This window comes from Rhipicephalus microplus, chromosome 6 (genome assembly GCF_043290135.1).
Source record: "Rhipicephalus microplus isolate Deutch F79 chromosome 6, USDA_Rmic, whole genome shotgun sequence".
Classification (NCBI taxonomy): domain Eukaryota; kingdom Metazoa; phylum Arthropoda; class Arachnida; order Ixodida; family Ixodidae; genus Rhipicephalus; species Rhipicephalus microplus.
In genome coordinates this window covers 14633913-14706001 of record NC_134705.1, presented here as the reverse complement: position 1 = coordinate 14706001, position 72089 = coordinate 14633913, and the positions used below count along the sequence as shown (strand labels likewise).

Genomic DNA, 72089 nt, shown 5'->3' with positions numbered 1-72089 from the left:
TAGATTTTATGTTAGTACAGTTTTTGACTCTCTCGGCGTACTGCTTCTTCTGGTTTCTCATTTGGGGCTGCTTGGAGTGAATATGAAAATGTTAATTTATTGTTTTATTTGGTGCTAAGCGCTATTTTTAGGGTTTTAAAACGAAAATCTCTAGAACATGTTTTCATTTTTTCATGCTTTAGTTGATGCTTGGTGCAATGAATAATAAAAGATAAAAGATGAGCGCACACCTTGGGAGTAAGCAGTTTAGATCGTGGTGGGTATCACTTTTGTATTTTGCCATTTTTCACGTTTGTCATTGTGGTGGCAGTCAATTTTGATTTGATTTGGTCGGCGTTGTTTGCGGCGTCTTTGGTTTTGTGCGCATCGTGGAAGCGCAGCGTAGCATGTATATATTGGCTTCAAAAAACGACAATAAACAGTTGGTAGTCTGCACTCTTTCCTGTCTCTCTTGTTTTTTTCTTCAAGTTTGTGCAGCAATTAATTTTTCAAGGTTTCAGAGCACATCGAGCGACAGCGGACTTGATCTCGGACGTCGTGAGCCTTCTTGAGGAACCCAAGCACCGTGGGGAGGCGGGATACCTCCTGCTTTACGACGTCAAGAGTGCGTTTGACTCGCTCCCACACATTACCATCCTCGACGGCCACCGTGAGATGCGTGTGCGCGGGAACATGCTCCAATACGTCGAGGCTTTCCTCAGTGGCCGGTCTTTTCGCGTGCCCGTTGCCAGCGAACTCAGCGGTCCTCGGGTGGTGTCAGCAAGTGTGCCGCAGGGCAGTGTGTTGAGCCCCTTTCTCTTCAATGCAGCTCTCGCACGCCTCATCGACCACATCCCGCGCAACACTGGTTACGAGGTGCGTGCTGCTGTTTACGCTGACGACATCGCGCTCTTCTTCAGTAGCCCCACCCTTCGTGGTCAACAAGTCCACGAGGGACTCCAAGCTGTCATTCATGCAGTGGACGGTTTCATCACAGGCATCGGTCTCCATCTCTCAGCCGCCAAGACAGAGGCCATGCACGTCCACCCGAAGCGCACGAGGTGCTTCGTCTGTCCGCAGTTCGTCCTTCGCGGCCACCGGCTGCCGTGGAAGCGCAATGTGCGCTATCTTGATCTTACAATAGACCACCGGCTTAGCTGGAGGCCCGCGCTGGCATCCATTCGCAGCGACACAAGGAGGATTGGCGGAATGGCCTCCTGCATCCTCGCCAGTGGCAGGGGCTGCTCGCCGGACATCGCGCTGCGTTTCTTCAGCTCGGTAGCGTCGGCCAGGGTCCTCTATGCCGTCCCGCTCGTCGCGCTACGACCCGCGCAATGGGACGCGCTGGACACCCTCCACCGTGGCGTCGTACGCCGCCTGTATGCCCTGCCGCGCTCGTCGCCGATCGGCCCCACCCTGGCGGAGGCTGGCGAGACGTCCCTCTCACTCCGGGCGAGAGGCAGTGCGTTGCGCCACATGCACCGCATGTACCTCACGCCCAAGGGACGACGCCTGGCTGAACGACTCCTTGATCGTCCCCACTCGGGCATGGGTCGCTTTGGAGTACGCTGCGCTCGTGCCCGACCCGCCTTACTGCGGCTTGCTCCCGATTCCGCCGCACTAGGATACCGGCCTCGAGATCAAGACCACCATTCCCGGCATCAGATCTAAAAAGCACACACCCCAGTCTGCTCTCCACCAGGAGACTGTCGCGATGATAGAGGAGTGGCTCGCCGGCCGAGTTCTACTGTACACTGACGGCTCAGTCACAGCGGACGGTTCGGCAGCAGCCGCTTGTTTCGCCCCATCCCTCGGCCTCCGTGAGAAGTGCCGGCTTCCCATAAGTGCCTCCTCCACTGCTGCTGAACTTGGCACGATTGATCTCACGGCAAATCAACTCGTTGACTTCCTTCCCCAGTTGCAGCAGTGGTGTATGACTCTCGCGCCGCCCTCCTCACACTTGCCCGCGGAGAACGCGGCGCTCCCGTTGCGCAACGGCTCGCGCGGAAGTTCGCGGTGATCGTGCGGAATGGTTGTGATGTTGTGTTCCAGTGGGTGCCGTATCATGTTGGACTACTCGGAAACGAGACAGCGGACGCGCTCGCCAAGGAGGCTCACCACCCTAGCACATCCATTTCATCGTTCATCCGCGTGAGCAATGTTGCGCACCTTCGTATTGCGCGCCATGTGCGCGCTTTACACCCGGACTCACGTGTGGCTACAGGAAACCCCCCGCGACCGCTGCCGAGGACCGGCATCAGCAGGCGTGCCCGGGCCTTCTTGCTTCGGCTTCGCACCGACTGTTCCCGCACCGCTGCGAGGCGGTTTTGCTTCACCAACAGCGGGAGCCCTTCGTGTGCCGAATGCCCGGCAGAAGAGACCACCGAGCCCATCCTGCTTCAGTGCCCCGGCTACACTGAACAACGTCGGCGGCTCTACGACACCCACGGTCGTCTGGGACTGCCACACATGAGCCTCGACCACCTCCGGTTTCCCCAGACCCACCACTCGAGGCTGATGCAGGCCTTCGAGGCCCTATTCGAGTTTTTCGGTGACGCTGCCCTCATCGCGCGCCTCTAGTGCGGCCCGCATCCACGTGTCCGTGTTTGTTTACGTGTCGGGCCACGCCCACCTCCTCTGATGCTCTGCTCAAATCGCGTGCCTTTAGCGCGGCCCGCATCAACGTGTCTGTGTTTGTTTACGTGTCGGGCCACGCCCACCTCTTCTGACGCTCGCCACGTGGTGCTCTTGTTCTCTCCCCATGCCGGCTCGCCTGACTGCTTTCCATTTCCCGGCGGCAGCGTGGGCTACGTCCGAGACAGTCGTCTGTGTCCTTTCCTTCCTATACTTTTTTCATCAATCTTTACCTCCCCCTTCCCCCACGCTGAGCTGTGTAAGTGACTTCGTATTGAAAGACAATAAAAGCTCCGCGCTTTTCTCTTCACTTTTATCATTCAAGAACCTCTACCAACGTAGCAAGCCTTTCTTGTCAGATAGTGCTCAATGTACATACCAATAGCTGCTAATGGGGAATGAGCGACAGGAGAATTCGGCTTTTAGTAAACGCGCACGCTGCGAATTTTTTTATTGTTCAACAACTCACAGGAGAAATCTCCCACTGGCACCACCTTGCAGGCCAAAGCGTAATGCATGTTACGTACTACGACGAGGGATTAACGGGTGCCGCTTTAAGAAGCTACACCCCTAAAACAATCGTGGCCGAATGCGTTAATCGCACAGTTGCGGGGTGACAATCACTGTACCGGCAAGGTTCAATGCCACGTGCCAAAACATGTTTTTTTGGCCCATGAATTAGTTCCACAGCATTCTACAAGATGTCGCCACCGAAACATAACAAGCAAGTTTCTGTTTTAGTTTTGATTTCTCGCTATGATCTAAAGGAGTCTTTTGTTTTCCTTCATTTTTATTACTGTTTAGTGCATTTTGAATATTGCATGCATATCACAATTTTGAGTTTTAGATTTGTTATTCTTACTCTATGTTTTAAACGCACTAAGGAAAACAATGCTCGATCAAGTTAGGTGAACGAAACTCTTTCGTTTTTTCGTGCGGGTATTGTGGTGCAAACTTAATTCCCGTTTTCACGATTTCGTTATGCTCTTCTCAGGTCTTTAAATTCACCGATGTAAAGAACACGAACTGAGAGTACAGAACCAAAGCCTAGTATATGGTGAAATTATGCGTATATTGCTTTTTAAATGTGAAGCGTTTTGTTGCGTGATTATCTATCTGCCTGTCTGTCTGTCTGTCTGTCTGTCTGTCTGTCTGTCTGTCTGTCTGTCCGTCCAAGGGTGTATATATCACTGTATATCCCATACAAATGTTTGTCTACTAGACAGGGAAGCAATACACGTAGCATTTATCACCGTATATCATATATCGCAATTTATACTACGTATATCGCCGCGTTATCTTGGTGTAAACACAATCAGCATTTAGGGGTAAGAAAGCTTGTCGGATAACTTAGACGGGTCATGACATGATTAGTTAAGTTTCAAATGTTGTGGTAAGTAGTATACGACATGACCAATTGACAGTTTGTTGTCCCTGGAGCGGCAGGAACACACACTTGTAGTTTAAGTGCAAGAACACTAAGAAAAGCTAAAACCGGCTGCTGTGACCCAATGAATGCAAATGTTAAATATTAGGGTCCCAGAACAAATTGAAACCAAGCATTCTGCGTGCCAATAGAGTACAGTACCACGGAGTCGCGTTAGGTCTCGAAAGTGCTTTGGAAAAAGACCCTATTGTTGGCTAAACAACAATTGTGGTTATCCTTTACCCCGGCTTGTTTCCTGACCCACTCTGCTATTTTCTTGTCTCTTAAGGTTACAGCAATCATTTTTCTCTCCATCCCTGGTTGCCTGGTCCCCGACACTCAGTGTCTCACTTTGGTTGCACACTGCCCACTGACAAAAAGCCTTAAAAGGAAAACTAGTTCGAATAATGACTGATGGTTTTGAGAAAGTGCAAGGAAGCAATGTAACAACATGTCTGTCCAGTATTTTATGCCAGTAAATTGATTAAACAACTGAAAAGAACGCTGTCACAGAACGAGCGCTAAAAAAAGGGCGCGCCGCCAAATTGTCGCGATGAAACGCCGGAGTGGCGCCGCGAGGTCAAAAGAAAAAGAAAAACAAACATCTAAAGGCTCCCCGGGGCGCGCGCTCTCCTCTCGGAAGCGTGGCTTCGCCGATGAACCTCCTCACCCCACAGCGGCGGCCGGGCAAGCGCTAGAAATTTCCAGAAGGAAAGGGGCGTCTAGGCCGAGTTGAGTCATCTGTCGGGGACGGCCCCCGTACAGTCTCGCGCCTCTCCCCAGCCTCCGCTGCGCATCGCGCCGACGAAATGAGGAGGACTTTCTGGAATGTCGTGCGGAAGGTATTTAATCGAGCAGCGGAGATGAGAGATCAGGAGAAGACGGAAGTTGCGCCACAGTGCGAAGGGATCCCGCCGTGTAGTCGCGAAGGTTTGTCTGTAGGGACGAAGCAGGAGATGAAGAGGATTTCCACCTGAGAGGTGACGACTTGAGCTACAGGCAAGAGTGTGTGTTTACCGCTATCGAGCGAAGACGCGTGGCGACAGCTGCGTCTGTGAAGCCGACGTGTTCGGGCGAAGAAGTTTGAAGCTTGGAGAGTGGCCAACTGAAGACGCGAGGTTTTCCTGGAAGAGAAACTTCGAGGGCTGCGGAACGACAACAACGCTGGACTTTGAGTGAGTGATTCTCGGAAGAGTATCATCTAGACTTTGGTTCCAAGAACTTTGGACTGAATAGGTTTTCTATCTCTTTAGTCTTTAAGTGTCTTGGTTGTTCAATGCATGCGACTGCATTGCAGTGCGTATTGTTGTCTGTGTCCGTTGTTTCAAGTGTGGCTGATTGTACTGTGTAGTACGTTGTTTGATTGGTTTGATTGGTGACATATTGTATGCAACTATTGTGGAGTGTGCATTTTTGTGTATTGTTTTTGATCTGCCATTATTGAGAATATAATTTGTTTGTTTAACAACCCTCGGCTCTGACTTGTTCTTTGGGCCACAGCTGGCGTCCGCTGGCGCGCCAAAAAGGACCACTTCTAAATTGTCCACACTTTCGTGGTGCGGTTCGGGGGGCCAATACTTCGGCCCTTGAAATTAGCCCGGCGATCGCCTCCCCAATTAACGGGACCTGTGTGTGACAATTATTCTGGCGTCCGCGAAACAGGACCTTTTGGTGCACAGTGTGTCCAAAGTAGTGAGAAAGAGCCTCGAGTTGTTGATAGTGCTATCGGAACGATTTTGTATGTTGTTCAGTGTTCTCGTTAACGAGTGCAGGGGAGTGTTCCGATAGACGGATTTAGGCAGATACTTTTTGCACGCGGCAAGGTTTTATTTGCGAGTTACGAGACACAATGGATCTCGAAAAGTTAGTCGCTCTTGGTGAGAAGATGGGTCTTTCTGGCGCCGAACTACGGAAGTGGGTCACCCAGAAGGAAAAAGAAGAAAAAGAGAGAGCCAAGGAAGAAAAAGCAGCTGAGTTGGAACGAGAAAGGTTGGCAGCTGAAAGGGCGAAGGAAGAAAGAGAGCAACAATTGAAGTTGGAATTGGAGAGAGAAAAGTTGGCAGCTGAAAGGGCGAGAGAAGAAAGAGAGGCAAGGGAGCGACAGCTGAAGGAAGAAAGAGAGCAGCAATTCAAGTTGGAGCTGGAGAGAGAAAGACTGGCAGCTGAGAGGGCGAAAGAAGAAAGAGAGGAAAGGGAACGGCAGCGACAGCACGAGATAGAACTCGAGCGGCTCCGTTTGCAACAGCGAAGTGAGACTCCCGTCCAAGCTAGAGTTGAAAGCAGCGAACGGGAAGATCATGGCTTCCGCTTGAACCCGAGCAAGCTGCTCGTAGCGTTTGATGAAAGGAAGGACGACCTTGACGCGTACCTTCACCGGTTTGAGACGATTGCGTGGAGCCAGAATTGGCCGGAACATCAATGGGCAACTGCTTTAAGTACCTGCTTGAGTGGTGAAGCGCTCAGTGTGTACGGTAGGCTGACGCCGACCGATGCAGCCAACTATGCAAAGGTGAAAACTGCTTTGCTGAAGCGATTTAGATTCACTGTAGAAAGATTCCGGGACAGATTTAGGACAGGAAAGCCAGCTGATGGTGAGACGGCTACGCAGTATGCCACCCGACTTTGCCATTATTTCGACAGATGGATTGAACTTTCAGGGACAGCGCAGGAGTACGATGAGCTTAGAGAGCTCCTAATTAGAGAACAATTTCTTTCTAGTTGCCACCCAAGCCTGTCGCTGTACTTGAAAGAGAGGAAGGCTGAGTCACTTGAAAGAATACTTGAACTGGCTGATCAATTCTTGGAAGCGCAAGGTGGAACTAATTTGGCCAAGGTCAAGAAGGAGTGTCCCGATGATTCGAAGAAATCGGCTCCCGAAGAAAAGAAGCGTGCACCAGAGAGCATTCCGCGATGTTTTCTGTGCAACCGAGTGGGTCATCGCGCGAAAAACTGTCGAACGATCTTTACGAGCCCTACAACAGTAAAATGTTTTAAGTGTGGTCAGACTGGGCACAAAGCAGACGCATGTCGGAACGGAGTGAGTCAAACTCACCAGGTATCTTGTGTGCAAGCGGCACCGAAATCTGATAATAATGCCGTCACCGATGGATTCGTAGAGTTGAAGAATGGGGAGAAAATTCCTATTGTGGGTGCTGTAATGTCAAAACAGCCAACTGGTGTTACGAAAGGAATGCCAACGCTGCCTGGAAAAGTTGCGGGCAAAAAGATTACGGTGTTAAGAGATACCGGCAGCTCCACTGTTATCGTGCGGAGAAACTTGGTAGGGGAAAGCGAGTTGACCGGCAAAACGAAACCGGTTTGCTTAATTGACCGTACAGTTCGGATGCTTCCCGAAGCAGTGATTGAGGTTGAAACCCCATACTTCAGCGGGAAGGTCACGGCTCTATGTATGACGACCCCCCTTTACGACCTTGTCATCGGAAACATCGACGGGGCGCGAGGACCGAATGGTCCGGAATGTTTGGGAGAAGACCTTAGGATAGAGCCCTCGCCAACCCAACGACCGCGAGATACAGTGGAGGAGCAACCCGTGACGGATCCCACTCGAGCCCAAGGTGAAGCCGCGGTGCTAGGGACTATGAATGATAAGATGATCGTGTTGAACGAGTTCACGGGCCGGGCAACTGGACTTACGTCGGCACGACCTCAACCGACCGACAGAGCAAAGGAGACGGAGTTGGCCAGCCAGGCCAAATGTCGGGACGTGAACCAGCGGGTGACAGGATCGGTTGAGCGTTATAACCCGTTAACAGTGTCGGAAGTGACAACGATGGCTGAGACGCCGCCTCAGATATCGTCGTTGAAAAGGGCTCGCCGAAAAAGAACGTGGAAACACAAGAAGAGATCGAGCGAGCACCGCAAGAAAGGACGGAAGCGCAGCTAGAAATACACGGGATAAGTGCTGAAGTCGAATCAGAATGTGTTTGGCAGTGCTGAGTGCCATATGTTGTGTTAGTGTTGTGTTATCCTGTGTCTCAAGTGTCGAAGTGTCTGTGCTGTGATGTGATGTATAGTGTTGTATAATTGTTGTAATGAGAGAACTTTGTACGTTTGTATTGGTTGGAATGAATGATGAAGTGTTGTAGTCGTGTACCTGTGGCTATATTTCATGTGTTGTGGAATCGAACTACAATGTAAGATCGTATCGAGTGATATATTGTGAATGTGAAGTGTCATGAGCGACGGTTTGTGTTACAGTCTTTCAGAGTGTGTGGTGACTGTTCGCGCTCGTTTGTGTGGTTCTGAATATTATGAGATAATATTCTTAAAGTGGGGGGCAGTGTCACAGAACGAGCGCTAAAAAACGGGCGCGCCGCCAAATTGTCGCGACGAAACGCCGGAGTGGCGCCGCGAGGTCAAAAGAAAAAGAAAAACAAACATCTAAATGCTCCCCGGGGCGCGCGCTCTCCTCTCGGAAGCGTGGCTTCGCCGATGAACCTCCTCACCCCACAGCGGCGGCCGGGCAAGCGCTAGAAATTTCCAGAAGGAAAGGGGCGTGTAGGCCGAGTTGAGTCATCTGTCGGGGACGGCCCCCGTACAGTCTCGCGCCTCTCCCCAGCCTCCGCTGCGCATCGCGCCGACGAATTGAGGAGAACTTTCTGGAATGTCGTGCGGAAGGTATTTAATCGAGCAGCGGAGATGAGAGATCAGGAGAAGACGGAAGTTGCGCCAGAGTGCGAAGGGATCCCGCCGTGTAGTCGGCGAAGGTTTGTCCGTAGGGACGAAGCAGGAGATGAAGAGGATTTCCACCTGAGGGGTGACGACTCGAGCTACAGGCAAGAGTGTGTGTTTACCGCTATCGAGCGAAGACGCGTGGCGACAGCTGCGTGTGTGAAGCCGACGTGTTCGGGCGAAGAAGTTTGAAGCTTGGAGAGTGGCCAACTGAAGACGCGAGGTTTTCCTGGAAGAGAAACTTCGAGGGCGGCGGAACGACAACAACGCTGGACTTTGAGTGAGTGATTCTCGGAAGAGTATCATCTAGACTTTGGTTTCAAGAACTTTGGACTGAATAGGTTTTCTATCTCTTTAGTCTTTAAGTGTCTTGGTTGTTCAATGCATGCGACTGCATTGCAGTGCGTATTGTTGTCTGTGTCCGTTGTTTCAAGTGTGGCTGATTGTACTGTGTAGTACGTTGTTTTATTGGTTTGATTGGTGACATATTGTATGCAACTATTGTGGAGTGTGCGTTTTTGTGTATTGTTTTTGATCTGCCATTATTGAGAATATAATTTGTTTGTTTAACAACCCTCGGCTCTGACTTTTTCTTTGGGCCACAGCTGGCGTACGCTGGCGCGCCAAAAAGGACCACTTCTAAATTGTCCACGCTTTCGTGGTGCGGTTCGGGGGGCCAATACTTCGGCCCTTGGAATTAGCCCGGCGATCGCCTCCCTAATAAACGGGACTGTGTGACAAACGCACGTTATCTGCAAAAATATTGCTGGGTTATTAAATACAGTCGAATATCATTAACAATTTGATATATATCAAATTTTATGTCCGCAACAGCATGGTTTCCATCCGGGATATTCTACTTCCACTACAGTTCAAACATTGACACAAAATATCAACACAGCCTTAAATAGCTATAAACAAGTTTCTATTGTATTTCTTGACCTACAGAAGGCAATCGACACTATCGACCACGGCATCCTTAAAAAAATTAAATAACTATGGCTTTAGAAACGAAAGCTTTGAATTCTTTTCCAGCTACTTCACTCATCCTAGTCAAATTATTTCTTTAGGTGGCATCACTTCTTCGCAAAAACCGATAAGCACTGGGGTCCCGCAGGTATCTGTCCTGGGCCCTTTGTTCTTTATATTATAAATAAATGACCTACCACTAGTTATCAATTCTGCAGCGCTACTATTGTAGGCGGATGATGCAGCTTTAATTGTTACGGGGGAAAGTATGAAAGAAATTGAAACAAAAACAAATGCTGAACTAGCAAATATATCACATTGGTTTGAGGCAAATAAACTTACCCTCAACGCGAAAAAAACAAAGTACACAATAATTCATTCCCGACGTATGCCAATAAATCTAGACAGCATTCAAATATCAATAAATAATTATGCCCTAGAACGCATCAATTCAATTATTTACCTAGGTGTAGTTATCGACAACCATTTCCACTGGTAACCCAATAGGAAATCATTGTGCTCGAGGTTATCTTCGGGCTGTCATGCATTGTTGCAAGCGAGGAATTACTTCGACCTTGCGATATTACGTAACTTGTACTTTTCCCTCATCCACTGTCATCTGTCCTAGTGCATTGATTATTGGGGTTAAACCTACACTACATACCTGGAGCCTTTAGGAAAACTACAGAAGCGCTCACTAAGAATAATAACACACTCAATCCACGATCATCCCAGTGCACAGTGCACCCCTGTTTAGTAAACTACAAATTTTACCAATGGACAGTTTGCGTCAACAGAGAACAGCCATTGCCATAAATAATATCATATGGTATAACCGTCCTGTTCATTCGTCCATTCTTTGCTCCTCATTCCGCCCTACGAGGAATACTGCTGCCGGTAATTTTAACTTTGTCGCCGCAGTCATGGCCGACTGGTTAAGGCGATAGATAGTAATTTTAACCTTCCTCCCACGATCAACGTCTATGGGGAACGGCGTCTGCAGTTCGTCGGTACGAAAATCTGGAATAGATTGCCCCAGGATATCAAATTAGCTGTTAACTTTCCTCTGAAAACAAAAAAAACGCACTTTCTTTCCATCCACATTCTGTCTACGTAACCTCCCTAATAGTAACAAAATCGTTCAATTCTTGCATATAAGTATCACTACGTCCAGTGAAAGTTTACTGCGTAGTTGTTATTACTCATTGCCTTTCTTTTGTTTGTGTATAAAAATTACATGTTTCTGTTATCTTACTCAAGTTCGAGTATCTGAATATATATGTCTGTACAATGCCTAAACTTCTTTACTATATCCGCAATGTTTAGCATCTTGTGTCCTGGTTCAATGCCTTGTTCTATTGGTTTGCTACATGTGCTATTGTTGCCTTGTGCTATCGTTTGGATACTGTACCGTTTCGTATCGCGTCATTGGACCCTAATATAGCCTTTGGCTATGGGTCCAAACGGTTTTTTGATCTATCATGTTGGAGTTGAAAATAAAGTGAAAAAAAATGAAATGAAAAATGAATCTTAATTTGAACTTTCAATTAATTGGAACTGACGCTGTGGTCTCGTCAAAGCTATGTGCATTACAATGGGTGAAAATGCCGGTAATTTGAAAGCGTAAGCACTTGCGACAGTTGATTCAAACATACCGCAGTCCAAAAATTCTCTCAGCACCACGCCCAATACCGCGGCGGCAACTTCGACACCTCTACGCTGCGCGCAAAAAGGAAAAAAAGAAAAGGAAAGAAAAAGGCACGGGGAAATGTTTGCTCTCTCACAAATGCCAATCTGCAACGCGTTGGTGCCACGTTTCTCCTTTTCCTGTCCTAGCCACGTAGAGACCCTTCTCTTTTTAACACCGTACACGAACAGAGAAAAAAAGAAAGAATTAGAAGCTACCGTGGAATGTTATTTTTCACTCAAACTCTGATCGGCTTCTCTCCGCTTGGAGACGCTCTTCCTTTCTCGTCATGTGCTGGCCATGCTCCGGCTGCGGCGCAGATGGTAGCAGCGGAGGTGCAGTCATTATCATCTTTAGTGAGTGTTGGCGCTGGACATTGCCGCGTGCAAGATATCTTTCAAGGAGAATGCTGAAGCCGAAGTTGAAATGCTTTGCAAACTGCATGCAAAACTGATTGACTCGCTGCAAGGCAATTAAACGTGTGCAGACGCACATCACTAATTATTTCAATTAATGACGGATGTGCTCTCATTTGTGAACAAATGAAGCCTTCTGAAACTTCCTCCTCGTGTGTCAACTCAATGCAAATGCGCCACTGCATTGTGAGCCCTCAGTTCATTTAGCTTTCATTAATTCGAACTTATTTTAATTTGAACAAATTTTCGGGCCCCTTTGAGTTTGAATTATGAAGATTCAACTGTACAAAAAGTCCGCAATAGGCATTTTCTATGCCAGTAATAATATTGACTGGAAGCACAGCGCATCAGACATGCAAATTCCACAGGTCAGTCACTATGGCCTTGCAACATTTGTACAGGCGCAAGGTGGCTACACAGTATCTCTATAAAAACCCAGGCTACATAAGTAGCGGCAGTGGCCTGAACAAGCAAACTGAAATAACGTCACAAGAACAAAGTGAGGCCATATATGCCATTTTGCCAAAGACTATGCCAGCCATTTTGCCCTTAGCTGCACCAGAGGAGAGTACAATTCCTCTGGGAGTGATGCTGGTGGTCAATAGTTCTCCCCCCAACATCAACGACTTTCAAAAGCCTGTGAATCAACCACTTCAACGATCCTACGTGAGACATCTTAAGGCTAAAGATGCACTGAAAGAAACAACGCACTCACCTTTAGCGATATGCCAAGCATCGATGAAGTTCAAAATATCAGGTCGATGTTGTTCCAAATGCTTGCGCACCTGAACATGTCTGTCTGTGACCAGCTCATTGACGCACACCTTCCTTTCGCCGGGTCCTTTCAGGGCTTTTTTCATTCCTTCCAGTTTCATAGCGGAACTACTGGTGACCTCGTTTGACTGTAACGGAAGGTCAACAAGAAAACAAAAGGTTTAATCTTTGATGCAAATAGTTGTTACAACCGTAAACAAAGAAATTTTTCTCACCTGCACAAGTTGCTTGTCAATTATGCGATTCAGTGATGTGTCTAGCAGTGAGTATGTACCATACTTAGCCCTGTACCCTGGTGAGTCAGAACGGCTGTCACTTGCGAGCTGGACACCAGTCCTCATCAGCGAGTTTAACAGTGAGTTTTGTTCTCGCTACCACAGCTTAAATGAGAAGTAAACATATAATGATAACCAGAATATGATTATGAGGCATAGCTAATGAACGGTAGCAAAAATTATGACCATATTGGGCTTTTGTTTTTCATATGCTTTTATCAGCGCACAGATATTTAGCATTCGGCTTTCACGAAATATGCCTCCTGTGGCAGGGATTAAAGCCAAGGACATTTGAGTCAGCCTTCACTATTAGCACTACACCACTGTGGTGGGTAAGTGAACGAAGGGCCTGTCTGTAAAAAAAAGACGAGATTAGGTCTGGTAAACTTTATTTACCGATCTTATCGGTACATATTATTTTCATTCCCAAAATTAATTTTTTGAGCAATGATAGATCGCTTCCAATAATAATTCCATACTGTAAAGGCATCCTGTAAGCCAGTGGTCTTCAAGAGAGACTGTGCCACTCTGAAGGATGGCTGGAAGACCACAGCAGCCATCATCTTATTGGCTTCACAAGGTTTTGCGGCACAAAGAAATCTTTCATGTCTCACTTCAGGGCTATGCATCACCAGCATCTTCATTTTTTAGGCACATTTTTTCGTTTCTTTGTGTTTGCTATACGTTAGAAGATACAGGACACCATGATCCGGTCAATCAATATTTTTTACCAAGCCGAGTCTTATTATTTTTTACAGACAGTCCCTGTGTAAATTAATATAAAAAGTATGTTCTAAGCCCAGAAATAAAGCCAGAAAAACAGGCAAGAACCCTAAAGCAATACATCTACACTATTGACCAATATAGTGCCCTCAGATGGTTCATTTTGCTTATGACTTAGGATTGAAATATACTGTAGAAATTAATTTTAGTGAATAAAGGCAAGCCAATCTTGATGTTTGAAATTTCATGGGCATCATAGAATCACAGAAAAATCATGCTCACCTTATGCACAGCAGGAAACGAAATGTCCCTCTGTAGATGGCGGTATGAACGCAAGCTCAAGCGTGCAATGCCCGCAGTTTAGAGCAGCCGCAAGACCTGAGTTGGACTTGAGCCAGTAAATAAAATAGCAACAGCAAAAGAAATGTTACCTGTAGCAAAGCGTTGCCTCTTTGGCTGGCTGTGCAAGCACAAAATGAGGCCATCTTGGCATGTTGATGTCATCACAGCAAGTGATGAGCAAGTGAGCCGAATACCTGCGCAATCGTAGACACAAATGCAAGGTATTTGATATATAGCAAAGTGTTGAACATTTGATATATAGCAAAGTGTTAATGTATACTACCTGCTGTCGATAAGCTATCCTTTTATACTTTTTTTATTTTCTTCGCATTTACATTACTATTCCTTCTAGTACCCTCTCCTCCACTTTCTTTGGCATCAGAGTCGGTTACTTGACATTAGTACGGCTAATGCTCTGATATTACAAAGCGACCGGGTAGATATCTGTTTATGAGTGAATGACGTCTACATGACTGTTATTTTCCACAATAATCACTTAGTAATCATCATGCATATATTGAATGAGTTGTGGCAAAGTCACAGATATCATTCAGAAATGGATCATTTTGAAGAAACTTGCTATCAGGTTTGGACGATAAAAATTATTTCCACACCTGTACTGACGAGTCTGCAGGAAGGTGGAATTTTCTGCAAAACTTTGCAAGATGCACCACGTTTTCTTCACACACGGTGAACTTTCGAGGACATGGTGCGATGGGAACACTATAAAGCAAATCAATGTTCTTTTTGACACAACTGCCTCGATTCTATTCAGCTTTTTTTTGCTTTGCCCTCAGATCAGAGATCTCTTAAACAAATTAGCACACAAAACTATGGGGCTCTAAAGAGTCTGCTGTACGCTTTATCAGTACACAAGGATGTTGAACAGAAACGTTTGGACACAGCAAGCATAGATACATTTTATTTGTTTCCCAAAAGGCGCCTAGATACTCATTTTTACGATTTAGACCTGTTCATAGCGACCACAACTGGTGCCGATGTCACTAAGCTGGAAGCCTAATGAAAGATTGAGTGACATCATAGAGCATTGCATTGAGTGTAACGAGCAACGATCCCCAGTTCCACCTCACTGGGAAAGCCTGCAGAGAGGATCGCCTGCGAACCTACACATAGCCAACTAGGGCAAGTTCACTAGAATTTAACAAAGTGCTTTGCAAGGTCACTTGTACCTCCAAAGGTGACTCATAGCATGATCGAGTGAAGACAGTTTCTTTATGGTTGCTTGCAAGAGAAGACAATGCCGCACTATGTGGCACACTTTAGTGGGCTATGTATTCGATAAAGTGATACTCCTGTCACACTTAGTGATCAGAAACGAAAAGTCATTGAAAATGATATTGACTTAAGGAATCATTTATCAAGAATCTTTTAACCATAACGTGCTCGTCAGACCTTCTGGAGCAATAACAAAAAGCTTGTAGCAAGACATGTCCAAGCAATGTATTTCATGTCTCAACCTCTTTAGGCATTAGAAATAAACGTAGAACTAGAAATGATAATATGAACACTAACTTTATAATCGGGCTTTCTTGAGAAACTTTTTATGATTTATGACATCCAGCTATATGTGTATATTAGGAGATGGTAGAGATATTAACATGCCTGTAAGCAATGCATAGAAAGAAATCCTTACTTCGAGAAATCATGCACACTTACGGTTCTATGTTCTCATAACTCGTTTCATAAGTAACATTCATTGAATCGTACAGAAAGCTCAGCGAGGGTTCTGGTTCTGGTTCTGGTTCTGGTGGTGGCTGTGGTGTTGAGCACTTAGGCAGCCTGCCTTCTGGAAGCAGCGTGTCGGCAAAATCACACTCCGTCTGGCATTCTGTGCGAGAAATGAGCTGTCGATGAGTAAAAGTTCTTCCGGATATAAGGTGAACAACTCGTTAGAAATTAGTACATCCCAGAAAGTGATGTCATACATTATTGGCAAAATCGTTATTGCGCTTGTTGACACTGTGTTTATTAGTGACACAACGGACATTTTGATCGGCAACTGCAACAAAATGTTTTGTTTTGCGGGCTTATACCGCCTCATGAGGTGCTCACCTGAAGAAGCCCTGCAACACAATTTCAACATGTCTTTGACACTGGTTCTCCTGGTGTAGAGTGCGGTGATAAATGTAATTCATGGGATAAACTACTTTGATTGAAGGCTACAGGGACACACATCCGCTATTTTTGTTATGGGAAGTGACGTCATGTCATGTTACAGTGGCGAAACCGGCGACATTGACCGTTAGCTTTGGATTAGCTTGATGCAAAAAGTAGCGTAAAATAAAGCTGTTGCAAGATTGTTTCGTGGCCTTTTTAGATGAACCAATACAAATCGAGGCTGAAGTTAAACAGTCAAAACCACGGGAACACAACAGTGCAGAAAAGACATGCATTCAATAATAAGTATAGTTGTGGCACTGCTTCTTTAGCACTTGCAAAAAAAGCTCTAGATTTAAAAAAGTGCCCCCCTTACACACAAACACATAATGTCTTCTGCTTAGGAACATAACACAATGGAACAATATTGGCTGCATGTACATTAAAAGAACATCCTATCATTGCAGTGATCAGTTCACAGTTACGTACGAAGCATACCCAAGGTAAAATTTAAAGTATATCATTAACTGCTCATGTTTGTAAAAATAATGTGAAATTTTTGGGTTAGATCTTAAACTTTGGAAACATAACCTGAACAACCAATACACAGCTACATACAATGATCAAAATAAGCTGAAGATGTGATGATACAATATTTGTTTTTTCTCAATAATGCTGGCTTTCATATACATTTCAAGGCAGGCATGCAAGCTCTTTGTTCACAACATGCATACCCACGTGTTGTAAAACACAGCTCTTCAACGAAAAATTCATAGCCAAGTGTTTGGCAAAGAAGCCACTATTTTCATTCCCACTTCCACACTACAAATGTCTCTACTGCTTTGCTCATGTGCCATAACATGTAATTTTTTGTGGCTCTCAGTTACAAAAACAATGCTTATCAAGTGTCATTCAAATTTCTAAGGAATCCACGTGTTTCTATGGTAAAGGGTTGAGTGTGACTCCCACTATGAAAGGTGCCACGACAAAAGGAAAACATGCGATAATTTCCACAATGTTTTTTTCTAGATGTGCTGGCGTTGGACAGTACATAGCTCTGAGGTATTTTTCCTCCTAATAAGTGTAGCTAGTACTACTAGGAATGAACACGTGTCTTTGTGTAAGCATTCAAGCATCATAAGCCTTAAATCATAAAGGTGGTAGACGTCTCATGTCGACAAGCATGCACAAGCTGTCACCAACATGATGAACTCTACAAGATGGAGTTGCACCAGAATACATTCATTCTTCATATCTCATGTCAACTCATCGATGCTTACTATGCTTGCATAGCTGGTAATTTAGCATTTTCGGCAAATTTAGGATATGTTGAAGCATTCTATACGCACCAACAGTCTGGTTTGAACTTCCTGTCTGTGTGCCACAGTTGCGTATTTTAGAACGAAGCGACACTTGCGTGGTCTTGGGAACACCTGCACAGTGCACTCTGTCTGGCTGTCGCATGTACTGTGTCCAGTCGTTGCTGACGCTCCCCATGGTGATGAGAAGTCGAGGAGATAATCACATGCTGAATCAAGAGGGGATAATCACAGGAGTCAGTCTCATGGCAAGTTTACTTAATCGCATGTGCAGTTAAAAAGCAAGGCTACATGTCGCATGGTTACCACTAAATGTCAGCAAGTTGTTCATCGAGTGCCCTGTTCATTAACTTGCACAGGTACGCAGAGGCAATTAAAATTATCACAGCATAAAATTTAAGATAAATGATAAAGTGCTGTTCTGTTAAAGATTAATTTTGGTGTGTTAATCAGTGAGCATGCTTATCCTCCACTAACCCTATCTAATTTAAGTTAGTTTTCATCACTTGGCATATGTGCGATGACACTTACATTAAAGCAGACAAACGAAAATCGAATACGTGTACTCGGAGATGTCTCTTCCGTTACTATTTCCTCGCAGACATTAGCTTCATCACTGCCAGCTTCAGCCACGTACTACGCACACCAACCAATAAGCCAGCATTAGCGCCACTATCAGCAAACACGCCTCCAGCTAACACACTTATTCGTAACACAAACCTGACGCTTCGGAGCAGTTGCTGCTCTCTCAGGCTCCAGGAGACCTTACACAGCAGCAGGGTACACCATCGGCACGGCACCGGGCACCAAAACCCGCTAGAGCGGAATACCGAAGATGGAAGCGTACTTGGACGTCCCAGCGGAAAGCGTCCCAGCGGAAGTGCAAAGAGCATAACAAGCTCATCTTCTCTGGTTGCCAGTAATGCCGCCCGGTAGCCCAAACGAAGTCTGTCCAGGCTTTTTTTGTTGTTCGTCTCGAGGAAACTTGTGAAAACTGACTGGGTCACCAAATTCTTGGGCAGACGTCTAGCACACAATAGTATACAGGCATGGTCGCTACTCGGGCAACCCACCGGATGCCTTCAGCACTCAAGCACGCTGAATGCTTTCGCAGGTTTCGATGCGTAGCACGGCCAAGAAGCGATCGAAAGTTGGCGAGTAATACAGCAACCGATGCTTTGCCGGTGCGTAGTCTACGCTCGTTTCGGAGATGGCACAGGTCACTTACGTCACTACAGATCTGAGGTGACGTCACGACAACTGCCGTTGCTTCTCCTATTATGAAACGTCTGTGTTGCTGCGCAAGCGTGGGCTTAGATCGCGAGCGTAAGAATTCAGCTACACTTTAAGAACTTAATTAAAATATATTCTACGCGTTTGTTGTGTCCGACCTTTCGTGTGGGAAGTCCTTGCACACAGAAAAAACCCACAACAGGCTTGGAATGACCTTGAAATTTGGTGGCATCACTTCTTTAAACGCGAAGCTTAAGGGTGTCGCAATTTTTTAGAGGAGAAACTGCGTGTCGTCGTAAGTGTCACAATTCCTCCTGCACGCTGTTCAAATTTACTGACTGTTTATATAGAAGGCATTTCAGTTGATGCACTCGTACAACAAGAGCTGCCATTTTGATCATTGATTGCGAACTATGTCCTCGTCTACGAAAAGTGCACCATATGTTGGTCTGGTGTTATGTGGTGCTAATGACAATGAAATTTAACCTATTGCACAATGCACTATTCGTGTTCTCATCGACAAAACTTGCCATCATATACCACTTCTTGTGCTTTCTTCATGTGCTTATCCGAATATAGTGTTACGACGAAAGATCTTTGACGAGGGGCTGATGAAAAGAGGCTGAATGACTGCCACCTGGCACCGATCCACTCGCAAGACAAGTGCTCTTCGTACTCCTCTTCTCTTTGTCCTTCCTGTTGCGTTAATCTAGCACTCCCCCCCCCCCCCCCCCCCAGACGAAGCCCACCGGGCGAGTAACGGCTACGTGAACGTGGAGTCGCTTGGGCGAAAGTGTTTTAGGCCCGCGACATGAACAAGTTGCGTCTGCCAATAATGGTAGCCGGGAGGGATTGAAGAGACGAGCTGTAGAGTACGTCAGGTCACTGATGTGATCAACGATGACGAAGAAGCCGATGAAACGGGCCAGAAACTTTCGACGCAGGCCACGCTTGCAAAACGGCGTCCAGAGCCAAGATATGTCGCCTTTGTCGTAAGATACGTCTTTGTGCCATGAATCGTAGGTGATCTTAAAACGGCCTTGGGATTTCGACGTGCGAAGTCGAGCTACACGCCCTGCTTCTGCGCGGCAAAGAGTTTGAGCAATAGAAAGGTCCACGTGAGTATGAAATGGCAGATTGGTGTCAAGGAAGAATCGGGGTGGTCGAACGTAAATGGGGTAGAAGAGGCTGTGGCCAGTGACTTCATGCCTTGCCGAGTTGTAGGCGTACGTAATAGTGAGGAGGATGTCATCCCTATTCTCGTGCCTTGAATCGACGTGCATAGAAAACGTATTGGTGAACGTTCTGTTCATGCGCTCCACGAGATCATTTGTCTGCGGATGATAAGGGGTCGCGTGGCGAAATTGACAATCACAGAGACGCAAGAGCTCTTCGACCACGTCGGCAACAAACCGGCGTCCACGATAACTCACAATAATGCGAGGTAGTCAATGGTGAAGTATGACTGTCGACAGGTGGAAGCTCGAAACATCGATTGCCCTGGCTGCTGGCATTGCTGTGGTCTTCGCATAATGCGTCAGGTGATGGACACAAATGATGACCCAATGGTTGTTGTTTGATGACCGTGGGAAAGGGTAGACAAGATCCACTCGCACCATTTCAAAAGGTGTTGAGGGTGATGTCAAAGGATGAAGTAATCTGATCGGGGCAGTGTTCGGGCGGTTGAATTGTTGGCAGCTCTCACAAGTGGCCACATACTTTCCTATAGCCTTTCTCATTTTAGGCTAGTAGAATCTACCTTAAATGCGGTGATGTGTTCTGGCGAAACCCATGTGTCTGCAGTGGTCCCGTCATCGTGCATAGCATGAAGCACGTCTCATCCCAACTTTGTGGCAACCACTAATAGTAAGCGTATAGTATCAGCCACGTAATTCTTTTCATAGAGCAGGTCATCTTGCATAACAAATCCATTGTTGTTTGTCGGTTTAGCAGCTGAGTCGAAAAGAGCATCTAGTGTGCGGTCGTCACGCTGTTCTTTTCTGAAGATGGTGGTGTCGGAAAACGTGTATCCTCAATGGAGGCTAACCCCCGAACGCAGAGATGTTACTTGGCCACGTCTTCGACTTGACTTGATTAAGTTGGCGCGAAGCAAGCAGCGGACTTGAAAACGGCCAAGTCGGCCTTCGCGTTTAATAGATGCTCTGGCTGTCTTGCTTTGTCAAGTCAAGAACGACCTTCAATGCAGAAGCACGTTGCTCGCCTGTTATCGAGTTTAATTATAAAGTTGTGTGCGTAAGGCACGTGTCAAAGCAAAAAAAAAAGTTTTTATATTTCAAAATACATCTCTGCTCAAAGTGCTAAAAGCACGTTTTTTCTTTTGCTGCTACCGAATGCCACATGACGCCCACGTGACGCCCACCGAGCCGTGACGCGCAGTGTTGCTTGCGGAAAGCGTCCTTTTTCACTCTGTTTCAGTGGTCGTCCAGAGGAAGCGCGTTTCTCCAGCTGTTCGTCATTCATCGTATTTTGCTGTCGAACGCAGTGGGATGTATATGCCCATCTCTGGGTCACAACTGTTAACAAAGCATACTGATTTCTCTTCGTACTCGCATTTCTATTCGCCTGTGGGCATGCCTGTGGCCGGCTACGTTTTAGTTACACCTTAATAAAGGATGCAACAAGTACTAGAAACGCAGTGTACAAAGTCTCTGTGCACACCCATGTGGATGTCCTAACATGACAGAAAAGGTAAATAAAACCATAGATGCTAACGGTTTGTCTACATTTATTGGGAAGATAAAAAGTGCGGATGAGGATCGTGGGCTTCTGCGGCACTTTTTTTTCTAGAGGAGGCTAGTAATAGTAATAGTAATGTACTTTTTATTTGGTGTCTGCATTGTCATTAGCAGGATTCACAGCAGAGAGCATATGTGTTTTAAATGCAGGGTTTGGTATTATGAGGAATGCCATATGGGAGGACCCCAGAAATTTCGACCACCTTGTATTCTTTATCGTGCATCCATACGGCACAATATAAGGCCATGATCATTTTGTCTCCACCAAAATACGACCACCGGGGCGGACGGGTAGGGGGATTCAAATTTGTTTGTCGTGTTAGGGAGGGGCAGGGGGAGGGCACGATCGTGGTCAGCTTCAGGATGTCTGCTGGAAACTTTGTCAAGAACAATGAAAAGTGCACAGGCCTGCGAGGTGAACGAAGGGTTCATTCACCCCTTTGTATTGCATAGCTATGAGGAAATCTAAAGAAAGCCTTCGTGTCTCTAGCAAAAAAAAAAACTCGTTCTATAGTCAGTGGAGAAACCCTGAGTAGGAGCTGCTTTTTTTGATAAATTATGGTAGACTTGTGCTGGAGATGTCTGTCATTTTTTTAACCCCACACGGCTGCACCAAACGAGACAAACAAATTCCTGAAATGTCTGCTATGAAATGACCTTTGGGGAAAGCATGGCTCACCACCGCAGCGGGTCACTTTTCTGAGCGAAATTGTTGAGCCAAGGAGGAAGGACTATTCGCTCCGTGATGTCGCAGCTAAGTATGCTGTCGTCCCAAGAGACACCTCAACGCAGGATGGCACCACGCTTCACGGAAGACGAGAAGACGGTGCTTGTGTCTCTCTCGTGAGAGAGTTCAAGCACATCATCGAGTGCAAGAAAACTGATGTAGTGTCCACAGCGAAAAAAATGAAACGTGGAAAGAAATTGCCAAGCGCTACAATTCCACTCATGGAATCACTCGACGCGACTACCTGCAGCTCAAGAAGTGCTGGAATAACCTCACATAAAAATGGAAAGAGGAAACTGTCAGAAAAAAGGGAGAGCGTCATAAAACTGGTAAGCTGAATATGTTATGCATGACTGGCTCACTTTTGATCTGCCACATTTATTGTAGTCGGTAGAAATGCGAGTGCTGAAAGAAAGTCATGAACATTAGATTTTGCAGTGCATGGCGAAAAAATTAACCACTCAAAATCGAATTTCCTCGAAGAACGGTCTTTAAGTTGGCGTGTAACATGCGTGATCAGTGCAAAGTGTTTTCGAGAAACCTATTAAGATGAATTTGTAGACAACTGACGTATTTGGGCTTTTTACGAAAAAGGCATATAAGCACGCTTATGTTTCTTCTGCGCAATGTTTTGCTATTTTTTCCTTGAGTTGAACCAAGTAAACTACATTGCACTCGACATAGGAGAGAGGAACATCGGAACCGCTGTTTTTTGTGTGCAAGACGTTTATAAAAACTTGCTTCATTCTGCATTGAAACTTTATTTCTGATTAGGAGGGGGATCGGCGCTTTTCGCCATGGCTTCTATTTACGAATTGGTTGGGTAAATTGCGGATCACATGGCAACAAGGGTGGAGAACGCCTTTGATTCTGATGCCACAGGGTACCAGCCCCCCATCGCAAGTCTCCCTGTGTTGAGGCTGCTACAGCCCGTGACTGATGATCGAAATGAAGCGAACTTCGATTGCCAAGGTATGGTGTGTTGCATTTTAAGGCGTAGTGACGACCTCCTAAAAAATTTAACGATTTGTATTTCCCAGAATGGGCTCTTTTCTGCATGAAGTGGTTTACAGGTGTTTGCGCCATAGACAATACTCCGCTAGTACCAATATGCCATCTTTTCATTATTGCAGACGATCTGTGGCAGAGTGCCGCCCCTGTAGAGCCATCACAGCTGCCAACAGGCACAGGTGCTGACGAAGACAGCCGACCTACTTCTGATTGCGAAGCGAATACTGCTGCCGGAGGTTGTGCAAACAGCCACCAGGCCGCCGGAGCTGCTGGAAGTAGCACTTCTGCAGCAACTGTTGCTGCTCAAGTATGCAGGACACCTAGGGGCTGGGTGGCTGTTTTGGAAAAGATGCTGGTCGCGGAAAACGCCACTCATGCGGAACTCCTCAGAGAAGATCGCACACTCCGTGTCCGCCTTTTGCAGGAGGACCACGATTATATGATGCTGTAACGGGTCAAAAAAATAAAGCATGGAAATAAAGTGTGAGAGCTCGAGCTTTCAAGGCACAAAAACGAGCTTGAAAAGCAAAAATTTGAGATTGAAATACTACAGATTGAAAAAGAATAAAAAAAGAACAGCTCCGCAGTCTGCAATGTAATGTGCCTCATTTGTAAATATATGTTGGGATCTCTCATAAAAATATGAAATCATGCGAGTGTACATTTTTATGCATGAATGATAAGCAGATAAGCGTGTACAGCAGCCCTGAAAAGGATGTATGGCCGTGTTCTCGATATATGCAATTTTTACCTATGTGAAGCTCTTGCGTATGAGCAGGTCCCACGCTTCATTTCCTGAACAGCTGTCGGTGAGGCGATCAACAGGTGGCAGGTGCAGTGCTCGTTGCCACTGTACTGATAAGGGAAGGCTGTGGAACCCTTTGAGCGGGTGGCTCTGGTTCCCTAATAAGCAGGCCAAGTTGTGGAGTGCAGCACAAGCTGTGATTATGTGCGCAATGTTGTTGACGTTGTGCTGCATTCCCATGTCCAGGAAAGGGAAACGCCTCTTCCACCCCGCAGGGGCACCTGCACAAGTAGGCGTTTGGTGTGTAGCGACACCACGGACCCAAGCTAACGGGGAAGTTTTGGCTCCCTCCCACACCCAGCTGTGCGTAGCTGAGCCGTGTCCGGGGAAAAGGGGATACTGGGGGTTGAGTTGACGTTGGATGCTTGGACCTCTAAGGCCCCCCAGAGGCAACACACCCCTTTAGCCTCGGCTTCACGTACACGGCACCCCTGGGCTGACCCACCCAGGGGAAATCGGCAGTCGCCTTTTCCTATCTCTCTCTCCCTACATCTTCGTCTTTATCTCTCACTATTTATCTGTCCTGTCTTCTACTCTCTTCTGTTTACTTCCAAACTTCCTGGTGGTTAGGGTTAACCCTGTGCAAATAGCCTACCTTGGTCTAGGTGCATTGGGTTATAGTAGCGTTGTACGGCTGGCTTCTGCAGGTTTTAGCATCCGCAAACATGTAGCGTCCCCTACTTGGGCTCCGTGGTGGGTGGCCGCCAACGCTTCTGAAGAAAATAAACTGGCATGCATAGAGCGTTTCCTTTATTAGGTGATCTTACCGCCTTAAAGCACGTACGCACCGAAGACGTAGGCTTTTTCAACCGATCAAATGAAAATTTCCCCCATTTTCATGTTATACATAGTGAGATCAGTGGCATGCAAGCCAGAACTGTATATCCCTTTGTAGTAGCCAGATGTCTCACAGAAACTCTTGGGGCCGAGTTAAAAGTTACCAAAATGGCCAGCGGAGACCTCCTCCTTGAAGTTCGAGAAAAACAACAGTTTGAGAAGCTACAGAATCTTTCAACTTTTGGTGACACTCCTATTGCTGTAACACGACACAGATCTATGAGCACAACCCGTGGAGTAGTATCTGATGCTGATTTGCTCGGCTTGACCGAAGAGGAACTTCTGGAGGGGTGGACGAGTCAGGATTTGACCAATGTACAAAGGGTCATCATCAGAAGAGACAACAAGGTAACATCAACAAAACACCTAATACTCACGTTCGCTTCCAGTGATCTGCCAGAAAGTATTCAAACAGCCCTATTGAAAAAACGTCCACCATAGGAATGGTAGATTCCACCAACCACCATTTTGGTGGATTATGGCGGTGGAAATGTTGGTGGCACATGGTGTATGGTGGCGTATGGTGGAGCGGATGGTGGATGGCGCGCTCCAGCCGGCAATGATGCAGCGCGAAGCAGTGTCAGTACCACCGTGATGAGCTGCTATTAAACAAATAATAAAAACTATTGTATAAAAACAGAATGTAGCGAGCACCTGTAAAAAGGGTGCCAGGACGGGATCGAACCTGCCACCTCCGAATTTCGAACTGAGCACACTAACCACTGCGCCACGCCGACAGATGGCGTCATGGTTGGTAAAGAAGTAGTCAACTCATAAAGTCACTGTTTAACTTCAGTTCTTTGTCGTTGACTCGGGAGGGACGGGATAGGCACCTGCTACTAAACTTGACGTTTGATAAACACGAACAACTGCTGCCTGTAACAATTGCCACTCTGAGAATGGCAACGGCGCTATGTCTTGTTACACGTTACAACAGCAAGGAAAAAAAACAACTCAGTGGACTGAGGTGCAGGTAAAGTTTATCGGCGGTTACTGGCAAGTTTATTTACTATTTCTAGCTCCTTCCAAAGAGCGATATCAGTTCAGGCTTTATTACGCTTCTATGCTCATTTGATAGATACGCCCGCACAACTGATTTTGATGTTTTTCGCGCAACGCACACCGCAGTCGTGCCAGCGCACCGCTGTTGCTCTGTCGTTAAGAACAACTACATAACGGCTTGTCCAAAACGAATGCAGTGCGCCAAAAACATTATGCTATCATATTGGTTCAGTAAGTGTACGAATTGACGTGTCTATTTTCTCGCATAAGAGCCACTGAAGTGCCGGCGAGTGCCACCGGCGGCTGCCAGTGAGGGGAGGCGTACCTTTGGTGAAAGTGCTGCAAGGGCGTCCCATCGATGTTTGTCGCTTCTTGCACGGACACCGTACACAATAAAAAAGGCTTCATTAAGGTTAAATGATGCCGTAGTTGTGCTGTATCGTCATTCTTACTCGTGAAAATTGTGTATTCTGAATCCCAAAAGCGCCGATATTACATGTACGGGCTCGGTTGGTATGACTAACCTTTGGAGGAAATCATGGTGGTAGAACAGAAGGGTCAAAGTCAAATTCGCTGGGGCTCATCTCGACGCATGTCGAAAGGTGAAAGTTTCTGCGTATTCGCACGCACTTTGTTAACTTGAAGGTATGGCTCAAACAATAGAGTGTGCAAGAATTACCAGATGAAGTTGCGTTTCTAGCGTGGTGACATCAAGTGACCGCGCTGTGTTCTGCTCTAACATCAAAAGGGGCAATTGCGAGCTGGAGCCCATTTATTTTACAACTGCGCGCCGATGTAAAACATTTATTGTCATGTTCACAGTGACAACTCCAGTCTTCTAAACATCCCAAAAAAGCACATCGCGGATGTCAAACTGATCAAACTACATGCGCGAAATATAAACATATTTCCGGCCGCATACTCTATGCTCCACTAAAATTGAAGCGTTCTTGACACCACAGGAATAAAAAAAACGTATTAGAAATCGTAATGAGCAGCGTTGGTTTTTTTTTACCATAAACATGTATCTCTGTGCATTCAAGAATGAAACACTACAAATAAGTGATTTCACATACTGTCATGTGCTTCTCATCATGCCACCGCCATCCACCAAACTTCCATCATGCCACCCTCATCCACCTTGCTCACGAAGCCTTCTATCAATCACGTTCTGCCTCGCCACCATGAGCCGGCATTTCCCGCCGTCACCACTATTGGCTCGCCCCCACCACCACCATCTGCCACCATTTTTTCCACTCTAACCGTCATTAGCCGGAATTTTCCAACGTCACCTCCATTGCCTCGCCACCACCACCACCATCTGCCATCATTTTTCCCACTCTCGCCATTATCAGCCATTATGCCCACTACGGTTTCCACCACATCCACTAATATTTCCACCATATCCACTAATATTTCCGCCATATGCACTATTCTTTTCACCGTATACACCAACGATTCCAGCATCCACCAACCCAGAATTTTCAGTAGGGAGGGTACACGAAGGCGTCGATCAGACCATGCATACCTAACCCACGTCGTTGTTTTGAGCACCAGAGGTATGGCCACGGCTCACAAAGCAGTCGTGGTCACCAAACTTGTGCACAATTTGGAGTGCCAGGCCACAACTCTGACAACTGCGAAGAACCATCACACTGTGTGAACTGTGGCGGATACCATGCCGCATACTCACGGTCTTGTTCATTTTGGAAAAAAGAAAAAGAAATGATCACACTGAAAATTATAGAAAATATCACATTCATAGAAGCAAGACGAAATGTGTCGCCATTTTACGGCGCTACATATGCTGATTCGGCGCGTCAGGGGACGACGCCGCACCAGCAATCGCCACTCCTTCGGCCAGCGCAGAGCGAGCCGTCGGCTTTGGCGCCTGCCCCAGAGGCGGCAGTAGTTCAGTCTACTCCGCCTCCTAGCGAATTGAGGTTGGAGACTCCAGGGTCCTCTGGTCTCAAGGCCTCACTTCACCAGGCGAGGCCTAAAATCCGATCCGCCAGCTCGCATGTGCGGGCTTGCAGTGCCTCTGAAGAAGCAATGGATACAACGGTACCCTTCGTACCGAAAGAGAGGCGCGGCTCCTTGGAGCGCGCCAAAAAAAATAAAAAACCAATAACGGAGCCGAACGACCGTTTTGCCACCTGAATTAACAGCTCACTCCAACACAGGATAGTCTCTGTACACACAGCAGCATCTCTTTTTTTAATATGCAGACAGAAATGTTACAGTGGAACATCCGAGGCCTTCTTTGAAACCTCGATGACTTACAAGAACTCCTCCATGAACACAATCCTGGAGTGCTGTGTGTACAAGAGTCACACTTAAAACAAACAAACACAAACGTTTTACGTAACTACGTAATCTTTCGAAAGGATAGAGATAATGCCATGCCACCATCTGGTGGTGTAGCGGTTAGAGTTAGTCAAGGTATAGCAATACACAATTACCCCTTCAGACTTCCCTCGAGGTGGTGGCTGTCCGAGCAGTTATTCTAAACAAACTTGTCACCGTCTGATTTTTGTGCATACCTCCGCAGCACCGCCTTGAAAAACTTCAATTCCAGTCTTTGATAGACGAACTACCTGAACCTTTCTGGTGCTTGGGGACCTGAACGCACATAACTGTCTGTGGGGTGACTCTCGCTGTGATGCACGACGTCGTCTCATTGAACACTTCCTCATTTCATCAGGTGCTTGTCTGTTGAATAGGAAAGAGGCAACATACTATAACCTTGCTAACAAAACTTACTCTTCCATAGACCTCAGTATCGCATCTCTTCACTTGTACCATTACTTCAGTGAAAAGTCATAAACAATCCATGCGAAAGTGACCATTTTTCTTTAGTTTTGAGTGCACCAATATTATATGAATGTCCCCCACATTTCCCAAATGGCTGATAAGCAAAGCCAACTGGGAACAATTTCAAAAGATTACTCACTTAATTTGGACTGACATATGCGGATTAGGCATAGATGACGCTGTGCAGTACTTCATGGCTCTTCTTATTGACGCCGCAGCCAAGTGCATCCTACGAACATCTGGACTGCCCGGCAAACGACGCGTCCCATGGTGGAACACTGTGTGTCGTAATGCGCCAAAAGAACAGAACAGGGCATGGAGGTTGCTGTGGAACTTGCCGACAGCGGAAAACATTGAGAGCTTCAAGAAAATAAAATCTCAAGGCAGGAGAACGCGTCGGCAGACAAGAAGAGAAAGCTGGCACAAGTTTTTTATCTGGGATGTATTCATATACACAAGAGGCTAAAGTCTGGAATATGGTTGGTAGGGTAGCAGGAAAAGAAGTAAACTCACTCTCACTCGTAAACATACAAGGTGACAGCCTGGAAGATCAGGCGAACTTCCTCGGTGCATACTATACAAGCAGGTATCGGCTCGTCACACTATACTAAAGCTTTCCAAAGATATAACGCAAGGATAGAAAGCAGAAACTAGAATACAAGTGCACAAATTACGAGGCATACAACCAACCCTTCAACTTCGCTGCGCTAAAAACATCACTAAGCTCCTGCAGTAATTCTGCCCCAGGCAACGACCGTGCCACGTATGAAATGTTGAAAAACCTGCCGCTCAAAACGCGAAAAACTTTACTCTTCTATACAATGCTATCTGGCTTTCTGGCACCATCCCTTCTTCCTGGAAAGAAGCTACTGTTGTCCCTATTTTGAAACAGGGCAAAGACCCTTCCTCTGTTGGGAGTTATAGGCCCATTGTACTTACAAGCTGCCTTTGTAAACTTTTTGAAAATATGATAAGCTGCCGACTTTTACATTTCCTCGAAACACACAATCTGCTCGACCGATTCCAGTGTGGGTTTCGAGAGGGTAGATCCACCACCGACCATCTGGTGCGCATGGAGGCAGAAATCCAAGACGCTTTCGACCACAAACAATACTTCCTCTATGTGTTTTTCGATATCGAGAAGGCATACGACACAATATGGCATCTTGGCATAATAAGAGACCTGTCCCACTTGGGTGTGCGGGGTGAATGCTTTCCATATTCGAGAGTTACTTGTCCAATCGGACATTCCGTGTCCGTGTGGGCAGTAATCTCTCCCAAACATTTGTTCAAGAAACGAGAGTACCGCAAGGTGGTGTACTTAGTTGTACACTTTTATTATCAAAATGAATTCCTTGCATCTGTCCATCCCCAGCAACTTGTTCTATTGTACATATGTCGACGACGTCCAGCTTGGCTTTAAGCCATCCAACCTGGCAATGTGGGAAGGGCAGGTTCAGTTAGGTTTAAACAAGGTCTCCAAATGGGCAGCGAAAAACGAATTCCGACTGAACCAACAAAAAAGCACGTGTGTCTTGTTCTTCCGAACCAGAGGCATGCTCTCAGAAACCGACATTGAACTGAACGGTCAACGTCTGTCTGTTGGACAACAAGTGGACCTTCGTACCGCACATCAAGTATTTAAAAACAAAATGTTTAAAGGCCATGAATGTTCTAAGTGTTGTCACATACTACGTGGAGTAGTGACAGGCAATGTCTCATGAACCTGTAGAAAAGCGTCATTCGCACCCGCTTAGATTATGGGGCAGTTGTTTATTAGTCTGCGACTCAAAGTGCTCTGAAGATGCTGGACCCCGTGCACCACTTGGTCATCCGCCTTTCTAGGGGTGCTTTTCGTACAAGCCCCGTAGAAAGTCTTTACGTTGAGTCAAATGAGTGGTCGCTTCATCTCCAGAGAACTTACATGTCCTTTGTATATTTCTTTAAGGTGAAATCAGACAAGAAGCACCCTTCATACTCCACTAGTAATGATCTATCGAGCTTCATATTGTTTCAAAACAGGCCTTCGATGAGGCCGCCCTACTCAGTTCACTTCACGGGTCTATCTGAGGAATCTAGTGTCTCACTGGAACACAGTTTATTGTCTCCTGTAGCATACCCGCCACCTTGGCAGTGGCAGACTATAGAATGTGATGTGTCTTTCCAAGAAATTACAAAACACGCGCCCATTGCCCATATCCAAACATACTTCCTGTAACTTCAACACAAATACACACGTCCTGAGTTTTTTACAGATGCCTCCAATTCTATCTCCTCTGTGTCCTACGCTGCTGTCGGCCCATCGTTTTCGGATGCTGGCCCTCTACATCCCGAGACAAGTATCTTCACAGTGGAAGCTTATGCGATACTTGTGGCCGCATAACACATCAAACAACTACAACTACAGAAAGCAGTAATTTATACGGACTCTCTCAGTGTGGTGATGGCTCTGCACACTCTTAAAAAAACCTATCCTCGTCTCACTTTACTTCAATTTATGCACACACTACACACTCAAACAACATGTTGTAGTGTGCTGGGTGCCAGGGCACCGTGAGATCCAAGGCAACGTGGTGGCGGATCAGCTTGCTGCATCCGTTCACGAAAGCATTGCCAGTACACCCATATCAATCCCGACCCTTGATCTTAAGACGTCTCTCAAACGAAAGCTCAGGGACTACAGGCAGAGCAAGTGGGATAGACACATACAAAACAAACTACCCATTATTAAGCCACACCATGGTCATTAGCTGCCAGTATCAAAATCACGTCATACAGCGGTAACACTTACGAGGCTCAGGATAGGACACACATACACGACGCACTCACATCTTTTGTCCTGTGGCGATCCACCATTGTGTGACAGATGTGGTGAAGCACTAACAGTTCTTCACATTTCAATTCAGCGCAAACAAACACTCTACAAAAACAACACTTTCCATTAGCCCCGCCGTGGTGGTCTAGTGGCTAAGGTACTCGGCTGCTAACTCGCAGGTCGCGGGATGGAATCCCGGCTGCGGCGACTGCATTTCCGATGGAGGCGGAAATGTTGTAGGCCCGTGTGCTCAGGTTTGGGCGCACGTTAAAGAACCCCAGGTAGTCGAAATTTCCGGTGCCCTCCACTACGGTGTCTCTCATAATCATATGGTGGTCTCGGGACGTTAAACAACACATATCAATCAACACTTTCCATTACCCTACCGACAACATATACCTTTACACCCTGCAATATTCGTCGGTAGGAAACCACTGTTCAATCATAAATCGGTGCTAGCTTTTTTAAGAGATGTTCACTTTTATCATGTCATACACCCAGGCAATGCGCAGAGCGACCTCTCAAGAGAGGCTGCTGCTGCAGTGACTACAATGAAAAGCACTTGCGTCGCAGCCCTTGGACACAAGGGCGCTGATTGTTCTTGTGCAAAATATTTTTACACATGTTTTTATTATGAAAACCATTTCCACCAAGTTTTACTGTCCATATCACGCCACTGTCATGATCTTAATACTTATGTTTTTACCCGCATTATAGTGAAGAATTTTAAGGCCCCTATACAGCCACCCAACATACCATTGTCCACAACTCTAGTCATTGAAATGGTGCTCTTTGGCCATCAATTGGCCTTTGCGCCATAAAGCGTCACACATCATCAACAAACGCCTCTTCTACACGCCGAACGCCCTCTCAACGACGTTCCGAGTCTTTATTTGGGCTCTTCGCTACCTGGGCAAATGAAGCAATATTGTGCATCACCCCACAAGCGACTTGATTCAATGTCGCACCACAAAACTTTGCTCGGACTTTCTGTGACCATGCACTGACACGTGAACTAACCTCACCTTGGGTGTGTCAGCGGGGCCTGGTTCTGAAAACAGTGTGAGCAAATATGGCTTGCATGCGTATCCAGCGTCGCCCAACAGCACTCCGGGCCCCCGGTTTTCTTCGTACAGCCCCCGCAGGTGGGGGTTGTCAAAAATGCTGCTGTCATGAACAGAGTCGGGCCAGCCGGTAACAATGTCGAAGAACTGGAGTTGTGGTCCAGCCAATGCCTGCAGCAAAGCAGCAGCATACCAATAATCATAATCATGGCATTTTACAGCACCTATCTCTTTGCGGTTTGGTATAAACTACAGGCGCAGCAGAAATACATGTTGTTGCGCTGAGTCACGGTGCACGATAGTGCATTTTGATGAAAAAATAGAGACACTAGTGTTCATTCGAAAACCTTCACGAAACCTACCTTTCGGAGAAAAACCTCGAGTCCAGCAAAACACGTCACGGCGGCGCGAGTGCTGAGCCCCTCGAATAATTGCTGCATTGTTATTTCGCTCTATTTATTTGGCTAGTGCATGACAACCATGACTGAACAGAACCACGTTGATTACTGTATGGAAAGAAGATTACGACCCGAGCATTGATCGAAAAAATACGAACAAACTAAACTGTTCAGAGACTTTCAAACTTCACTGCTTACCTGCACATTGAAGAAGAAATAGCCTTTACGGTTGCAGAAAACTTCGGCATTTTCACCACCAGGGCTTTTAATCCGCACGTGCGTGCAGTCTGTGCATCCCATTACGCCAGGTATTTCGGCCACTTCATGAAAGTTCCGCATAACTTGTTAAAATTCCGGCAGCTGTGGAAAGCGCACCAGTATGGTGTACAAGTGCTTTGCGATCAGCGTAGTCACTTTTCCGACTGCATGGCACACTGTACACTGCGCAATATGGATGAGGTCCCCGGTCACTGTTTGAAATGTCCCAGCGCCATAAAATTTCAATGTCATCAACAGCCACAGCAAGGAGTCACATAAAGTACTTGTTGTTGGACTAGTTGGTTCGTCATACTGAGGGGTAATTTTAGACGCCTAAAGCACCACAGGAAGAAATACGCTCTTTCTTGACGCTCTTTCATGCCGCTCTTTCTCTGTGATTATTTCTTCCTGTGGTGCTTTAAGCGTCTAGAATTACCCCTCAATAGGAGGCACAGGCTGACCTCGATTGGCCCGGCTTTCTTGAAGCGGCAGCATAGATAGAAGCTGCCGCACTGTGTGCTTCGTGAACCGGTAGCGAGTGTGGAAGTGTTCCTTGTCGTACAGCTCCATAGGATTTCCTTGGTAACGAAGGGCGGGTCGTGGAATCTTCGGCAGGTATTGTGCCTCCGAAAACACAACATCCATGAAGTGGCATGCAAACTCAAACGCGGCCAACATCTGCGTGACGCCCGTTCGAGAGGTGGTCATGATGGAATAACACATGAAGTCGCTTTCAAGCTAGCCTTGCAGCTGACTTGAATCTTGTTCTGACTTCGACCGAGCCAAGTCGCCTTCAAGTCGTCCGCAAGTTTGAGAACAATTTATGGTGACCAGCAAGACTGTCTTGAGACAAGAACAATTCAAGTACAAGTCAAGTAACATCTATGCATTCGGGGGTTAAATTTATGAAAATTGTCAGCGTCACAAATAGTTTTGAGTAGCGAGAGCCGCGAAAGACAGCCTACGTCAGCGTGCTGGCGGCCACTCTTCTAACGAAGCGCAAAGTCAAACTCTCGCAAGCGTAGCACCCACCGAGCAAGGCAACGAGATGGGTCACCTAGACCAATTAACTAACCAACATGGTGATTGATCGTCGGCAACAAGCGTTAAGCGATGGCCGTAGATATACGGGCGGAATTTCTGCACACCAAAACCAACAGCGAGACACACCTGCTTTGTTATGGTGTAATTCTGTTCGGCCTTGCTCAACGAATGGCAGGCCTCTGCAATGGCGTGCTCGGCTGGCCAAATGCTGGATGAGAACGGCACCGTGGCCCATTCTACTTGCATCAGCGTGCACTTCCATTTTGGCAGAAGGGACATAATGATGGAGTACAGGTTCGGAATATAGCATCAACTGGAGCTGTCGAAACAAAGATTCTCAACTCTTTGTCTAGGTGAAAGGCTTTTCCTTTCGTAAAAACGAGGTGAAAAGGTGCGCAGTGTCGGCAAATATTGTGTACAGAACGTCGAAAGTACGAGCAGAGACCTAAGAAGCTTCTGAATTCGTGTTGCGACTGTAGTTTCTTAAATTTGCTCACTAGAGCAACCTTCTCTGGGTCTGGCCGTACTCCATGCTTGTCCGCCAGATGCCCGAGTACTAGCGCATCGCGTTGGTCAAACTGGCATTTCTTTATGTTCAGGGTAAGGACAACCTGTTCGAGGCACGTCGAAACAACGTCAAGTCGCTTTTGTCGTTGTCGCGTAGCAATATTGGGCAGGAACTTCTTGTCAGCTGTTTCCGCCGTCATATCATGGGGTTCGCCCGTTATTCGTATTACGGACACTGAGCATCGTAGTGCTCATAATTTCTTGTCACCTCACCTTGTTGCAGCTTCAAATCCCAGCTCGAGAACGTATGCTCACAATTCGGTCGAGCAATACCATTGACGGTGACGCAGTTGCTGTCCCTGATCAGCACTGCATTTTCCAAGGAATCACCATCCCCTGTTGTTTAGTGCGGTTTTCGCGTGGTCATGCCAGTCTCATCGCCTACAACACAACAGAACCAAAACTACTGTGAGAGAGGTCCACTGTTGCCAGCCTTATCGATATAGCACCAGTATGTGTCGTCACTCTATCGTATGCATCGTCAGTCGCTAAGTTTACGCTACCAGGAGGCTCATCTAATGCGCTTCAAGCCACTTTTATTCCATATCTTACTTAAACGCAAACTAATAACTAGCGGCCCTTTTAACAAAACGTATAAAACCTACCACCCCATATGCAATCGGATACGAGGCACAATTGGTCAGCTGCCATCTCGTAATGAGTTCACGGACCGCCATGGCTAGAAGCAGCGTTGACGGACGCTCCCACGTTTAAATTCATATTTACACCCAAACAAGTGGCGGGACGGATAGACGCCATGGTAGCTCAGCGGTAGAGCATAAAACGCGTTATTCGAAGGTCGCTGGTTCTGTTCCTACTCACGGCAAGTTATCTTTTCACCCACTTTTCTTTCTTTATATTTACAATAAAACTGGGTCTAATAACTTTCACTTCCCCTATAGATCCCTTGGCCTTATTGTCTGTTAGATCTCAATAATATTGTGTCAAAACACGGAAAAATCGAGCCGTACTTTTTCCTACACACACACTTACACACACACACACACACACACACACACACATATATATATATATATATATATATATATATATATATATATATATATATATATATATATATATATCTTTAATATGATGTACTGGGCCAGCTGTTCTTATTCTGACTTCGTTCTTCTCTTTCTCTAGCCAGGTATGCCTCCGTACATGTGCACTGCCTTTGTCATCATTATCCTCGGCCACGCTGCGTGCATGCAGTCCTACCAAGCTTACCCTGCCCTGGCACAGATCCTGTCTTCGAAGGTGGAAACATTCATAGGACCCAGGCCATGAATCACCAAAGGTAGAACTAAAGCTTCTGGTGGGTGGAGCTGGCTGTTTCGCAATGGTTGTCGTCGGCCCACAGGTCCTGAGCCCTGAGGTTGGTCGAACACTCTGGTCGGTGACCATGGCTATCTCGTAGCGGTCGCAGCACGCTTAGCAGGCAATTCCTTTGGTACAGTTTGGGGCACTGGTTTTCATTGCCGTCGGCGTTCTGGACAGGCTGCGATGCCTGGGCATCATGCTTTGACGCAGGAGCCTCTGCGCTGCCATCTCTTCCTCTTCTTGTTCTGCGGTCGCGAGAAATCAGGATGTTTTTTGGTGGTTGTGTACCACGGCGTCCATAGGGGTTAACGCCACCATAGCTGCACATCACGCTGCAGACACCAGGGGCGTACGAAGCTGCTCTGTGCGAGCTGGTCACCGTCTGGCCGATCCATCTCTGATTCCTTCTCAACGCACACTGCCTCCTGTTGATCCGCACGGCATTCAGATAGTCTCAACGTCATATTGCATTGCCCGTGATCCCATGTACGGCTCTACGCCGGGAGGCCGGAAGTGCTGATGTGGACTTCGCCAGCTTGCAGTGCATCACTACCGTCGGCCAAGGCGTTGTGGGTAGATACAGATAAAACAGGCATATAGTCCATTAATCTGTCTTCGGCAGACATGGACTGATTAAGTGAAGCACTCGCGCACTCAGCCAATGACTGCCTCGTAGTAGGCAAATCCCCCCCCTACCGCCTGATCGCTGAGTCTGCTCTCCTCGCTGGTAGTATTGGGAACTGTTGGTATCGTAGACAGGTAGGCTGTGTCATGTCATGACCCATCCGGCAGGACAGGGGTTGACGACTCCACGTGCCCAGGAGGTGTTGGGTTCAAAGGTCGCAATGCCAATTGCTCAGGCTCGAGGGTGGTCTTGTTGCATGCTGTCAGACTGGATGACTGCGATGAGACATAGAGCTGCCGCCCCACTTGAGCTCGATATAACGTAGTGGCCGCGTTGACGAAGGGTGCAGCTACCCTGTGCCCCTCTGTATCTTCCCTCACGAAAGAGTACGGCGTCGCCGATGGCTGACACTAATTTGAGTCCGGTAGCAGTGACGAGTCTGGAAGCTCATGTGGAGAACTGGAGTGCTCAGCCAGGGCCTCGAGATGGAACCCTTCTTGAACTGCATCCTCGGTACCGGTCAGGTTGGATGGGGTGGTGGTGGAGAGGTGGTAAGGATTACGACCAAAAGCAGCTATGAGCTTGCAGCTCCACTCCGCCCATGACTGCTGCTTCCAGCCTTCATACCGGTGCCACGCCGCCGCACCTTCCCGAAGACGAACTATGGCCACATACCATTTATAATTTTCTGTCCATGCCACGCGCAATGCTAATGCGTTGATGATTGCCACCCAGCTGTCGGCGTCGTTCCGAACCCCGTGGAATGCCGGTAGTTCGCAGACCGCTGGTGATTGTGGGGTGGCAGGTGGCAATGCAGAGATCCCCGACGCGAAGCAGTCGAGCTTGTGTAAGAGCTCGATGAGAGAAGACCGAAGCTGCCTGCGTTGCACCCGTGTGCTTGCCTCAAGGTCGTATGTATCACAATGCTGACAACATTGTATGAGCTCGCTCGGTGATCGACGCTGTCAGTTTGTTAGTCTCGACGCGGAGTAGCGCAATGGTACGCCGCAGGTCCACGGTGCTGTCGGGTGTTAAGCCCGAAGAGTCAGCGATGGTGGTCTTTGAGTAAGTAGCGATTGCAGCACTCACCCCGGTGAGGTCGACCAGCAGGAAAGCCCGGACGACGTTCCGTAGTGGATAGTTTGTTGAAAGAGTACCGCAACAGGAATGTAGGCCATGGGAAACGTGAGCAGCATTTCCAAGGGACAGGAGCTGGTGGGGATGCCTGCCGTGAAACGGTGGCAGGTTTTCGATCAAATCATGACCTAGAAACACAGGGGAGGCCTGGACGCCGTCCACAAGTGGTCTGAAGGGTGGCTGAAGCGGATGGTGGGACCCCATCGCTAAGGAAGCGTGAACGGCGTTCCTTGATGGAGAAGCCCGCGCTGCCGACGAACCACGAAGACACGTACCGGTGGCTTTCTGCAGAGGGTTCACTTGTCGGACTGCCCCATTGTGATGTACTAGACAGAGAACAAGAGGACACACCCGATCCTGGGCCAGCTGTTCTTACTCTTACTTCGTTCTTTTTTTTCTCTAGCTGGGTATGCGCCCGTGCCTGAGCACTGGTTTTGTCATCATTACAATATATATATATATATATATATATATATATGCTCGCACTTCACTTTGTTATTAATTCGCACACAACAAGCCAAACATTCAAAACGACTCATCGCCTCGCAACAGCTTGGACAGAGCAGTGGTGATATGTCCTTTTCGAAGAAAATTATTTTACGGAAGCAGTAAATGCCCAAGTTCATAAAAAGTTTGCTCGTTCCCATCCGTAACAGCATCAAGAAGGTCACACCAGAATAAAAGTTTGAATAAGCGATGCAAAATTGTAAGGCCCGTGCACAGCACTTGCCTGCTCCGCAATACTACAGCATAAGATGCGAAAGCGTCACATAGGCGACTCCACCGCAAAACGTCTACAACGAAAGTCATCACAGCGAAAATGCTGGCAAACTTTTACTATATTGTAACAATGCCTCGTAAAATGTTTACTCTCCCGTAGGAATATAATTGAGTGATTACTGTTGTGACAGAAAACTTCGTCTTGTTGGTTTTCGAAGCGTGCAGCCAAGAGTGAGCACTGTCGAAAAGGGGGGGCTCGCGCCCCACTTGCACTCTTTAGCTGATACGCCTATATATATTTTTTATTTGAAAGATTACCCGGAGCGCGACATTATATATTATCATGGTGGGCAAAGTTCCTCATGGAATGAGTCCGCAGTCTTGCGGCCAACTAAATCAGCTGGAGACATGTTTCATTTCATTTAATTTCCTTTTATTTTGAAACTTAAAGACCCGCGAGGGGGTATTACATAATGGGTGGGTAATTATAAAGACAAAACATACAAACGAAAGATTTAACATAGAAAGTGGTTATTGATATTTTCTATGAACTATGAGGGGCAAGGAATGGTTCCAATTTCACTGGGAAGGCCATTGCAGTCTGATGCGGTACGTAAAAAAAACGAGACAGAAAAAGTAGAAGTCCGGAAACGTGGCCGAACAACTTGAAGCAAATGGCTCGTGCGGTGAGATATGCGTGTTTCGGGAACGATATAAGGTGGGGCATGCAAGGGACTATGAGAAATTTTGTGGAACAATGACAGGCTGGCAATACGACGGCGAAGTTCTAGATATGGTAAACCAGATTCCGCTTTCAATTCAGATACGCTGACAGTGGAAAGGTATTGACAGTGAATAAATCTAGCGGCCCGATTTTGAAGCGATTCGATGGCATGTGTAGGATAAGAATGTCGAGGGTCCCAAATTGGCGATGCGTATTCTAGTTTAGGTCGAACGATGGATTTGTATGCTTGTAATTTTACGTGTTGTGAAGCTAGGCGTAAATGACGTTTAAGGAAACCCAGTGTTTCATTTGCTGATGAAATGATATAAGTGACATGTATGTTCCATGAAAGATCGCTACAAAGAGTGAAGCCTAAATACTTGTATAACGGAACATTTTTAGAGGCTTGGCATTACCTGCGTACGGATACACAAGCGGCATGCGGCGGCGATAGAATGAAACGACTTTACATTTACTCGGGTTAAGTTCCATGAGCCAGCGCTCGCACCATTCGTGGAGGCAGTTTAGGTTGGCTTGTGAGGGTGACTGTTTTGAAGTGTCAGTAACAGTGTCATATATAACGCAGTCATCAGCAAACAGGCGGGTTTTACAGCTAAGGTATGAAGGCAAGTCTTTTATGTATGTAAGGAATAAAAGGGGACCAAGAACCGAACCCTGGGGTACTCCGGATGTTACTGGAAGAAGATTAGACGTATGGTTGTTGATATTAACAGACTGGGAGTGGTTTGTAAGGAATTTTCTGATCCGATTTAGTGTGTTTGGGTGAAGATTTATCTGGGAAAGTTTTAGTAACAGTCGAGAATAGGGTACTTCGTCGAACGCTTTGAAAAAATATAAGAATAAAGCATCGGTTTGCAAGTTACAGTCCAGGTTAGTATGCAAATCATGAACAAATAAGGCCAGTTGCGTTTCACAAGAGAAACCTCTTCTGAAACACAAGTGGCCTCTTCTGCAAACCATCCTTCAATTGAACAATGGCTTGCAGAAGAGGCTAGTTGCAAGCCATTTTTCTGCAAGCCATTGTTAAATTAAACAATAGCTTGCAGAAAAAGATGCTTAAAAAGACCCGTTCTGGGGTTGTATGGCATTATTTTAAGTTTGTGGTCATGACGCGAGAAATGATAATGAGCTGGGTTCAAATATTTTGAAGCATTAATTCCTGTTTTCTTGTTATAGATTGAGTAAGATAATTTCAATCTTGAATTGCGTCATCGATCTTGTAGGTATTGCCAAATAATTTATCTTTTCACACATTGAGAGCTTTCAGTTTCATCATATTTTCCCAGAACAAATCTTGCTGCTATCAACCTAATGCGCTCTAGGGCATGAATGTTACCTTTTTGAAACGGATCACACACAGGGCAGGCGTATCTCAGTATTGGTCTAACAAAGGCGTAATATGCGGCCTGTTTATTCTCCTTGGGTACGTGTTTCCGATTTCTTTGTAAAAAGCCTAGGGCTTTTTCAGCTTTACTGAGAACACTGGCACTGTATTCAGACTATCCCCCATCCTCAGAAAACGTGAAACCTAAGTACTTGTATGTCTGTTCTTTTCTAATAACTTCAAGGTTTAAGATGTGCTGATTTGTAAACCCATTGACCCTTTTGGTCAAACTGACGTGAACGCATTTATTAGTATTTAGTATCATATCGTTATTTTTACACCATACCTCCACGTAATTAGAATCATCCTGAAGCTGGGTGTAATCTGTTTGACCAGGTAGTTCAGTATACAACACACAGTCATCCGCAAACATTCTAATACGACACCTATTTGTATCCGAAATGTCATTAATAAACGCAATAAAAAGAAGCAGGCCGAGTACGGAACCTTGACGTACCTCTGATGTCATCGAAACTAAACATGAACATGATCCACGTAGAACAAACGTCTGTTTTCTTGAAGGTAAATAGTCCGATATCCATCAGCAAATGATTTGATGAATGTTCGAATTTCGCTGTTCTTGAATCACAATCAAGTGTGATACTGTATCAAAGTTCTTTATGAAGTTGAAAAACGAACAATTTATCCGTCCACGATTATCTAAAAATGATTCTATATCATGATAGAGTTCAATGATTGAATTGAAATCAGGTGATTCATTAAAGCAGAAAAAAGAACAAATCGGTGTCAGAGAAATTGATCTGTAATTTGATACATCTGATTTAGAGCCACTTTTAAAAATAGGCATAAAATTAGCTATTTTTTAGTCATCAGGAAGCTTGCCTTCATCGAGTGATATTTGTAGATAACAAGGAGATAACAAGCTACTGCCTCAGGGCAGTGTTTTCAAACTCTTGGTGATATGCTATCTGAGCCAGTCACTTTACTTTCGTCAATGCCTGTGACAAAATATTCAAGCCTTCGAGCTATGAATAAATCAGTTGGAAATGAGCGTTCTGCGCATTTGGTGCTTGGGTGTGTGTGTGTGATTCATTGTGTCCTGTCTTTGCATTCGAATAATTTTTAAAAATGTAACAACTAGCCCTGTAACAAGTTCTTCTACATCGCCCTTGTATATGCTGTTCAGATGAAAATAACCTGGCAGCATACTCTAAAGATCAGTTTTTTTTCTTCGTTTACACCCTGTGTGACGAGCATAGCGACATTTCACCATAACCATAAATTTCGGTTCAAACGAAAAACGCCAGAGAGAGAACAGACTTGAACGCGTAAATTACGCGTTCCAGCTAGCAGTTGCGCCTTCTGGAGGCTGTATCGTAAAATTTTTCACTTATGCCGCCTCGTTCACGACACTAGTAAAACGTTTATGGCCACTGTAGTTACAGCGACATGCTTTTCTTTTCATTTTCCTTTCCCAAGAACCCCACAGCTCAACCCTGCGAGCTCCTGTAACAAAGATGAAAAGAAAAGTAAAAATACTGCGCGTTGCAGGGCTCAGTTTGTAAGTAGGGTACTTATGTATATTTGGGAAACAAGATACGTAAATACTGTACGCAATCACAGTTTTTCTCCCCCGCCACGGTGGTCTAGTGGCTATGGTACTCGGCTGCTGACCCGCAGGTCGCGGGTTCGAATCCCGGCTGTGGCGGCTGCATTTCCGATGGAGGCGGAAAAGTTGTAGGCCCGTGTGCTCAGATTTGGGTGCACGTTAAAGAACCCCAGGTGGTCAAAATTTCCGAAGCCCTCCACTACGGCGTCTCTCATAATTATTTGGTGGTTTTGGGGCGTTACACCCCACATATAATAATAATAATCACAGTTTTTCTCTTTTTTGGCGACAGCACGTGGTTTTTATTCTTTTTTTCGGGCGGCTGGCAAACAGTTTTTACACTTTTGTGGAAGGCACGCAACCAGGCCTGTTCCCGGAACCACGGGACACTGTTCGGCTCCTGCACAGTATGGGTGGTTTAATGAATTCCACTTCCGTGTGGGAAAAGCTATATTGGCCAAACGGCCAAATGCCTAAACGACCGCTTTTGCGAACAATAGTAAGGTCTTCAATACCTTGCAGGGTCACATCGACATACCTTCAAGAAGGTCGCGGGATCAAATCCTGGCTGCGGCGACTGCATTTCCGATGGAGACGGAAATGTTGTAGGCCCGTGTGCTCAGATTTGGGGGCACGTTAAAGAACCCCAGGTGGTCAAAATTTCCGGAGCCTTGTACTATGGCGTCTCTCAGAATCATATAATGCTTTTGGGACGTTAAACTCCACGTATCAACCAATCAACATCGGCACTCATTGTCGTGACTTTAGGAGTACGACCTGCTACAGTCAGAACAAAGTGATGGCCAGGCAAAGGGTTAAGCTAAGTCGTTAATTTATCGATGTAAATTTTATACATAAGTTTGGTGATAAGTGCGTTAGTGCAGCATCTATTGCGCTTTTAAATCAAGAAATTGGTTACTTAGCTGTGTGTTAGGGCGCGTGTGGTTATACGCTCGACCAAAATGAAATGATGAAACAATGCTCACAGCACTTGCTCATCCTTTCCTGGTTCATTTTTCTTATCGTTTCTTTTGGTCTGGTACCCGCTGTTGTGTTTTGTAGAAACACACGCCTTACCGAAATAAAAAAAAAATCAGCTTGAAGTCAGCGCTTTTTAATTCTGTTGTCTTGGCCTTTTCTTTATCGTTCTATGCACTGTTAGAACTTTTTGATGATGCCATGTTCCTTTTGATAATAGTGGGGTTTAACGTCCCAAAACCACCATATGATTATGAGAGACGCGGTAGTGGAGTGCTCCGAAAATGTCGACCACCTGGGGTTCTTCAACGTGCGCCCAAATCTGAGCACACGGGCCTACAACATTTCCGCCTCCATCAGAAATGCAGCTGCCACAGGCGGGATTCGATCCCGCGACCTGCGGGTCAGCAGCCCAGTACCTTACCCACTAGACCACCGCGGCGGGGCGCAATTCCTTTTCTCAAGATTTGTTATATCCCCGATACACTAAGCAATTCTCTAAGCAAACCACGCCTGCAGTCTTCGAGAAGCTTCAGGACTTTGGTAGATCATTTCGATAAGATCACGCCCACTCCGCGAACTATACAGATTATTCTGGAACATACGTCACCGCTAGCTATAACGCAGGAGCATTCGATGGCAAATGTATAAATTCAGGCGCACTTCGCCGCTTGTCAGTTGATCGACGGCCGACGCTCCATTCACCGCTATCAGTGCAACTCTGGGACTCTAAACCGACTTTTCATTTACCGTGCACAGGTTCGCTCAAATAAACATTTTGATCTGACCATCCAGTCTCTTGCCTTTAGCCACGTCACCATCTCATCTCGTGGCTTCTGGTGAAGGTGCTGCTTCTTTCATGTACCGGACGCCACCATCTAGCCTTGAACCAAGCCCACACCAAGAAGCCACCAACGCAGTCGAAGAGCAGTGAGTCAGCCGTAGCGAACAAAGGCTGCCACCGGAGTACGGGCTTCTACCAGGCAGTACTGGGAATATTAGGCCTTTGGTGTCAACCGCGGAGACAATGACAGCACCTGTTCCACCGGCCCCAATCTTGGTCCGGTAACCCAAGGAGCCACCAATTTTCCGTGGTTCGCCACTCGAAGACACGGAAATCTGGCTTGAAAAGTTCGACCGAGTCTCCCTTTTGAATGATTGGACCAAAGTTGACAAGCTGCGGCATGTCTATTTTGCCTTGCAAGACGTGGTAAGAGAACCAAGAGTCAACCTTGACAACGTGGGACATTTTCCGCTCTAGGTTCCTGGCCACTTTCCCGAGCGTCGGCGCAAAGAGAGGGCTGAAACTCTGCTCGAAATTCGCATCCAACTACCCAACAGATACTTCATGCTCTTCACAGAAGAAATGACTAAACTCTTCCGTCATGCAGACCCAGAAATGCCAGAAGAATAGAAGTCCGGTACCTCATGCAAAGAGTTAAATAAGAGGTTTTCGCGGAACTGATGACGAATCCACCGACCACCGTCGAAGAATAAGTATCAAAGGCGACCACTATTGAAAAGACCCTGGACATGCACATTAGACAGTATTATGTCACCTGAATTCATACTGCACACCTGATCGATTCATTGACTCTGAAGAGCTGCGTGACATAATCCGAACGATCACCCGGGAAGAGCTGCGCAAGCCGTTGTCTTCTGCGCAGCCTCAAGTGGATTCGATCGTCGACATTGTGCGAAATGAAGTTCGGCGATTGCTTCGAATTTCCCGAGCACTGCAGCCCGAGCCAGCTTTGAGCTAAGCCCTTGCAGTGTGCCACAACGCACCTCACCGTCCACGCCAAAAGGCCACCTCCTCGCACGTCCATCATCGAACGCCACCGCCACCCCCACCGACGTTCTAACGTTCGCCAGCGAGCCAGCACAGCGCGCCGGAGAAAACCGACGTTTGACGTGCACCTGACTACCGCCCGCTCTGCTGTCACTGCGGCCAACAAGCCGGGCAGACCTTCCGTCGTTGCCAGTCCCGACAGACGGGACTGCGTGGCTTCGCCGTCATTGCACCTCGTCCGCAGTCAAGGTAACGGCCACGTGGCATCGCCGACTATCATACAAGAACTCAATGGACACCACGAAGTGCCTTTCCGTTCACCGTCGCCCAGCAGCCGCATGTCACCGCACCACCGGCAGTACTATGGCCCAACGCGGGACCGGTCCCCTAGCCTGTATTCGGGAAAATAAGGGCAGCAACCGTTGGAGGCGCTGTTTCTGTGCGACGAACTACCGGAGATCCTCCGACAACGACGACGCTGCGATGGAGCTTTCCGAACACGACGCCAACCAGGCAAAGTGCTGACAACGAAACCTTACTTACAGAAGGTGACCGGACGACGCAACATGGAAGCAGCGGAACAAGCCGACGCAGCCATGACCGCAAGCACGGCCAGATGCAACGCGAGACGGTGAACTACTGACCTCGGCATTCTTATAGATGGCCCCGGTATGACCACTCTCGTCTATACTGAAGCTGATTATTCCGTCATCAGTGGGTCGTTCGCCACGAAGTTGAAGAAAGTTAGGACAGCTTGGGAAGAAGGGTTGCAGATTGGGCGAGTTGGTGATCCATGAACATAGCATATATTAGCGCAGTACATTAAAGAAACACGACACAGACGTAGATATTAGCGCCTACCTATCTCTACGTCTGTGTCGCGCTCCTTTTTTGTGTACTGTGCTCACTCGCGTACTGAATTCCGTGCCGACCGGTTGTGCCCTCGCAATCTCCGAGGTCAGCATAGCTCTGGCTGACTGGGCTCGCCCTACTTCATCTCCTGACGCCGACCTCCGACGACAGTGTAGCTCTGACCGACTGGACTTGCTCTACGCCACATCCTGACGCCGACAAGGGATCTCGCAAGTCGTGCCCCGTCCTCGGACTCCTGTGACTGTGTTTACATTTTTCTTATCTCTCCTAACCCCTCGATACTTCGCCGCTCTCTGGTTTACCTCACGCCTCTTTCTCTCTCTCTACACCTTTAATCCTATGTTTTCAATCCCTCCTCACCTCCAATCTTTGTGAGCTACTGTTGAGGTGTCGCTCGCTGAAGCAGACAGCTACGGGGCTCACTTTTCTCTTCCTTTCTCTCTTGGAACGACTTTGTGTTTATACTGCGCTCATACACGCTACGTTCAAGCTTGGGAAGGCCCCGAAATCCGCACAGCCGGAGGTCATCTTGTAACGCCGGCACAGAGAGAGTCAAGGCCGTATTGTCATGAAATACGGCTGTAATAACGGCCGTACTTTTTCTGCAGACTTCGTAGTCCTACTGCGTTGCTCGAGAGATGTCATCCTGGGCATGGATTTCTAATGCCTCTATGGTTCAGTCATCAACCTAGCAACAAAGTCGATACCGTTATCCTCAGAAGAAGCGCTACAGCCGCGCAAGCCGTCTGGGAACCACGCCTTGAATGGGCTGGAAGAACAAGTCATCATTCCGCCTCGCTCCAGCGTCATTATAACAGCCAGCGCTCCAAAATCACCTGACTTGGAAGGCTTCGTTGAAGGCAGTCAGGATCTGTTAGCCACCCGCAATAATTGCGTCGCAATAGGAATTGCAGAGCTGCAGGGACGCGAGGCAACGGTTATGCTCGCGAACTTCAGCAATGAGCACAAACGCATGAACAAAGGAACGACTGTCTTTTACATAGAAGAAATTGTGGAAGCCACCAGTGCTTTTGCCCTCGCCGATTATGCGGAACCTGCTCAGAGGAACTAAGCCCGTCCCTCAGCATTCGACGCCAATTCCAGCTTTCCGGACAATAAGCAAGAACAGCGCAAGACCCTGTTCCTGCAACACAGATTGCTTCTCGTCGTCGTCAAAAGTTTGGCAAGCCCCAATCACGAATCATTGCATAACAACCGAGGAAATTGCCATATCACTCCCTCATTTTCCGTACCGGGTTTCGACGCGAGAACGCGAGGCCGTAGGGAGACAGGTTGATAAAAGGCTGTGGAATTACATCCAACCTTCCGGAAGTCCATGGGCTTTTCCCGTGGTTTTAGTGGGGAAAAGTGATGGAACCTTACGTTTCTCCGTCCATGTACGCCACCTGAACAAAATCACAAAAAAGGACGATATATTCTCCCACGAATAGACGATATACTTTATCGGCTTCGTAACAAGAAGTGCTTTTCTTCATTTGACCTCAAGACTGGCTAGTGTCTAATCAAAGTCAGTGAAAGAGACCGAGAAAAAACGGCGTTTATAACACCGGACGGTATCTTCAAGTTTATGGTGATGCCCTTCAGTCTTTTTTCAGCGCCTGCCACTTTTCAACACATTATGGATACAGTACTGGCAGGATAGAAGTGCCAGACTTGCCTTGTGTACTTGAACGTTGTCGTGTTTCCGTCGAATATCGACGAGCATTTCCGGTGCCGTGAAGCTGTACTTCAAGCCATCTAGACGTCAGGACTCACCCTGAAGCTAGAAAAGTGCAGATTTGCGTACGAGGAGCTCTTGTTCCGAGAACACGTGATTATCAAGTGTGGAGTCTATCCCAATCTGCGGAAATCAGCCACTATCACTGAGTTCCCACCGCCCACAGATAAGAAGACACTGCGCCAATTTCTTGGACTGTGCACTTATTACAGATGGTTTGTCAAAAACTTCGTCCACGTCGCCTATCCACTCACTAACCTTTCCTGGGCCGACGTAGAACTCAGGTAGAAAACGCCGCAGGAACACGCTTTCCAGGAGCTAAACCATCGCCTTCAGACTCTTCCGTTACTTTCCCATTTTGATGAATTCACCTGGACAGAAATAAACACTGACACTAACAGCGCAGGTCTCGGTGCCGTTATTGTGGAGAGGGCTGATGGACTGGAAAGGGTCATTAATTACGCCAGCTGATCGCTATACAAACTAGTAGCCAGTTATTCCAGAACAGAAAAGGAGTGCTTCGCCATCATCTGGGCTACGTCGAAATTTCGTCCCTTCCTCTAGGGCAGGCATTTCAAAGTTGTGAGCGGCCACCACGCCTTGTGCAGGCTAGCTACCTTGAAGGACCCTTGAGGTCGTCTCGAAAGATGGAGCCTGAGGCTTCAAGAATATGACATTACCGTCGTTTACAAGTCCGGCAAACACTCCGACGCCGACAGTCTCTCTCGTGCGCCTGTCGGCCAACAACCACCCGACGATTCAGATGACGACTTATTCTTGGGAACGTTAGCTGCAGACAACTTCACTGAGCGCAGCGGGCCGACGCGGAACTTAGGGACCTAATAGAACACCTTGAAAGCAGGACCGCCAATTTTCCGAAGGTATTTGTTGTTCTACCTGCGAAACGGTCTTCTCCGAAGAAACATTTCACCGCTTCTAACTACGTACATCTTTGTGGTGCCTTTATCTCTTAGACCAGAACTCCTGCAGTCCCTGCACGCCGATCCGACGGCAGCGCTGATAAGGACAGCGAGATATCTGTCGCTCATTTAAGCACCTCGCCGGTCATTCTAGCACATTGGTATGGACCTACCGGGGCCGTTCTCGACGTCGGCTTACGGAAACAAGTGAATCGTAGTAGCTAACGACTGCCTCACCCCTTCACGCCAAGACAAAAGCCCTGCCCAAAGGCAGTGCATGCGACGTAGCTAAGTTCTTCGTCGAAAACGTCATTTACGTCACGGTGCTCCGGAGGTCCTCATCGCCGACAGAAGAACGACATTTACTGCTGACCTAACTCAAGCGATCTTGGCATAAAGCTGGACGAACCACCGCCGGACGACAGCGTACCAACCACACACAAACGGCCTCACCAAGCGGCTCAACAAGACGATCGCCGACATGCTGCCAATGTACGTAGATGTCAAACACACGACGTGCGACGCCATTTTGCCGTACGTGACCTTCGCAAACAAGGTGGTAGCGCAGGAGACGACGCAGGCATCTCTGTACAAATTGGTCTACGGATGGAGCGCGGCAACTACATTCTAAGCAAAAGGGTGTTAAAAGGGTGTGTGGTTCGCCTTTTTCAAGACTAATGGGGCTGCCTGTCACAGAACGAGCGCTCCAAAAGGGCGCGCCGCCAAATTGTCGCGACGAAACGCCGGAGTGACGCCGCGAGGTCAAAAAAAAGAAAAGAAGAAAACAAGCTCCCCGGGCACGCTCCCTCTCCCCTCGGAAGCGTGGCTTCGCTGACGAACCTCCTCACCCCACATCGGCGGCCGAGCAAGCCCACGAAATTTCTAGAGCGAAAGAGGCGTGGTCACGCCGGCTTGAGTCATCCATCGCGGAGGGCATTCCAACCGTCTCGCCCTCTCCCCAGCCTTCGCTGCGTATCGCGCCGACGAAATGACGAGAACCTTCTGGAATCTCGCGCGGAAGTTATTTATTCGAGCAGCCAAGACGAGAGAGCAGGAGAAGACGGAAGTTAGCGCAAGAGCGCGTAGGGTATACCGCCGTGTAGTCGGCGAAGGTTTTGTCCGTAGAGACAAAGCGGGAGAAGAAGATGATTTCCACCTGAGGGGTGACGACTCGAGCTACAGGCAAAAGTGTGTGTTTACTGCTATCAAGCGAAGACGCGTGGCAACAGCTGCGTGTGTGAAGCCGGCGTGTTTCCGGCAAAAAAGTTGGAAGCTTGGAGAGTGGCCAAGTGAAGACGTGAGGTTTCCTGGAAGAGAAACTTCGGAGGGCCGCGGAACGACAACAACGCTGGACTTTGAGTGAGTGATTCTCGGAAGAGTATCATCTAGACTTTGGTTCCAAGAACTTTGGACTGAATAGGTTTTCTATCCCTTTAGTCTTTAATTGTCTTGGTTGTTCAATGCATGCGACTGCATTGTAGTGCGTATTGTTGTCTGTGTCCGTTGTTTCGAGTGTGGCTGATTATACTGTGTAGTACGTAGTTTGTTTGGTGACATATTGTACTCAACTATTGTGGAGTGTGCATTTATGTGTATTGTTTTCGATCTGCCATTATTGAGAATATAATTCTGTTTGTTTATCAACTCTCGGCTCTGACTTGTTCTTTGGACCACAGCCGGCGTCCGCTTGCGCGCCAAAAAAGACCACTTCTAAATTGTCCACGCTTTCGTGGTGCGGTTCGGGGGGGCCGATATTTCGGCCTTTGGAATTAGCCCGGCGATAGCCTCCCTAATTAACGGTACCTGTGTGTGACAATTAATACAGTTGCCCATTAATGCTCCGGCCAATTCTGGCTCCGCGCAATCGTCTCAAATCGGTGAAGGTACACGTCAAGGTCGTCCTTCCTTTCATCAAACGCCACGAGCAGCTTGCTTGGGTTCATGCGGAAGCCGTGGTCCTCCCATTCGCTGCTTTCAACTCTAGCTTGGACCGGAGTTTCACTTCGCTGTTGCAAACGGAGCCGCTCGAGTTCTATCTCGTGCTGTCGCTGCCATTCTCTTTCCTCTCTTTCTTCTTTCGCCCTCTCAGCTGCCAGTCTTTCTCTCTCCAGCTCCAGCTTCAATTGCTGCTCTCTTTCTTCTCTCGCCATTTCAGCGGCCAGCCTTTCTCTCTCCAACTCGGCTGCTTTTTCTTCCTTGGCCCTCTCAGCTGCCAACCTCTGTCGTTCCAACTCGGCTGCTTTTTCTTCCTTGGCCCTTTCAGCTGCCAACCTCTCTCGCTCTGCCGCCTCTTTCTCCTTCTGGCTTACCCATTTCCGTAGTTCGGCGTCAGAAAGACCCATCTTCTCACCAAGAGCTACTAACTTTTCGAAATTCATTGTGTCTCGCAAATGAAGTCTTGCCGCGTGCAAAAAGTATCTGCCTAAATCAGTCTATCGGAACACTCCCCTGCACTCGTTAACGAGAACACTGAACAACACACGAAATCGTTCCGATAGCACAATCACAACTCGAGGCTCTTTCTCACTACTTTGGACACACTGTGCACCAAAGGTCCTGTCGCGGACGCCAGATTAATTGTCACACACAGGTCCCGTTAAGTACGGAGGCTATCGCCGGACTAATTCCAAAGGCCTAAATATCGGCCCCCCGAACCGCACCACGAAAGCGTGGACAATTTAGAAGTGGTCCTTTTTGGCGCACCAGCGGACGCCGGCTGTGGTCCAAAGAACAAGTGAGAGCCGAGAGTCGATAAACAAACAGAATTATATTCTCAATAATGGCAGATCGAAAACAATACACATGAATGCACACTCCACAATGGTTGAGTACAATATGTCACCAAACAAACTACTTACTACACAGTACAATCAGCCACACTCGAAACAACGGACACAGACAACAATACGCACTACAATGCAGTCGCATGCATTGAACAACCAAGACACTTAAAGACTAAAGAGATAGAAAACCTATTCAGTCCGAAGTTCTTGGAACCAAAGTCTAGATGATACTCTTCCGAGAATCACTCACTCAAAGTCCAGCGTTGTTGTCGTTCCGCGGCCCTCCGAAGTTTCTCTTCCAGGAAACCTCGCCGAAGTTTCTCTTCCAGGAAACCTCACGTCTTCACTTGGCCACTCTCCAAGCTTCAAGCTTCTTCGCCGGAGACACGTCGGCTTCACACACGCAGCTGTTGCCACGCGTCTTCGCTCGATAGCGGTAAACACACACTCTTGCCTGTAGCTCGAGTCGTCACCCCTCAGGTGGAAATCATCTTCTTCTCCTGCTTTGTCTCTACGGACAAAACCTTCGCCGACTACACGGCGGTATACCCTACGCGCTCTTGCGCTAACTTCCGTCTTCTCCTGCTCTCTCGTCTTCGCTGCTCGATTAAATACCTTCCGCGCGAGATTCCAGAAGGTTCTCGTCATTTCATTGGCGCGATACGCAGCGAAGGCTGGGCAGAGGGCGAGACGGTTGGAATGCCCTCCGTGATGGATGACTCAACCCGGCGTGACCACGCCTCTTTCGCTCTAGAAATTTCGCGGGCTTGCTCGGCCGCCGATGTGGGGTGAGGAGGTTCGTCGGTGAAGCCACGCTTCCGAGAGGAGAGGGAGCGTGCCCGGGGAGCTTGTTTTCTTCTTTTTTTTTTGACCTCGCGGCGGCACTCCGGAGTTTCGTCGCGACAATTTGGCGGCGCGCCCTTTTGGAGCGCTTGTTCTGTGACACTGCCAAAACCATTATACTTTTTAAGAACTAACGGCACTGTGTCTAACAGTTAGTCCCCGCAGATGAGCTCAAGGAACTAACATTAAGTCCTCACATTTACATATAAGTGAGTAACCGTTAGTCCCACAATTCACCTTAAAGAGGTAACATTTACACCCAACATTTTCTCCTTATAGGGCAACTATTACTCCCCACAGTTACACCTTACTGGGCAACCTTTAGTCGTTAAAGTTGCAACTCGCCGGATGAACAGTTAATCCAATCAGATACTCCAATCGGATGAACTTTTATTCCCAGTTCAAACATGGTATATAGTTTGTTTTCCGCAGGCCTAATACTTTTTTCGCCTGTTTTTCTGCGCAGTGAGCACAAAATAGCGCAGAAAATAACACGCGAAAAAGTACTTAGCAACCTGTGTTTAACCGCTTTCGCAGTCATGGCAACAGCGAAAGACAAAAGTGAGAAATCGAATTTTTTTCATTTTCCTACATACACATAAAGTTTCTCCGTTCTTTTCATTGAATTCATGGTGAAGTGTGCAAGTACTGTCTCGTCGTCACACCTTGTTTACTCCTTGTGGAGCTCCTCCGACGGAAGCGATAGATGACAGGCATTGCAGACGCCAGCGCACGCAGCCTTCTGCCTGTTGTGTTCCCTGAGCTGTACGTACAATAAGATGGTAAAAGTAGTTAGACACACGTGATAGAAGTTGAGGATGCACGCAAATGAAGAGTACGTGCAAGTTAATATAAAACATGCGTGTCAAATATGACACACAAATAACTTGACCTTCAAATCTCGCACAGTCCTTCTGAAGCTGTTCTGACGAAAGAGATGGATGACAAGCATCGCAGACGCTAGCGCACACAGCCTTCAGCACTGTGTGTGCCCACCACTGCACAATAAGTGTGTAAAAGAGTGAGTCACACGTGACAGAGAATGAATACTAATGTACATAAGAAATACGTGCGAGGTGAAATAAAAATATACGTGAGATACGACATAATAGTAATTTCACCATGGTGTCACACATCGTGAGACTCATTTCGATCCCCGTGGTGCGACAGCTTAGGAGCGGCGGCCGCAGCCACAACTCTGCGAACCTTCGTGCCGCCAACAAGTCGGCGAGTCTTGAGCGAGCGACGTCGTTCAGCTCGAGCAAGCGAACGCGAGAACAAACAAAGCGCTGCACGCGGAGTGTCTGCCGCCCGCAAACTTCGAACAGGAGAGCGAGCGTACGGTTGGCTGCCGCCCCGAACAGCGCCGAACTGGTTTGGAGCTAGCACCGAAGAAATCGACAGTAATGCGGCCCTTCTACACAAACTTGAGCAAGTGCAGCACGCAAACGTGAGCCTGCCGGCACGGCCAACGGACGGTGACGAGCTGCTTGCGATCGACGGACGGGAAAGCCAGCTGTAATGGCGACAAATTTTTACCGAGTTCCGTCGCTAGCGAAAGCACCGCCAGCCCCTGCTGGTGCCCTTACAGCGCGCGACATACTACAACCAAGCTCGTTACGACAACCTGGAACGTGTTTTCGATGAATCCCAACACAGCGACGATGTCTCAGCCCAATATTGCCAGCCCGGAGCTCATCGTGGTGGCAAAGACAGGCGAGCACTCGATGAGGGAGCGTACGGGAGGCCGAAGGCAATGGCGGCCTATTTCCCGGCAGTCGCAAAGCATAGGCGAACTGCAGACGCCCAAGCTGACCTTTGCGGTGCGTTTTGTGCGTGCGATATACAACACGACCGGGCCGTTGCCGACAAGCACGACCCGTATCGCAAACGCAATGTGTAGAGTAGAATAAGGAATAATAACCTACTTGCTAAAGAATCCTGCACTGATTTCTGCCCTGAGTCGGACTGAAGTATATATCCGATAGGCCGGCTGCCTCCTCGGCCGCCATGTTGGCCTTTCCTAATGTTGCTGTTGTGTGTTGGTCGTGACTACCTTGAAACCATAGATAAGCAACGCGGCGTGGTCACGTGTCCAGACTTGCTTCAGACTTCACGGGTGCAGCGAAACGTAAAAGCAGCAGCCCACGCCAATCCAAGCGTACAAACAAGTGCCACGCTGTAATTCCTAAATCATCAAATCCAGGCCACCGTGGTGGAGCACTCTGAGCGCGACACAACGCGAACCGTCGCTAGCAGAAGACGGAAAAAGACTGAGCCAGGAGAAGCGAAGGACGGCTAGTGACCTCGGCAACGCTTTTTGTGCTGCCTGCAATCCTCACGTGGTTCATCCCTTTGGAGTGTGTTTGGAGACTTCGTGGTTTGCACGCAGCGTGTTTCCCTGTGTGCTTCCTCCTCAACAGTCTATCCGTTCATCATGCGCACCTATTAGGCCCCGTTACTCCTTTTTCAGGTAATTTTGCCTTAGAGTGTACGCTCGATGCCTTGTTACCCGACGTCACCAACGAAGAAAACCTAGACGCCACCGCTTAACTTCAGCGCACTGTAGGAGCTCGTAAACTCCCCCGTCTGTGATCAAGAAACAGCAGGTGATCGAGAGCCACCATTCCAATCTTCGACGGCACTTCGGGGAATACCAGCCCGGTGAACGTTTTGGGTGTGGACACCTATACGCCGACGTGAACTCAGTCAAAAGCTTTTGCGACGGTACTTCGGACCGTGCAGGGTGCTTCGACATCTCGGCCCACTGAATTACGAGGTTCTTCCCGACGGTATCACTAACTCTCAACGACGTTGATCGCGACCCGAAGTCTTCCATGTCGCGCGCTTCAAGCCGTGTTATGCACTTTAATGAACTGAAACAGTGCATTTTGTTATAATATTGCTGTATCTTAATCTATCTATTGTACTTCCTTGCAATACTGTTGTATTTTCATCTTTCATTAAAGCATCGGGACGATGCCGTTTTCAGCGGGGGGCAATGCAACGTTCCTTTTCTCCAGTTTTGTTATCGTCCCAATACACTACGCAATTCTCAGCGCAAACCGCGCCTGCAGTCTTCGTGAAGCTTTAGGACTGTGGTTGGTCCTTTCGATATAATCACGCCCACTACGCCATTTATACAGAATATTCTGCAACCTACATTACCACTAGCAATAACGCTAAAACATTCGAAAGCAAGTGTATATTATCAGACGCGCTTCGCCGCTTGTCAGTTGATCGACGGCCGACGCTCCGTTCGCCGCTATCAGTGCAATACTGCGACTGTAACGCGAATTTTCGTTTACCGGGCACAGGTTCGCCCAAATAATTAGTTGGATCCGACAATCCAGTCTTCTGTCTTAAGCCACTCCACGAACCTGTGACTACATGAATACCCACCAACTTGCCCACGCGTCGACCCTTTCAAACTTCAGCACGTAGGCTCACTGCGTATTGCGTGGAGTGACGGAATTACATGGCCTCGTGACCGGGCAACTTTCGGTAGATGCATGTGATGACGTCGACATGTGAGGTCCAGTAATGTGATCTCATAGTTTTGTAAATATGACGTCATAGGGTGACGTGACGATAATTTGCATCGCCAACGATGCCGATAATATCTCTTCACGTTTGATCAGACCCCAAGGCCCTTTAAAATTAGTTGTTTATTTTTATACAGTGAAACGATCGTTTGAAATGTTCAGATAAAAGTGTAATACGGTTACGTATGCGTGCAGGTACACCCGGCGCGTTTCTGGTACTCAAGAGTACGTCGCTCTGTGCACTTTCACCTACTGCTTGCCTGTGGGTGTGCTCTGCGTCGCAGTCCTCATTATCTACGTATTCATAGGTATGGGCTAAGCCATTGCGATCACTCTTTCTGAGAAAAAGCAAAAAAAATAATATACTGGCACATTGACCATGTACCGACCGAAACAAGCCTCTTCACTAAGTCTCGGCGCTAATTTCACATATATAGTTGTTACTGGGTTTTATCGGGTTAAGGCAGGGCTTTTGTCTGAGATAATAAAAACAGTGAAGTGGCAAATGGCTAGAAAATTGAGTTTGTAAAGCCAGTGAAAGAAATATGCTATAGTATCACAAGAGGAGTATTAAAGAGGCTGCAAAGAGCAACAGAAGCCTTAAAGCTGCGAAAGCAAACTTGTGTGTAGACAAAAATTGGATGTATGCATTAGGCTCAAGAAGGCAATGTCATAACCAGTGTGAATATGATAGTTGAGGTGGAGGAGTAGTCTTACAGAGAGCTGTACGGAAGCCGAAACAACCAAACTGGTATTGTTAGAAGCATTATTAGCTAAAAGGAATTCGACATCCTACCAGCTACGACAGGAAAATAGGGAAAGCCAAGGAATGCAAAAAAGTAAAGCCGCTGGTGTTGATGAGGTGACAACGCAGCTGCTGAAAGCTGGCAGAGAAGTTGTGTAAGAAAAACTGGCCACCTTATACGCGAAGTGTCTCTTGACGGGCAGGGTACCACAACGTTGGAAATTTACCAACATCATCTTTGTCTGTTACAAACAAGGCGTGAATGGCCTAAAAAAGGCTGACCAGCTTACTGTCCGTTCTCTACAAACCATTTACAAATATAGTAGGTAATGGAATTAGGTTAACATTAGAGCTCAATCAACTAAAGGACCAAGCACAATTTTGCACAGACTAGTCCACAATAGACCATATTCATACTACCAATCAGGTGAAGAAGGGTTGATAGGGGGGATAGTTGGTATACATTCATAATAAAGTATCGGGAGCACAAATGAACGCTTGCGGTGTCCTCTTTTCTGTCCGGTTAGTTTGTGCTCCCAATACTTCATCATATATCGATCAGGTAATAGATGAGCGGAATACAGCCAACCCCTATATATAGCATTCGCAAATTTGGAGAAGGTGTTTGACTCAGTCGAGACATCAGCTGTAATGCAGGCACTGAATCCTACATACACATACTGAAATAAATCTACAGTGGATCCACAGCCACCATAGTTCTTCATAAATAAAGCGACAGAACACCAATAAAGAAGGGTGTAAGGCAGAAAGGCAAGTGCGATCTCGCCAATGTCATTACCACCTGTTTACGGGAAGTTTTCAAGGCAGTTTATTCGGAAGAGTTCGGGACATTAGTTAAGAGAGAGCATAGAGATTTATACAATATTACCTAGAGGGAATCTGGCACTAGTGTCTACGCGGCTTCCTTCAGCGGCGCTTGTACTCCCCATGGAATTTATGGTAAGTAAATGCTTCAGATCCACTGCAGATGGTTTACGTCCTTAAGACACGCGACGCTTTTTTTCCGAGTGTAAAATGAAAAGATATGAACTTATAAATAATTAAAACTTGCATCATTTATTTGTACGCAAACTTCATTGCAAAACGTTTTTATGACCAGGTGGCAAAAGCGAAACCTGGGCAAATTCAACCATCAGGGTATGTAATTCTCTGACTTTGTTCCAGACTCAGCATCAAGATGTATTTCTTTTCACACTTTAAAACCAACATGCTTACTTTTCTCTAGAAAATGTTTCTTATTTGTTTCGATAAATAACAGTACAGTATTAGGTGAGAAGCACTTATCGTTTCATCTTCTGCAATGCTTGGTGCGTCTGCCTAATTGGTCTGCCCCAAAAGCACCTCTGCTATATGTAGTGTTTATGGGAAGGAGTCAATGGTTTAGCCGCCACGATGCATGGAACTAAACAACCTTAATTGATGATGTATATATTTTTATATAACAATGAGTGAATGCTCCCCCTGGGGATGAAAGAACAGAAACGAAACCAAAAAAAGAATACAATTTGCTCCCTCTCTAATTTTTAGTGGTTAGTTGTTAGTACGTGTTAGCAACAAAACCGAAGTATACTACTTCAGTACTGAGTTTAGACCGTAACTGAAAATTTGATAGTTTCGAAGCCAAGTCGGTGGGCGGCATCTTCGGGTCAGCCGCCCTAAATGCTGCGCTGTCGAGGTTGGCTGCTGCAGCACAGGAGATATAGACATCGTCCCAGAAGGCAGTTGCTGCACAGGAGGCTGCACTACGCCAGGGAACGGCAGCCGCGACTCGCCAGGTTGCTGCACATTAGAAAAACTGCGGCTGCTGTACTGCAGGTTGCAGCCCGGCTGGCTGTGGTACCGGGGCTTAAGACTGTGGCACAGGTAGCTGCGACTGGTGGCAAACCCCCCTCTTTGTAACCCTGGACAGCTCAGAGACATTCCACGCACGGCCGTTTTCAAGCCTGGAAGACACAGGTCCCTTCTCATCCAACAATTTAGTTGGTGAGGAGAAAGTGCGGTCACCCATGAAGTGAATGAATCGTTTCTTGACGCGGACAGTGTCTCCTACCGCTATCCTAGGTTTCTTGGCAGCTCTCCTTTTATCCGTGTACACCTTGCTGCTGTGTTGTTGACGCTGGATTCCACGACGAACTTGCGCCAACTTTTTAGCTGGTTTTCTAGCGAAGGCTGATGCTGAGATGCCGACGAAATTCAGCCTGGTTCAGGGCATTCTACAATGCAGCAGAACAGCAGGGGCAACACCAGAAGTTGCCTGTGAAGTAGCCCTGTAAACTGCAAGGTAGTCCATAGCTGCTAGTTGAAGGAGTCGTCCGTCGAGAAGTGAAACTTGAATAAAGTTTTTGGAGGTTCGGTTGAACCGTTCTATTTGTCCATTTGCCTGGGGGTAGTGTTCTGATGAATGGAGCAGTCTGATGGCCCTGTCTTCCAGAAAGGTAATGAATTCACATAAAGTGAACTGAGGTTCATTGTTGCTAACGATTTCTTTGAGGTATCTTTCGCGGGCAAAAACACTCGTTAAAACGTCTTTCACTGTGCTTGTTGATACCTCCCGACAAAAACATACCTCTGGCAACTTCGAGTGGTAATCCACAACCGTTATGGCAAATTTGCTGTTCTGAGGTGCGCGCTTCAAGAGACCAACAGTTTCCAATACAAGTTTTTGCCATTGTCTTTCAGGCCATTCAACAGGTTGTAATGGTGCTGGTGAAGTCCTGGCAGATTTATTGGGCTCCGGGCAGATGTAACAGTTTTTCACTGCTGCTTCCAATTCTTTATCCATTTGCGGCCACCAGAACCGCTCTCGAAGTCGCGCTTTAGTACGCGTGATACCAGGATGAGTCTCGTGTGCAGTGAAAATGATCTGCGCAGTGAGAGAGGATTGAACCACGAGGCAATTTGCACGCACTAGGAGTTAATTACCAACAGAAAGTTTCTCTCCAATAAAGTAAACGGCTGCACACTTTCTAGCAAGGACTTGTGTGGCGGCCAGGAACTCAGCACAAAGGACTTGGCGGCTTCTAGAAAACCTTCATCGAGAATGACCTGTCTGAATGTTTTCTTTGCCACACAGGCTGGCTCAACAAGCGACACAATTTCTTCCTTCTTTAAGCGCTCTGCTTCTGAGGTAGGGGCAGGCAGGCCAAAAAGTGCATCTTCAACAGTGTCCGTGGACTGCTTCCAGTATTCAACATTGAAGTTTTAACAGAGAAGTCTTGCACACCAGTGTGCGATTCGAATGAGTCATCTTCCAAGTCCCTGTGATGACAGCAAAGAGATAAGTGCCTGCTGATCTGTTTGAATTTTCAAATGTCGACCCGAAAGGTACGTGTGCCATCACTCACAAGCCAAAATACATGCCAACGCTCCTCGTTCCACTACTGAATACTTTCTCTGTGCTGTGGACAGTGTACGCGATGCGCAGGCGACTGTGCGAAACTCTTGGCCATCTTGTTGCTGGGGAACTGGTGCCAACCCACAGTCTGAAGCATCAGTCGACGCGATGAGTGGAAGTTTTGGATCGATAATTTGGAGGACTGGACTCAAAGAAAAAATTATTTTCACTCTTCTTAAACTGCTAGCTGCTTCAGCTGACCAGACGAATGGCTCATTTTTGCGAAGTAGGACTCGCATAGGCTCAACCACTTGTGCCAAACGTGGAACAAATTTCGAATATTATTCTACAAGACCCCAAAACGAACAGAGAAAAGCAATATTGGTTGCCACGGTTGTTGTTAACTATTGAGCCGATCCTCTCATGCAGTGGAAAGATACCACGTGTAGTTACCTTATGCCCTATAAATGCGACCTCTGCAACGTCACAGACGGATTTGTTGTTCATTTTCAGGCCTTCATTCATGATCTTCAGCAGAGCTTTTTCAAGTTCATAAGATGTTCTGCGGCATTCTTGCCAAAGAAGATCACATCATCAATGTGCAATGGCACATCAGCGAACGGTCAAGATTTATTGCTATAATCTTTCGAAGTGCCACTTGGGCAGAAGCTAACCTAAATCATACTCTCATGAAACGAAAGAGTCCATCGTGGGTGATGAAAGCTGTCAGGTCCTGGTTGTCAGGGAATCTGATGGTAAGCGGAAGCTAAGTCGAGTTTTGAGAAGTGTGTAGCGCCTACCAAAGTCTTCTGCGTGCGGCAAAAGGAAACTATTTGGAACAATCGCCTTGTTTGCCTCTCGGAGGTCTACACACATCCTGATGCTGCCATCTTTTTTGTCAACAACAAAGTGGGGTCACCCAGCATCGATGCGCTCGATGATGTTGGTGCTTAGTAACTTTTGAAGCTCTTTTGACACTGGCGCACGGAGCGAATATGGCAGATGGCGTGGCTTGAAAGTTACCGGCTGCACGCCCTGACGTGTCTTGACCCGATGACTTAACCCCTTAGAAATGCCGAAGTTGGGACTAAAAAGTGAATCTCTTTTGCCAAAGCTGGTGGAACGCTTCCTGGACCGAGCTGCGGGTTGGACAGTGTGGGGCTGGAACGAGGTACCGGTTCATGAACAAGTGTCAGAGAAACAGACATTGGGGTATATAAACACTTGAGAGCGGAACCCTCAATGCGAAAACAAAGCTTTAATAAAATCAAGGCCGATAAGACAGATTCTTTGGCGAAAGACATAGAAGAAGAAAGACGCGGTGCGACCTTTAAACTGTAATTCTGCTATGAAACAGCCTAGCACGCAAAAGGGACGTTGGGAGTAGTCAAACAAGCTGACATGTAGAGCAGGCAGAAGCGGAGTGATCTCACAATGTCGACGGAGTTCTGGCTAAGACAAAATTGAAACAGACGACCCTGAATCAACAAGCATTGACAGCTCGAGGTTGGCCATGAACATAGCGTGTATTAACGCAGTATATAAAAGAAAAGGACACGACACAGACGTAGTTTCAGGTAGGCGTTAAACTTCCAACTGTTTATTCCATGCCAATCAGACTCAGATTATACATCCGCGACAAAGCTCAACTCATCTTGCACGTGTTCTTAAACCAAGAAACGTCATTTCCTTTTCTGACAAGAAAATCAATGACGAGCTTACACACAAGTGGCCTAATTCTTCTATAGTCTAGGCTTCTTTTATCTCCTCTGTGAGCCAATCTCTATAGGCTATATCCGATCATTATAGATCTCTAGAAGCTATAAAATAATAAGACCATTTGTGTGTAAGCTCGTCATCTATTTCCTTGTCACAAAATGAAATGACGTTCCTTGATTTAGGAACACGTGGAAGATTAGTTGGGCTTTGTCACGGATGTATAAAATGGGTGGTATAGGCTTGAAATAAACAGTTGGAATTTTAGCGCCTACCTGACTCTACGTCTGTGTCGTGTCCCTTTTTTTTTTATATACTGCGCTAATACAGGCTACGTTGATGGAGGACCAACTCGACCGATCAGCAACCCTTTTGACGTTGGCAACCAGCACTTCTATGGGAATTCCTTCGTGAGCGGAACGTGCCACAGCTAAAACTTTCTTAGCACTGCTGCACGTCATTACATTCAACTTCGCGAACCCTATCTTGCATTTGGGCGCGTTTGCGGTTGCATACTTTTTGAAAGTGGCGCATTATACCACAAAAGAAACAACATTACGCACGCGCTAGGCACTGCCTATCTGATGCGATGCCATCCCATGAGCCGCATCGGAAACAGCACAGCGACGCGGAACGGCGACTGCGTTGTTGGTTTTGTTCCAGGAGGCGGTGTCATGGCGGCGCACGTGAGTCACTCCCGCTGTTCGTTAACCTCTGTTGATAGTGGGCTGTTAATTGTGAATTGCTCTTTTGCGCTGAATGTGACTGCTTCTTTTGACGACGTTGCACTGCAACTTGGTCGTCCGAAGGAGAAAATTCTTGTAGCTCTTCAGCTACATGCTCAAATTGAAGTAGAATTCATACCAGCCTTTCCAACGAAACTGAAGGGCCCTCAAGCAATAACCGTTCTCGTATGCGTTTGGAGGTCATGCCAGCAACGAATCAATCCTGCAGAGCATCATCTTGAGTGGTGTCACAAACGAGCGCTCCGAAAAAGCGCGCGCCGCCGAGTTCTAGCGACAGTAATGATACCAAGCGCAGAGAGGCGCCTCAAGGACAACAATAAAGAAGAAAACATACATCCGAAGGCTCCCCGGGTGCACCGTCTCTCCCTTCTCGGAAGCGTAGTCTCGCCGACTATCCTCCTCACATCGGCGGCTGAGCAAGCCTCGGAAGGTTCTCGAGAGAAAGGTGCGTGGTGATTCAGAGTTGTCTCACGAGTCGTGAGTGGCCCTCGAAACGTCTCGCGCTGCCAAGGAAACGATGAGAATTTTCTGGAATCTAGCGCGAAAGATATTTAGACGAGCAGCGGAGAAGGGGGATGAGGAGAAGGAATGTTGCGCTAGTGGGCGTAGGGTGTTTGCGCCGTGTGGACGAAGCCTTTTGTCCTCAGTGACAAGGGAGGTAATGAAGAGAATTTCCACCTGAGGGGTGAAGACTCGTGCTACAAGCAGAAGAGTGTGAGACTAACGCCAGAGACCGAAGACGCGTCCTGCAATCGCAACGCGTTGGAATCAGACTTGTTACCGGCGAAGTTCGGTGCTTGGAGGGCGGCCAATTGAAGACGCGAAGTTTCCTGGACGAGAAACTTCGGGGGCAGCGGAACGACAACAGCGCTGGATTTTGAGTGAGTGATTCTTGGAAGAGCATCATTCAGACTTTTTTCCTAGGACTTTGGACTGAATAAGTTTTCGAACTCTTTAGTTATTAGTGTATTGGTTGTTCGATGCATGTGATCATCGTGCGTATTGTTGTTTGTGTCCGTTGTTTCGAGTGTATTGAGTAGTACAGTGTAGTACGGTTTTGATTGGTGACATATCGTATTCAACCATTGTCGAGTGTGCATATTTGTGTATCGTTTTGATCTGCCATAATTGAGATTATATTTCAGTGTTGTTTACCAACTCTCAGCTCTGACTTGCTTTTTGGTATACAGCCGGCGTCCGCTGGCGCGCCAAATAGGACCACTTCTAAATTGTGCGCGCTTTCGAGGTACAGTTCGGGGGCCGATACTTCTGCCCTTGGAATAACCCCGGCGATCGCCTCCCTTATTAACGGGACCTCTGACAATTATTCTGGCGTTCACGACAGGACTTTTTCGGTACACAGTGTGTCCAAAGTAGTGAGAAAGAGCGTCCATTTGTTGAGAGTGCTATCGGAACGATTTTGTGTGTTGCTCACTGTTCTCGTTAACGAATGCAGGAGAGTGTTCCGATAGGCTGATTTAGGCAGATAGTTTTTGCACGCAGAAAGGTTTTATTTGCGAGATACCATGGATCTCGAAAAGTTAGTATCTCTTGGTGAGAAGATGGGTCATTCTGGCGCCGAAGTACGAAAGTGGGTTATCCAAAAGGAAAAAGTAAAAAAAGAGAGGGCCAAAGAAGAAAAGGCAGCTGAGCTGGAAAAAGAAAGGTTGGTGTCGAAAGAGCCAAAACAGAAAAAGCCGCTGGGTTGGAGAGAGAGAGGTTGGCAGCTGAGAGGGCCAAGAAGAAAAAAGCAGCTGAGTTGTAGAGAAACAAGTTGGCAGCTGAAATGGCCAAGGAAGAAAAAGTAGCTGAGTTGGAAATAGAGAGGTTGGCAGCTGAAAGGGCGAAAGAAGAAAGAGAGGCAAAGGACCGACAGCTGAAAGAAGAAAGAGAGCAGCAAATAAAGTTGAAGCTGGAGAGAAAAAAGCTGGCAGCTGAAAGGGCGAAAGAATAAAGAGAGGCAAGAAAGTGGCAGCTGAAAGACAAAAGAGAGGAAAGGTAACGGCAGCGACAGCACGAGATGAAACTCGAGCAACTCCGTTTGCATCAGGGAAGTGAAACTCCGGTCCAAGTTAGAGTTGAAAGCAGCAAACGGGAAGACCATGACTTCTGTTTGAACCTAAGCAAGCTGCTCGTAGCGTTTATTGAAAGGAAAGACGACCTTGACGCGTACCTTCACAAATTTGAGACGATTGCAAGAAGCCAGAATTGGCCGGAACATCAATGGGCAACTGTTTTCAGTACTTGCTTGAGTGGTGAAGCGCTCAGTGTGTACGGTAGGCTGACGCCGACCGATGCAGCCAACTATGCAAAGGTGAAAGCTGCTTTACTGAAGTGATTTAGATTTACTGTGGAAAGTTTCCGGGACAGATTTCGGATAAAAAAAATGCTGATAGTGAGACGGCTACGGAGTATGCCACCCGACTTAGCCATTATTTCCACAGATGAATCGAACTTTCAGGGACAGCGCAGGAGTATGATGAGCTTAGAGAGCTCCTAATTAGAGAGCAATTTCTCACCAGTTGCCACCCAAGCCCATCGCTGTACTTAAAAGAGAGGAAAGCTTGGTCACTTGAAGACATGCTTGAATTGGCCGACTGATTCTTGGAAGGGCAAGGTGGTACAAATTTGGCCAAAGTCACGAAGGAGTGTCCCGAAGATTCGAAGAAATCGACACCTGAACAAAAGAAGCGTGCACCGGAGTGTTCCGGGATGATTTTTGTGGTGGGTCCTTGCGCCAACAGCTCTCGAACTAACTTTACGAGCCCTACTGTTGTAAAATGTTTCAATTGCGGTCAAACCGGACACAAGGCAGACGCATGTCGTAACGAAGCGAGTCAAGCTCACCAAGTAGCCTGTGTGCAGGTGGCACCAAAAACCGATGATGATGACGTTACCAACGCATTTGTATAGCTTAAAATTGAAGAGAAACTTCGATAAGGTGCTGTATTGGCAAAACAGCCAACCGGTCTCATAAAGGGAATGCCAACGTTGCCTGGAAAAGTTGCGGGCAAGAAAGTTATGGTGTTAAGAGACACCGGTAGCTCCACTCTTATCGCGCAGAGAAATTCGGTACGGCAAAGTGAGTTAACAGGCAAAACGAAACCGGCTTGCCTAATTGACATTACGGTTCAGCTGCTTCCCGAAGCAGAGATTGAGGTTGAAACCCTTTACTTAAGCGGGAAGGTTGCTGCCCTATGTATGATGACCCCCCTGTATGACCTCATCATCGAAAACTTCGATGGGGTGCAAGGGCCGAATGATCCAGAACGTTGACGGGAAGACCCGAAGATGGAGACCTCGCCGACACAGAGACCGCGAGATACAGTGGAGGAGCATCCCGCGAAGGATCTCACTCGAGCCCAAGGTGAAGCTGCGGTGCAAGGGACAGTGAATCAGTAGATGATCGTGTTGAACAAGAGAACGTGCTGGGCAGCTAGACTAACGTCGGCACGATCTCAACCGACTGACAGGGTAAACGTGACGGAGTCGGCCAGCCAGGCCCAATAACATGAACAAGCTGGTGAATAACCAGACAAGATCGGTTGAATGTTGTGGCCCGTTAATGGGGTCGGAAGTGACAACGAAGGCTGAGACGCTGTTTCAGATACCGTTGTTAGAAAGGGCTCATCAGAACAGAAACGAGAACAATAAGAAGAGATCGAGCGAGCACCGCTAGAAAGGGCTCAAGCGCAGCTTGAAGTTCACAGGATAGGTGCTGAGGTTGAATCGGAGTGTGTTTGGTAGTGTTGAGCCTCATTGTGTTGTGTTGTTGTTATCCTGTGTCACAAGTGTATGTCGAGCGAGTCAAAGTATAATTGTAAAGACAGACCTTTGTACATCTGTATTCTTTGGAATGTGTGATGCAGTGTTGTACTTTTGTGCCTGTGGTTATATTCTATGTGTTGGGAGATTGAATTGCAATGTGCAATTGTATTGAGTGTTCTATTGTGATTGTGACGCGCTATGAGCGACAGAATATGCTACAGTCTTTAAGTGTGTGGTGACTGTTCGCACTCGTTTATGTGGTTTTGAAGATTATGTGATAATATTCTTAATGTAGGGGGCACTGTCACAAACAAGCACTCCGAAAAAACGCGCGCCGCCGAGTTCTAGCGACAGTAACGATACCAAACGCAGAGAGCCACCTCAAGGTCAACGACAAAGAAAAAAAACATATAAAGGCCTCCGGGCGCGCCGTGTCTCCCCCCTCGGATGCGTAGTCTCGCCGATTATGCTCCTCACATCGGCGGCCGAGCAAGCCCTAGAAGGTTCTCGATGTAAAGGGGCGTGGTGATGCAGAGTTGCGTTATGAGTCATGGACGGCCCTAGAAACGTCTGGCGTTTTTCCCAGCCTTGGCTGTACATCGCGCCGAAGAAACGATGGGAATTTTCTGGAATCTCGCGCGAAAGGTATTTAAGCGAGCAGCGGAGAAGGGAGATCAGGAGAAGAAGGAATATTGCGCTAGCGTGCGTAGGGTCTTTCCGCCTTGTGGGTGAAGCCTTTTGTCCTCAGTGACAAAGGAGGTAATGAATAGGAATACCACCTGAGGGGTGAAGACTCGTACTACAAGCAGAAGAGTGTGAGACTACCGCCAGAGAGCGAAGACGCGTCCTGCAATTGCAACGCGTAGGACGCCGACGTGTTACCGGCGAAGTTTGGTGTTTGGAGGGCGGCCAATTGAAGACGCGTGGTTTCCTGGAAGAGAAACTTCGGGAAGAGCGAAATGACAACAGCGCTGGAATTTGAGTGAGTGATTCTTGGAAACGTATCATTCAGACTTTATTCCAAGGACTTTAGACTGAATAAGTTTTCAAACTCTTTAGTCTTTAGTGTTTTGGTTGTTCAATGCATGTGATTGTATTGTAGCGCGTATTGTTGTTTGCGTCCGTTGTTCCGAGTGTAGCTGATTGTACTGTGTAGTACGGTTTTGATTGGTGACATATCGTATTCAACTATTGTCGAGTGTGCATAATTGTGTGTCGTTTTGATGTGCCACAACTGAGAATATATTTTGGTTGTGTTTAGCAACTCTCGGCTCTGAGTTGTTTTTTGTTCCACAGCCGGCGTCCGCTGGCGCGCCAAATAGGACCACTTTTAAATTGTCCGTGCTTTCTTGGTGCAGTTAGGAGGGCTGATACTTCGGCTCTTGGAATTAGCCCGGCGATCACCTGCCTAATTAACGGTACCTGTGACAAGCTGCGAATGAACAGTGTGACACTAGTTTCCGGAGGGAGGCAACAAAGTCATTAACTGACTCGCCGGAGTGTTGTTGGCAGCGGAGTAACCGATGACGCTTGACGACAACGTTGCAGGATGTCGGGATGTAATTCCGTAATACCACCAGTGCAGTGTCATACTCGTTGGAAGTTGTTTTGGCAGATTTGTACTCGTTCTTAACGGTGGTTGCTGTGGCGCTTGGCAGTGCCGGTGCTGCGGCTTTTGACCCTGCAGGTAATGTCTAGTAAGTACGCAAGCCCTGCACCCCCACACGATGTAAGAAAATGGCCTTGCGTCTTTCTGGCGCGAACTCAGAGGACCCGGAAGCTACCAAGTACACGTTGAACATCTGCTGCCACTGCTCCTATGGTAGTGGCGGCAGGCCGGGCGTCGCAAGGAAGAACAGCAGTGGATTGAAACCGGGGAAGCTTATGTTTGGCCAGGCGCGGACGGGCGACGCTGCTTGGGGTACGTTCACGACATCCTCGCCGCCATTGTAGTGTTTGTGCCATAAGAGTCAAGGCCTAGGAGCCACGTCTTACGGAACAACAACATTTATTGATGATGTACAGGTGTGATCAAAAGTGGGCAAACCTTAGGGTCGCGTGGCAGAATGCATCGACGCGCCAGCTAGCAACGAGCCACCTGTTGCAAGGGCGCATGTACGTCCCGTCTTATCACTTGGCTTCTTATATAGCTCTGTTTGACGCGATTACGGCGCTTCAACCCAAAACAATTACTTGGTGTGGCTTTCTTTGCTCCATCAGATCTGTGCCGTTCTTTTACTTAGTGGCCACGACGGAGCCGTTTCAAATGCCGGCTCACGTTGGTATTGACACCGACTGATTAAGATAAGTAAGCATGGCGAGCATCGCACAACATGACGAAGACAAACACACAAAATAAATTTGGCACGTATGACACGTATGGCGGCATTGCAAATACAAAATGAAGCACTACCTCGTATTCTGCACATGTCGTGATGTAGGCTGGCAGTACCTATATGTGTACTTTTCAGCCCGTTTTTTCCAATAAACAACAGTTGTGAGTCAGCGCCGTCTTTTCTTTCTGTTTTACTCCTTCCCTGTCCTGTATTTTTTCTGGTGTGGCGCTGTAAGTAAGTTCACGTTGGATCCCAACCAACTGGTCCAACTTCCCGTCTTACTACCACTTCGATGCTGCTTTCAAAGTCTGCTCCCTAAGGAGCCGTTCAGATCATCTGTTAACGTGACCATCGGCTCTCATCGCTTGCAGTGATTACGGAGGCAGGGCGTCGAACTAAACGTGCTTAGGATGGCTACACAGAATCGCTGCAGCATATGTGGCCGAATGCTTCAACCTATGCCTCTCTTTGTCTCTCGGCATAACGATCGTTCAGGGGTTCAATTATCAAGCAGAATCATCTGATATATAAAATGCAATTCTGTGCTCTTGCGACCGACTGACCTTTTTTGTCGATGTAAGCTGGCACCAAACTGAAGGCGCATCCTCAAGCTTTTACTCGCAATTTTTGATTTCGCAATAGTTACCTTAATTCCCATTATTATAATTTAGATACTTTGTTGCACATTTCCAGAAAAAAAGAGAAGTAGCATTTACAGCCTGCTTGCGCTGGAGAGATTGACGTGAATATTTACACTACATTATACACCTTTACTTTGAAAAGCTTCTTATGCAGCAACAAATGTCTATATTACGTGGAGCGAGCCGTGATTTCAATAAATGTGCGACATCAAACTCGAGTACTTCGGGTGGTCTTCGATGTCGCACACAGTATTTAGTAATATTTTCAGCTAATGTTAAGACTAATTAGATTTATATTTATATAGGTGAGACTGGACTCGGGCAGTAGTAATCAGAATCTTGCTGAGTTTGGATTCTTTGAGCTCATGAGAATTCGACTTCAATTACGTTAATTATTTGTGTTTCATTAAAATGTTGCCTAATTAAAGGTAATCGTAATTCAATTGGTTTGATGAGGCTATGAATAACCAAGCTTAATTATAATTTTTATAATAACCTTGGTACTTGCTGATTGGAATAGTTATGCTTATTTAGCCTAACTATGCCACGTGAAATTTTAGTAAAGAGAGTACTTTAACTGGATTGCAGACTAATATTCAGTCAAGGCTAGTATTCATAATACTTAGCAGTAATTAGACCTAAATTATACTAATTAGTGTGGAGTCAGTAGAAAGTATATACTATCTTCCTGGACTTGACTTCTGTGGGATCGTGGGGAAGTCGACCTAGACTAATTGGCCACAGTGAGGTTTGCCTTGTATGCGCTAATTTTGCATGGCTAGGTAAAGGATGAGCATGATCAACCTTGCCTAATTAGATTTGGCTATACTCATTTCGACTCATCTGGGCTCATCTATGCCTAACTTGGCTTAACAGGAAAACAACACGCTGCACTGGGCTTAACTAAACCTATTTACACCTCACTGATTTGGGTCATAAATGCTCAACAATATTTAAATAAATTCGGCTACATTAACTTTGATTCAACTAAGCTAATTTAAGTGCAACTTGAATTTGCTGAAAAAGGCAAGTTGGCCTGAGAAATTTTTTTTTGCGTTTGGTTTCGTCAGGTTGTGCGATGCTCGCTATGCTTACTTATCCTAATTGAGCGGTGTCAATAACAACGCGAGCCGGTGCTGGAACCGGCCCCGTCACAGCCGCTACGTAAAAAAATGACACAGATTTGATAGAGCAAAGAAAGTGGCACCCAGCTGCTGTTTTGGGTACGAGAGCCGTAACCTCATCTAACAGGGCGACGTGAGAAACCAATTGATAAGACGGAATGCGCATGCGCCCTGGCAGCAGGTGTCTCGTCACTAGCTGGCGCATTGATGCATTCTGCCAAGAGATCCCGTAGTGTGCACACTTGTGATCGCACCTGTACATGATTTATATAACAATGATTGAATTCGCCCCATGGGGATCAAAGAACAGAAACAAAACCGAAACAGAATACAACAGTATAGTGCCTGGAATAAACTATATCTGTGGTTTTGTTTTGAATTCGAGTCAGTGGAGCGTGACAGCACGCTTACATAGCTTCGTCATCGTTTCGCAATCGATTTAAACCGAGTTCATGCAATGATTATAATTCAACATTTATTGAGCCCAACATTGTTAGTATTGCGCGCAGGCACCAGATGGGGTGGTTCCCTAGTTGCGGGGACCGTATGTATCCTGCAGCTCCTGGCCTCTGTCTGTCAGTGCACGCTGAGTCGGTAGGGCGGGGCTAGATAACAATTTCTCTCATCGCTGAAGGGGTTCGGGATTTGGGATGTTGGGGGAAAGGGGTGGTGGAGGGTTTTTAGGTTCTGTGCACTCTGCCTAAATGTGCGTCAGGGTGCCATTTTTTAATTTACAAAACGGACAGAGCGTGTCGTGTACCACAGGGCACATGCGTTCAGCAGTACGGGATGCGCTAGCGATCCCGCGTGCGCTCGACGCAATATCGTTTGTTGTTTCCTGGTCCGGTCGGGGTGCGGTTCTGGTAGTCTACACGTTCCCTCTCGGTGAATCTGGGCAATGCCCCGAATGCTGGAAACCGGGTGTGGTAGCTCTTCCGACTCATGCTCGACTCGGATTGACATTACTCGGGCATGATAGTCGGCAATGATGTTGCCTGCTGCCTGCAAGTGAGCTGGGACCCACATGAGCTCTACGGCTCTTCCCGTAGGCTTGCACTCGGATAGAATGGCTCGTGCCGCGGGTGAGATTACCCCCCTTCGGAAGCTTCTATAGGCTGTCTTTGAGTCGGTGACCACCGTGTCCACGCTTGGCTGTACCAGTGCGAGGGCCACGGCCACTTCCTCGGCATTTGCAGGGTCTTTTGTCCTCAGGGACGCACTGATGATTAGCCTGTCAATGAACGTAACCACTACCACAGCACGGTCACTGTGTTTTCGGAGTGAGGCGTCCACGTACATGACATTGGGGTTCTCTTCCAGCTTCCGGGCTATGGCTTTGGCCCGCGCGGTGCCCCTCTAGTTGTCTTTGTACGGCGTCATGTTCCACGGAAGGGGTTTTGTTTGATGTGTTGTCTTCCAGTCCTCCAAAAGGGCCGCCTTGATGGGTACTAGCTGACTCGATGTGCCATCATATCTTGCGTAGGACGGCTCGTCCGTGCTCCTTGTGACTGAGCCGAATTCTCTGATTAGCAAGGTGGGCTTCGATGAACTCCTCTACCGTGTTGTGGGCGCCCACGTCTAGAAATCTTAGCGTAGACAAATATATTGGCACGCCCAGTGCTTGCTTGGTTGTCTTGCAAAGCATCGTATTGAGGGTGTCTCTATTCGACTTCGTCAGCTGGAGATACTGGGCGCAGTAGGTAACCTGCGACACGACGAGCGATCGTACCAAGCGCATGACAACGTCCTCTTTCATGCCTCGGTTTCTGTTAGATACCCTCCGAATGATGGCAAGTCAGTTGTTGACTTGATTTTTGTGATGGCGGCTGAGTTTACGCAAGACGCGCTCGTCAAAAACAAGAACTCGAGGCAATATCCTGCATGGCTTGAGACGCTAAGTCCATGCTCGGCGGTGAGTGGACGACGCTTTGCTTAAACTGTCAAATACGACTTGTAAAGCTTCATTGTTGCTGCAAATCAATAGATTCAGTGATTTT

At 47.2% G+C, this 72089-nt stretch overlaps 1 protein-coding gene and 1 non-coding gene across 2 annotated transcripts in view; one reads left to right on the top strand and one right to left on the bottom strand.

The window, feature by feature from the left end:
• LOC142765163 (uncharacterized) overlaps nucleotides 1-2559 on the top strand; it is a 3931-nt gene extending 1372 nt beyond the window's left edge. Inside the window, exons 2-4 of the mRNA XM_075865737.1 lie at nucleotides 469-1542; nucleotides 1604-1799; nucleotides 1898-2559. Coding sequence (XP_075721852.1) covers nucleotides 469-1542; nucleotides 1604-1799; nucleotides 1898-2559 — 1932 coding nt within the window. The remainder of the gene's footprint in view (nucleotides 1-468; nucleotides 1543-1603; nucleotides 1800-1897) is intronic.
• A 40977-nt stretch (nucleotides 2560-43536) lies between these two features.
• TRNAS-GCU (transfer RNA serine (anticodon GCU)) lies at nucleotides 43537-43609 on the bottom strand. Its single transcript has one exon. It is a non-coding gene; the product is annotated as a tRNA-Ser (tRNA).
• Between the last annotated feature and the right edge of the window lie 28480 nt (nucleotides 43610-72089).